General features: G+C 38.2%; 2 protein-coding genes across 3 annotated transcripts in view; both read right to left on the minus strand.

Annotated features, from left to right (window-relative positions):
* LOC129508954 (putative dimethylaniline monooxygenase [N-oxide-forming] 6) overlaps positions 1-10495 on the minus strand; it is a 16089-nt gene extending 5594 nt beyond the window's left edge. For both annotated transcript variants that reach the window (XM_055324269.1, XM_055324268.1), the window contains exons 1-5: positions 10364-10495; positions 5547-5735; positions 4344-4506; positions 2937-3079; positions 1350-1549 (exon numbers count right to left, since the gene is read on the minus strand). In XM_055324269.1, the coding sequence (XP_055180244.1) occupies positions 1350-1549; positions 2937-3079; positions 4344-4506; positions 5547-5735; positions 10364-10495 (827 nt within the window). The remainder of the gene's footprint in view (positions 1-1349; positions 1550-2936; positions 3080-4343; positions 4507-5546; positions 5736-10363) is intronic.
* A 16622-nt stretch (positions 10496-27117) lies between these two features.
* FMO3 (flavin containing dimethylaniline monoxygenase 3) lies at positions 27118-59299 on the minus strand. The gene is made up of 9 exons (XM_055324536.1): positions 59179-59299; positions 57681-57819; positions 48218-48406; positions 44392-44554; positions 44047-44189; positions 37404-37603; positions 33745-34100; positions 31032-31104; positions 27118-30337 (listed from the first exon to the last, which is right to left on the minus strand). The coding sequence occupies exons 2-9, from the start codon at positions 57810-57812 to the stop codon at positions 29995-29997; spliced, it is 1599 nt and encodes a 532-aa protein (XP_055180511.1). The 5' UTR covers positions 57813-57819; positions 59179-59299; the 3' UTR covers positions 27118-29994.
* Between the last annotated feature and the right edge of the window lie 12790 nt (positions 59300-72089).

Below are 72089 nucleotides of genomic sequence, written 5' to 3' on the forward strand. Positions count from 1 at the left end.
CTCTATAGAGAAGTGTATTAACAAATTTTAATTTTCCAGGCTCCATCAGTTTTTTTTTTTTTCTGAGATTTTATTTATTCTTGAGATAGAGAGAGAGAGAGAGGCAGAGACACAGGCAGACAGAGAAGCAGGCTCCATGCATGGAGCCTGACATGGGACTCGATCCCGGGGTCTCCAGGATTACGCCCTGGGCTGAAGGAGGCACCAAACTGCTGAACCACCTGGGCTGCCCCAGGCTACATCAGTTTTGTGAATCTTCATTGTTTTATACATTCCATGTGTCCCCAGACTCTATGATCGAGGAGGTGTGCACTTTCATTTTGAGATTTTCTACTTTCTGAGGCATGTTAATTAATACTATTTTGTTAATTGCTCCTTAGAAGCCTATTAGAGGGACGCCTGGGTGGCTCAGCGTTAAACAACTGCCTTCGGCTCAGGGAGTGACCCTGAAGTCCCAGGTTTGAGTCCCAAATCGGGCTCCCTGCATGGAGCCTACTTCTTCCTCTGCCTATGTCTCTGCCTCTCTCTCTCTTTCTCTGTCTCTGTGTCTCTCATGCATAAATAAATAAAATCTTTAAAAAAAGAAGCCTATTAAAAATTTGAGTAATCTCAAATTTTATATCTTATTAATAATTTAATAATTATCTTAATATAAGAACCAATATTTGTAAAGCTTTATAGTTTACAAAATGCCTCATATATTTTTTATATTACTGGATATCACAGTAGTCTTAAAGAATAGATATTATTATTGCTATCCCCATTCACCCATAGCATGGATGAGATATTCCTCAAAAAGACAATTCATGAATTGGCTCAGCTCTCAAAATTCTATGCTATAGCTTATAGCTACCATAAATGAGTCTTGCATAGCAGGGGGATCTAGCTGCTTGCTTCTTTACCACTTTGTATTTTCTCATACACCTTTGCCCACTAGAGTCATTTCAGTAAGATTTTCACACATACATGATCTCCAGGTATACTGTGTCATTTTTTTAAAAGTAGATTCTGATTCTATACTGTATCATCTATGCAGTCCTCTGTGTATTCTCAATAACCTCAGTTAGTTGACTAAAGTTAGACCTAGGGATCCCTGGGTGGCGCAGCGATTTAGCACCTGCCTTTGGCCCAGGGCGCGATCCTGGAGACCCGGGATCGAATCCCACGTCGGGCTCCTGGTGCATGGAGCCTGCTTCTCCCTCTGCCTATGTCTCTGCCTCTCTCTCTCTCTGTGTGTGACTATCATAAATAAATAAATATTAAAAAAAAAAAAAGTTAGACCTAGAGAGAAAAATTTCAACTTAAACTAGTGCCCCACTTTTCTGGATGATAGGAGTTACTTGTCGTACCCATTTAAAGGCATCAAGCCATAGTTCTCATGCTTAAACCATGCGTTCATCTTCTTGACATATAACCAGTCAGAGACAAATGAAGGAAGGGTATTTTGGAGAAAGGATGCAAAGCGGGTCACATATACCATGTCCCAAGGATAACCATCATTCCAAACCCGGCTCATGACCCAGGAACCACTTCTGCTGCTGATAATGACCTGGTGGGGAAGGCAACATGGATTTCAATATCACTCTGTAAGAAACAAGCAGATATAACAAAAATGGACATTTTCTGTGGACATCTCCATACATTTCCCTCAATATCCAGGAAGAAGCATTTTTAATGAGTTGGGTCAAGATGGAAAGTCCATGATTGGAACTAGGTAGAGGCAGAACTACTCTGTTTCTCTACCCCAGAGGGCTAGTGCATAGCTGTTGAAATAATGAGAACCTGACATCTTGGAACAAGAAGGCTGTGTATTCAATTGTGGTAGGTTCAGTCTTCACAGAGTCATAGACATAGATGGTAGGACTGGTAGGGACCAGCCAGTCCAGAGCCTCAGTGGTGGTGGGTGGTGGTAGTTGCTGGATTAAGTGGGGATATTTAGCTAAATTTCTCCTGGAAATTAGATTGAGGAGATGCCAAAGAGTTAATTCTGTTCTCTGCCTGAAGTTTCCTCTTCCAGTCCTTCTTACACCACCACTCCATGACCTCTGCTAGGCATCCAAACCATGGCAGCTGTCTCAGTCCTGAGAGAAGCCCAGGTACTTATCTATTTTTTATTGCCACTTTTTTGATAACCTAGGGGAGTTTGACTTCAAAAAATTCATTAGGTTTTATTTACATCCATTTAAGAATTTGTTTATTGAGCACATATCTCCTTGGGAGTAAGTTGAGTTTTTCAAGGATTATTGGTCATGGATGATTAAGCTTGGAGTCCTTTGGGCAGTCTTCCTTGACTTTATTCAGGCTAAGTTAGGTTCTTTTTTCATGGTGCTGCCACTGCTACACCTAATGTCATTGAAGTTTTATTACCTCCTTTCATGAAGGTGTGTACCTGTCATCTCACCTCCACCCACTGACTGCTCCTGGAAGTCTAGAAGTAGTCTGAGTTATTTCTGTGTTTATTTTTAGTCTGACATTGTTCTGGCATATAACATGTGCCCAGTGGTTATTGAGCACTGGCTATTGAATAGATAAATGATAGCAAGAACCAAATCTTACATGTCTTCAGACCTTCAGAATGATAAGCACTATACCTTTTACATGGTAGGTGATAAGAAATAGTGTTAAATAAATAAAGGTGGATCCCAACTAACAACAGTTTGTTTAGAGGTGATCAGAAAATAAAATTAAAACAAAAAAGGCACTCATATATACATATATACACATGTACACTTATCTCTGATTCTAGCAGAACATACTTCCTTACTAGCCTGAGCCACATTACCTTCACATGCAGAATGTCTCAAATCCTTCTCGATTCAAAGGGCATATGCAACAGGTGGAACCCTTGTAGTATGACATGGCAGACATGAGCCTCAGTGCCTAAGCTGCTGATTTAATAACACAGCTCTATCCTAGGTTTGTTTCACAAGGTGTACCTGTGTAGCCAGACGACTGAGCTCAACAGCGATGTCAGATCCTGAATTCCCCAGGCCGATCACAAGGACCCTCTTCCCCCTGAAGGCTTCTGGGTCTTTATAGTCCCTGCTATGGAGGTACTGGCCTTGAAACTGTTGTAGGCCTATGGAACATGAGGAGTGGTTTGAGTTGATTTTCAGAAGAAATGATGAAGATTCACTGTTTTCATTTTTTAAAAATTCCTATTATCAGTCTTATTTAAAAAAAAAAGTTTCCTAGTTGAAATGCATTTATCCTTTTAGTGTTTTTTTGACTCTAAACACCCAAATAAGAACTTACAATGCCTTAGGAAATCTATAATATGGGAACTTCTATTTTGATAGTAATAATAGCTAATATTTATTGAGTACTTAATGTGGGCTAGGACCTCTGCTAAAGAATTTACATGTTTGGGATCCCTGGGTGGCGCAGCGGTTTAGTGCCTGCCTTTGGCCCAGGGCGCGATCCTGGAGACTCGGGATCGAATCCCACGTCGGGCTCCCGGTGCATGGAGCCTGCTTCTCCCTCTGCCTATGTCTCTGCCTCTCTCTCTCTCTCTCTCTCTGTGTGACTATCATAAATAAATAAAATTAAAAAAAATAAATTCTTAAAAAAAAAGAATTTACATGTTTAACCATTTAATCTTGGTAACATCTCTGAACAGCAGATACTAGTATCTGTATTTTAAAATACAAGGAAATTGAGACAAAGAAATTAAGTGACTTGTCTAAGGTTACATGATAAGGAACGAGTGGAATAAGAGGTTGAATCCAAGTGTTCTAAGGCTACATTCAGAATAAATATATTGCCTCTTAACCTTTAGGCTTTCAATCATCTATTCTTCCTGAATCTTCTTACTCTTTTAATTATCATGGCCTATGAACAACATGCATGGAGATGAGAACTCTAATATTTTTGCATGGAGATGAGAACTCTAATATTTTACAGTGAACATGTGTTCTGGTTGCAAGGAAAGAAGGAAGGAAGGAAAAAGGAAGGTTGCTTATCTATTGTATTTATTTGATATTTAACGCTTTAGTATAGTAATGGAGTATGCCACTATACACACACAGATACACACACATATACACACAGAGAAATTTCTAAAGTTAATTTGCAGAATGTGGCTATAGATGGCATTTAAAACCCTTCCTCTCTATCCTTTACCTGTCTTCATCTGATCTCTGACTTGCAGGTCTTCCATTGTTTTAGCATAAGGGTTCAGAAGGTCAGTTATTACTATATTTCATATATCAGACTCCAATATTTTGTTTTGAAATCTTTGGAATCTTAAGAATAACTATTATGCACAAACTATGGAAAGACCTAGTTCAACTGTTGATATTTGTGTATAAGGCCCCAGACTATTATATGTTTTCCAAACTTACCAGGAAAGGAATCAGTTGGTAGATTGGGGTATACGTGATGTCCTGAACAAATCATTACAGCATCAAAAATAGCAGATTCCTGTTTCCCATCCTTTTCTGAAACAACTTCCCATTGTCCAGTGACTAAGAAGCTGGGACATTTCTTTATACTAGAAACCAGGGTCTTAAAGAAAACCAGAAAGAAATTCTTTCTATTTACAATTCTATTGGTTTTAATTCTCTCTCAGTGTTTTCATAGAGGAAATAATTGTCATGAGATCACCTGATCATTGAGAAATATATGGGAAGACAGTGATTCTTCAAATCTCCCAAGGAAAATTACTCAGTGGGGCATATTTACTTTTTTGACATCTAGTTAGCATATTTGGGATAAACTGAATATTCTTGTGAAAGATGCCATGTCATTTGCTTATTGCCACCCTCAACTGACATAGCTTCTTTCTGACTTCATTTTCTATCATTTCCATAAATATGAAAATGTCTCAGGGTTCAATCCTTATTTTTCCTTTGTGATGTACAGATACTCTCCCTTGGAAATATTAGCCACTTCCATAGTATGATTATTATGTAAATATATATTAAATTAAATTAAATATAATAAATAAAAAATAAATTAAAATTTATTAAATATAATCACAATTCATAATTTTATTATCTTTATTTATATATATATGCTTTGCATTTAACAGTAATGAATTGAGGTTAGGAATTCTAAACAAATAGAAATTATTGTTATTTACAGAGCCAATGTATCTCTGTTATAACTGCTAAGTCTCCTAATCTAAGGAACTAAGTAGGTGAAAGATGAGAGCAATGACTACTAATCATCCATTTAAATTTTTACTCTCCTCATAATGGCAGAACATCTAAAGAACTTCTTGGCATTGAACCCAAGAAGTCTAAATATGGACTAGAGAATTTAGTATTGTTTTGAAAACATGACAGTATGAGGGTGGAATGTACACTATGATGGTATAGGCGTCTCTTGTATTTTCTATTGTATTCTAAAAGCTCTCAAAAACTAGTGGAGAATATATTTAGGGGAAAAAATAATTCACAAATACTTTATAATTCAAACCAACATTTGATTGGCAAGCTAACCAAACATTTGGCTCTTATTTCTATACCAGAATACTACACTCTTGCCTCCTCCTCAACCGATAAACATACTGATATCAACAGCACCAGTTATAGGGCCTTTACCTCAAACTGTATATATTTTAAAAGATTCTTCTTTTGAGCAAATATTCTTATGTATTCCTGGAGTTTGCTGTGGTGCATATAGTTGGGATAATCATCGGGATAAGGGAAGTCTGGAAAGCACATCATCTCTTTGGAAGAGTTGGTGAATACAGACTGGTAAATGCTGGCTCTGCCTTCTTCTGCACGGTCCTAGAAAGAATAATAAAGCTTAAAGAGGAAGCCACGAATGATGTTCCTTTAAGTGAATATTCAATTTTAGGTTGACTGAAACCTTTTTAATGTATAAAAAAAGTAGATATGAAAACAATTCATAGCTCTCTGTAAGATGTGGGAAAGAAAGTCCTTCGCATAGCACCTGGCACAGAGCTGGGGCCCTATCCGTTAGTTCTCTTACTCGAATTCCCCTTGTGGGTTAGCTCTGTGTTGGTAGTCCATAGAGTTTTCTTTCTTTTTCCAATCACAACAACTGGTCCTGATGTCACGTTCATGTTAAAAAAACACGACTAGATGGTCTAAAGGAGGTGGCAGGTTTTACTCTACTTGGCTATATGGAATTCAGTGAACAGTTCACTAGCAACAGAACCTTCTCTTGAAGTGGCGGGTATATTTATTTGGCATAATCAGACTCAGCTGAGGGCCCTTCTAGATCACAGATTCCTGAGTCCCACAGCCAGAGTTTCTGATTCAGTGTGTCTTGGGTGGGGCCCGAGATCTGCATTTCCCATGGTTCCAGGCAGTGCTGATGCTGCTGGTACAGGAACCAAGCCTTGAGAGCCACTGCTCTATTATAAATGAACTCTGTGCTTGAGGAGTTCTCTATTCACCAAGTAGGGTGCTCACCCCTCACCAGAGACACACGGGAAAGCAGAAACCTCAGAACTTGTATGAAATCTTGTCACTTGATTATGAAGCCACTGTGTCATTGAAAAGTGTCTTCTTTTTGAGAAGTAGTTGAAGGCTAAGTGAAAAACAAACATTTCCTCTCTGCTGTAAGGACAGGATAAAAGTTCACACAATGTGCTGCCTTGAAAATACATTAAAAAAACTGGCAGCCCCTGCTTCCCTCAAACTCAAAGGAACTTCCATAAAATGTGGGAAAGGGATGGAATGACATGTTCCTGCTGGATTCATGGCATCTCTCTCCCTCCAGCCCCATACCAACCTCTGGAAAGGAATGAAAGGCTTGTGTCTGGGGTCAGGGCAGGGGCTGCCTCAGGCCTCAGTGTTTGGCATCAGATTGAAACTAAAAAACTTCCTCTACTCATGGTTGCTGTATTTCTCATAAATAGCCAGGCTCAGAGATTTTTTAACTTTCTTAAGCCTCACTTTGAGATTTCTGCTAAGATCAGAAAAAAAATTTCTGACAGCTCGTGGCTGGCAGATTTTCAGGCTTGAGTCTTTCCCATTCACCCACAGTTGTACCTTTTGTTGCTGGGTGAGAATAAGTGGGGAGGAGGTTTCTCAGTTGTTCACTGAAGGGAGGGAGGGCTGAGATTCAGGCAGGGGACTGGTTAAAAGAATGTAAGATTGCTCTGGGGAACAGAAAGGATAAGACCTTGTATTACTTCCATTATGACTGAATCTCTGCTCTTTCGCCTCTTGACCCCAGCCAATCATAACAGGAGGAGGAAGAGTATGTACCCTACGGCCCCTTGGAATTTTTCCTAAAGGACTGTTCTACAAACAAAGGAAAACAGATGTATTATATAACCACGGACAATTGTTCCCGAGAGCTCATATTTTCAATATCAGCATGTGGTGTGGTTTGAGTGGGAAGGAGGAAGTTAAGCCTCTGGCTGACGGAGCTTGCCCTAGACCCAGAGATCCAAGCAGCCATGGTCACATTATCATGGCCTGTCTTGGGTTATAACCATGTCGATGTCTCATCTTCCCCACTAGAACATAAGCAACCGGAGGGGGAGGTCAGAGGCTAATCCAAGAATGCTGTGCATGCATGCCAGCAGTCTGTCTTGATCTTCTTTCAGATTCTATCTCTGCTTTTCAATCCCATTTCTTCTTGCCCAAATATACCCCCAAGGGCCAGCTCAAAAGTTGCCCTCTATGTCATGCCTTTCCTTGCCTCTTTCTTACCAACCGGAAGTCACCCCTAACTCTACCAAGCTCTGATCATCTCTACTGCCCTAATCTCATATTCATTTATAGTTATTCCAAGACTTGTTTTATCTGATTTTAAAATGCTGGCTGTCTGCCGTACCTCTTGTCTGCAGTTATACCTAACATTGTACCCTATACATAGTGTACTCCGAATGTATTTGTTGAATGAATATATGAATGAGTGAGTGGAACAAAAGTCCAGATAGTTCTGGTTCCATTGTATCCCCTTTTGTATTGCAGCAGCATCAAAGTCTTTTGAGGACATGAGGCCTTAATATTAGAGTATATAAAAGTTAAAACATGCTCACATTCAGCCTGCTGGTGTTTAAACCTCATTTGGTTTCTATTTTGCAGAAAAAGCACACGGTGAAAAGTTCAGAATTATCAGGTTTCTCTCTTTCAGAATACCTTCTGCCTAACAGGACTTGCAAGATAAAAACTTATGTAACGCATTTTTCAAAAATCCATTTCTGAGAAGGGTTTGTATATACCAAGCAACTTTTCCTGGCAAAGAAGAAAGGGGTACAGTGTATGGAGGGGACTGAAATTTAGACTATTTTTATGTGTTTACATACCCATGGGGCCGTGAAGTATATAATTCTGCTTTAACAGTGACCTTACAGGAGTGAGATACCCTGTCTTGTGGATAAACCAGAGTCTGACTTTGCATTTTACTGATCTGTCATCTGTTGCTTCCTTAAATAAAATTTGTGATCTGGCTGCATTGGTTACCTTACAGATCCCTGGATATACTATATTCACTGCGTCCTCTTTGCGTTTCATGCTGGTCACTCTTACCTAGAAACCTCTCCCACCTGGTACTGGCACATTGTTAGTGACTGCCCGTCTATGGGATACCATTCAAGACTACAGTGGGAATGGCATTCTCCGGAATTGTGTCGTGTAATGTCCTATACTTTCCTTGTCTGAGAACATCCTTCAAGTCTCAGCTAAGTGCTCTCCTTGCAGGAAATTTCCCTTGACCTGCTAACATTTCAGTAGCGCCCCACCCCACTCCCGCTCTCCCTCTTAAATCTCAAGACACTTGTTCCTTAAGTTGACAATCACCAAGCGCTATCTCATTGTTGCAGTTTTATAACCTCTTATTTGAAATTCTTAGGGCCAGAGATATTTTGGAATTTGTAGATTTTTGAATATTTCTCCATAACTTCCAGTGAGATCTGGGACAGCACCTTATAATTAAATGCAAGAAAATTTCTGCAGTGAAACACAAAATGGGACAAATAAAGATTATAACTAGCCTAATGTCAAATTCAACTCGTTTCCTGATCATATGACTTCAGGAAAGATTTTGCCATCAAACGAATTTTTGCCTATTTTCCATCAAAAGATCGTGGACCTATGTTATAGTTTACTTCACCAAATGGATTGGAAACTATTTACATGGAGTAATTATGTCACGTGTTTTTCATCTCAGTACCTGGCACAAAAGTCTGCCAAAATAGATGTTTAAGCAGCATTTAATTGTTGCTGATGAGTCATAGAGAGCCAATTCATGATTTAGGCTAAGGTGGCTACATCTCCCTTAAAATTGGAACCTTAAAAAAAAACAACCTCCCCCAAAACTCTTGATTATTTCCTAATGGAAATGATCTTATATCTCATATGATACATTCAGGATTATAGGACCTCTCACTTAAAAAAAAAGTCTTGAGATGAATACAAATATTCCTAAGTTAGCACTGATATATTCTATTAGAGCAATGTGTTGTTGTGTGTTGGGCAAGCACTGAGACCAAGACAGAATTTGGTTACAAGGCAAATGGTGTGGATATAATGTCTTCATGTCAAATATGTATCATCTACATCCAATCACAATGGTTGGGAAAGTCAAGACAGAAAGAATAGAAGTTTCCCCAACCTGGCTTTCTAAATTTAAAAATTGTTTTTATGATGAATATTTCCTAATTATATTATTTATCCAACAATAAGGCTGAATGGCAAAGACAGTCATTTTTTCTCTCTGGTTTTGGAACTTGCAGAGTATTTGATAACCACACACACAACACACATGATCATTATTTATCATAACTTTGCAATGTCTTTGCAATACACATCAGTTAATTATAACATCATATCCCATTACAACTGGAAGGCATATTAGAGGAAACCTAATCTCCAACCTTGACATTTGACAAATGAGTATTCAAGGTCCAGAAGGAAAAAAGTGACTTGCCTAAAATTAATCTTTCCAGAAAACCAAAGGTTGGACTATAACTCACACCTTCTGACCTTGGTCTAATCTCTTTCTTTCTTTCTTTCTTTCTTTCTTTCTTTCTTTCTTTCTTTCTTTCTTTCTTTCTTCTTTTCTTTCTTTTCTTCTTTCTTCCCCCACCCCCCTTCTATGTTCCTAGGTTTTCTGCACAATGGGGAACAGGGATAGAATCTTTTTAGTTACATGGAGGAGGCAGTGGTACGTTTTGTTTTTATTATAAATTACTGACATTGGGATCCTTTACAGCCTCGAGATCTGGGCTCTGTTACACAAGCAACAATGTTTTATGAGCTAGCATGAAATAGTTTTGAGTGAATGGACATTAGCATGATGGGAGAGGTAAAATTTTACTTTCTAGATCTGGAGCTTTTGTGACCTACCTCTGAAGTCTGAATAGAACTGATCAGGTTTGATTTACAGAGGACTCATTTCCCTTCTATTGGTATCCCAGTGATATCCCACTCACCGAGAATTTCCACAGGCCTCCGACATCATTGCTTCTCTCAAAGCAGGTGGGCTCCAGCCCCTCTTCCAGGCAGCACCGGATGGAAGCCAATCCACTGACGCCAGCCCCAACAATGGCCACTCTCTTCCCCATGGTTCCCAGAATGGAGGGTCTGGAGAGAGCTTCTTCAGAAAAAAGTCCCTGAATACTTGGAATTTTTCAGTAGGAAGAACCAGCCAAGGTTTTTGTGTCAGGATCCTTACCTTAACACAAGAAGACATAGATGCACATTAACCAGTTATGCTCATTTTTTTAACCACTTTTGCTATATACTAAGATGCAAAATCTGGTTTCTTCTCCTGATTATTCAAGTGCCCCAAATAGCAGAGTCAGTGAGTGTTGGAGCAGGAAGGACCTTGAAGTTCACCAATCTAATGCTCTCAATCACAAATATAGCAATAGTCATGCCAAGAAGATTAGAAATTACTTCTTTGATATCTCACAGCTAACAAGTAAAGTTGGAACTAGAACTCAAGGCTTCTAAGCAAAATCCACTGTTCCATATCACTCCTACTCACTTTGAATGCTTGGCTCTAAGGGGTCTTAGTCTTAATGAGCTGCCTTCTTTTCCCCACAGAACCCAGCAGTTCTTTAAATGTAGAAGAAGATGGTGTTTAACAATGTCTTTTGATGTAAAAATTGAGGAAGGGGGAGGAGTTATTAGTCTTAAAGTAAAAATTCCTTTTCCCTTGTATTTATCACGATGTAGAGCCGTGGTAAAACCTGGAAGAGAAGGACTGAATGTGGTAGGGATAGCAAAACAGGGGAGGGTATGGGGAAGCAGAGGAAGAAAGGGACAGGGGAAGGGCAAGAATGAGGTCCCTGGTCCCAGTTTCAAAACATAAAAGTAATTGATACTGTTCACCGAAGCTGTAAGGTGAAACTTCTGGAAGATTAAAGGAACAATGGTTCTTTTATTTATTTTTGCTTTGGAAGTATAGAATATATAAACAAAGGCTGTGCACCTGGGCTGTTTGTTAGGCTAATAGTGAAAAAAACCCATCAATTTTCTGGAAATGTAGGAGGGCATGACATCAGGAGCTGAGCTAACACTTGGAGATGTTGAGTTTGTAAAGCTAGTGAACTCAAAGGACAGAATTGTGAAGCCACTGAATCTTGTCTCCAGCTCCCTCCTACTTCTTCCCACCTTTCCTGCTTCCATATATCTCCTTCTCCCCCTTCTTTTCTCATACCCTTCCTTCCATTTCTCTGAGTGCTTACCACATGACATTTGTTATAGTAGTCTCTTAGGAATTCAAGATTAAAAGACCCAGTGCTTTCCATCCAGAAGCAGACAGTCTAATGGAGATAGATGATTGATGTTGCAGTGAAAGTTTGATTCAGTGAGTGCAGCACTCAGGCAGGAACCTGAGTCCACCTAAGAGAAGAATAAGAGAGACTTCAAGAGGAAGTGAGAAGAAAACTGAGTCTTGAAGGAAGAATATATGCCTGCCAAGTAGTCAAGGAGCAAGGAACACATGACAGGCAGAGAGAAAAATATGTGCAAATGCACAGAAAAGTAAGAGAACTTGATAGAGCAAACTACAATTATTTCTATGTTGCTGAGAGATAGGTAGGTAATGGGCATAGCATAAGGTAAATTCAACATGCAAGTCTCAGATTATGAAGGATATTGAAGTGCCACACTCAACAGATTAGATACCATCTTTTAGGTTAACATAATCTGTTCAAGAATTCTGAACAAGGAAGTGACAAGATCAGAAAAGGTCAGATTCATATGGAAGCTAGATAAAATAGATATCTGGCTGGCTGGACAGTTAGATTCACATGGTCAGTGACTAGAATCAGGGGTACCAGGAGGCAATTTTGATAGTCTAGAACAGGTGCCAAATGCCTAAAGTAGAGCAGTGTCAGGGGATGGAGAATAGAGAGACATAAGAGATATTTAGGAGATAGATGTTTGGGAACTTGTTGACTGATTACAGACTAGATGCTTCAAAGAAAGTCTTTTCATCTTTGGATTTTATGTTGTGATTTACATGCATATCACTATTGAGTTAGTGGAGAGAGCAGTAACCATTCTATTTCACAAAGAAAGGGACTTAGTAGAGGAATTAGGTGTGTGCAACAGACAGAAGGACTGGAGAAGCAGAAACCAGGAGTTTGTTGGCCACATAAGGCCAACAGGCCTTGTAAGATTATACTGCTAGAGATACATCCAACGTGCAGGAACTGCTGCTGTCACCACTGACACCTCCAGAGGGTTGGTGGGATGTGGAGTTTGGCTGATGTAAACATACCTGTTGGAACATGTTTACAGATCAACACAGTCACAGAAATTCAGCCTCTGTTTCCCTTTGCCTTCTAAGCCCAGATATGTATCTCACTGGAGAACCTAATTGCATTCAAGCCCTAAGTGCAAAGAAGTCTTAGAAGTTTAGTTTTTAGCCTTCTAGTCCTTATGATGCAGGAGGGAACCCAAGTGGGGTGGGGATGATGTGCTACGTGTCACAAAGCAGTGTCCATCACGGTGGGTTATGTGGTGTTAAACGGAAGCCGTTCTCACATTCTTAGAATACCTAAACCTATTCTATTCTTCTCTAATAGTAATACAGTAAATCCTCAGAGATTTATCCTTTTGGTTGTACATTTTGTGATAATTCTTACTGGACTCCAGATCTCTGTAAAATGAACAAATTGAACTAGATAATTACTAAAGTTCTTTCAATATTCCATGAATCTCTTAACTTAGTAAGCTTCACTAAACTTTTTCAAAAATAGAAAATATAAGCTAAAGATGACACAAATGCATTTAAATTGCTTAAGAGGATCTTTCTTGGTCTATGTATCCAACTGTCAAAAATTTGATTTAATTTGCTGCTCAGAATTGCTTGTTAAATAGGAAGTTTCAGCTAATGGAACTGAGAATATAAGACAGTCAACAACATGAAGCATGAAAGAGAATCTTTGGAACTGGTCTCTTTGGAAAGAGCTGTTGGTGTGCTGCTTGTCATTTTCCCATCAAAGAATTGGAATCAAAAGACCTGCTTCTTGAGACAAACATAAGGCAAGGGGCTTACTTTACTGCGCCTGGAGAGCAGCTTGGGGGCTCTATGGAATTTTTGTCTACCTGATCTTGCCTGGAAAATCTGGAGGATGGGATTCCTGCTGCTAACTGTGACAGGGAATTGCGTTTATGTTGTGTTTGGCCGGCACTCCTAGAGGTTTTTTTTTTTTTTTTTTTTTTTTTGAGACAAACCATGTGTAAGGGTTTCCTGAAGGCCAGATATGAGCCACCAAGACAGAGATAATATGGGGTCATATTAGGTCCTGTGTAATAGGGCTACAGAAGTGTCTGCCAGGATAGGGTCCATTCTTCTGGGTCAAGAGTACTATTAGGGAGAGGTCACCATTGTTTGGAGGCCTCTGAAGTATAAGCCAAGACATCCATACAAGTAAGAACTAGTTTTAAACATCTATCTGCCCAGAGACCTGAAGGCCACAATGTTATAATACCAATGAAACTAGATCTCTACCTCCCCTCCCCCTGCCCCCTGCTTGGCCTATTTTTTTAACCTCTCTTTCCCTTCCTTCCTTCTACTCCTTTCCTGGCCTTTCTGAAAGCTTCAGGAATGTCTCTATTGGCATCATGGGGAAGAAGAGTGGAAGCATAGAGTGGTAAAGAAATGCTTCATGTCCCCTTGAGGTTCCCCTGGCAGCAGGTCCAGGTAAAGGTACTAGAGAAAAGATTAGGACTTTAAATGAAGTCCAAGTTTTTGGTTATTACATAGAGACTGAATCTTCCATTTTCTGAATTAAGAGTGTGGTTGTGACTTAACAAGACTGAGGAAATATCTATTATCCAAAGGTGATCAAGAAAGTCATGAGCTTGTGGATCATTCCCTCTAAGTTCCCACAGATTGACTGGATCTTTAGAGACATAAGTGGGGGTACTCCGGGTACTTAATCAGATAAGTGATAATGTCATCATCAGAGTTACTTGATAGATTAAAGTGGGCGAGACTGAGAAATAAGGGGAGAACATTTTTCAAAGTGCTCTGGAGCTGCCCCTTCAGCTCTGACCCTAGGCATGATGGAGGACCAAGAGGCAGAAATGTATTAAGACCAGGGAGAAGGCATTACCAGGGCTCCTCCACCTCTCCATGAACTGGGAGTCTATCTCCTGATTGGTCCCAGCTCTCCATGTCTTTAAAGTGCTATGCCGTTTTTTTGTAGCTCAAACCACTGAGTCTGGCAGCACCCTGAGGTTCACACTAGATTTCCAAGAACTTGATAAAGATCAGATTGAGATTAAGGAACATTTGTAGAATATTAACAAATATTTAGAGGGTGTTTTCTTTCCATTTCCCCCAACACCCTTGTAAGATAATTATTACCATGATTCTTAATTTACTAATGAAGAGACTGAGCCATTTGACTTAATTAAACCACCAAAACTTTATGACTTTATGGTGTGTTTTTCCCAATATTTTATAAAATGAGTGTAAGGAGAATACTTACTTTAGAAAGCATGGAGAAGATAATATTTCAGAGGATGGTTTGACAAATATTCGTTGAGCACCTACAATGTGCCAGGCACTGTTTGAGGCACTGGGATGAAACAACAACAAAAAGAGGACAGAGTACTGTCTCGTAGAAATACACTGTTCTAGTGCAGACTCCAGGATACTGTATGCAAAATGCTTCACACTGTGCCTGGCACTCAGATAATGACAGGGTGGTATTAGGGTTCACCACTAATAATAACCACTATTGTTTGTCTGGACTGTTTACTCACTGTGTAGCAGGCAGTGACCTAAGGATTTTAGACACATTATTTCATTTATTTTTGTAAAGATCTGGGAAGTAAAATATATTACGTTTTCCGTTTTACAGAGGAAAAGTTGATATTTAGAGAGGTTAAGCTGCATAAGGTCACAAAGCTTACATGTGATGGGGCTGTGACACGTTGCTGGCTTCCCTTGAGGGAAACAGAGGTAGGGGTAAAGGAATGAATGCACGCGGAGTATTTATTAGGTGCCAGGCACTGCAGTAAAACATAAAGATGGGAGTAAGCCACACATATTTCTGCTGCTGATACATTTTTGATTAGACCTGCACAGTAACAGAGGCTTATAAAAGAGTTATTCAAACTTAGAAGGGTGAGCAGTTTACCATGTGGGAAGGGACTGGAGAAAGATTTGCAGTTGCATCAATGTTTGAGTTAGGTGTTGAAGAATGAGGGAAAAAAAAATGTGGTTAGAAAGAGAGTAAAAGCCCTGTCAGCCCTGGGGACCACAGGAACAATGCACACACCTGTGACAGTGCACAGGGACAGTGGCCACGCACCTGGGAGAGTGCACAGGAATGCATGCCTCGGAGGGAGGTATGTCTCCTACCTGAAACTTTCAAAGCCTTTTCTCCAGGTAAGGATGTCTCTTTGCAAAGGATCTGAATAACAGTCACACTAAGCGGTGAATGGCAAAGAAAGGGTTGACATGGCGACTCATGAAAGGGGAGTTTGGCTTTTAAGAGACAACAATATCTTAAACCAAAGGAATATATTTCTAACGGTAGAACTTCCAGCACTTGAGAAAGTTGGGTTTTCATAAGCAAGGTAGCCATGCATTCTTGTTTATTCCACATAATCTTGGAACTGCTGTCCTGGCATCTTTATTAATAGTGCCTTCTCTCACTCTCAAAAGTGGTCTGGTTTCACTGAAAAAAATGATATGGTCACCTTATTATAAGAGATGCTTTTACCCTAGTTCAGATTTCATCCCAGAGGCCCATTGAGCTTCTACAAACACTACTAGCTCTCTTTCTGATGGCTACTTTCTTAGATTAGAGTCCGTTTCCTGAAACTCTCTTACTGTAAATGCAAAATGGTCTTCTGTAAGGCTCAATTTTACTTATTGAGCTGTTCTACTTTATAAGAAGACAAGTCTACCAAGGAGAACCATTTTCCTAAATGATTCAAACAATACTTTTCCTTCATTGTTTCCCCAAGGCTTTGACTCAGAGCAAATGTTTCAAAATGGGCTTGTTTCACAGTGTATTTAGGGTTTGTGTTCATGTTGGTGGTGATAAATACTAAGTAGCTTTTCCCAAAATTCCAGTTTCCACCAGACTTTCCCTTTTCTGAGCTCCTAATCCTTTTCTAGTCAGTTTCACAGCATCCTAAACTATTGTTGTTGTTGTTTTTACTGTAAGAAGTATACTTTTTAAAAAATTGATGCATCATTAAAATATAACATTATATCGGTTTCAGATATATGACATGATTTAATATTTTTATATATTACAAAAAGATCACCACAATAAATCTAGTTAACGTCTGTTACCACACATAGTTACAAATATTTTTTTCTTATAATGAGAACTTTTAAGATTTACTCTCAGCCACTTTCACATATATGATACAGTATTATTAACCAAGGTCACCATGCTGTGTATTACTTTTAGCTTATTTATTTTATGACTGGAAATTTGTACCTTTTGACTCCCTCACCCATTTTCCCTGCTCCTTATCTATCACCTCTGGCAACCACCAATCTGTTCTCTGTGTCTGTGTATATAAATGAGATCATAAGATTGGTCTTTTTCTATATGACTTATTTCACTTAGCATAACGCATTCATGTTTGATCCATGTTGTCACAAATGGCAAAATTTCATTCTTTTTATGTGGCTGAATAATATTCCATCGCATATATACAACATTTTCTTAATTTATTCATTTATCAGTAAGCTTTAGGTTGTTTCCATATCTTGTCTATTGTAAATAATGCTGCAATGAAGACGGAGGTACAAGTATCTTTTCAAATTGCTATTTTTAATTTCCTTGGATAAATACGCAGAACTGCAATTGCTAGATCATATGGTAGATCATATGGTAGTTCTATTTTTAATTTTTTGGGGAATCTCTATGCTGTTTTCCAGAGTGTCCACACCAATTTAAATCCCCACCAACAGTGTCCAGGGGCTCCTTTTTCTCTACATCCTTGCCAATACTTATTATTTGTCTTTTTGATAAACCATTCTGACAGGTATGAGGTAATGACTTACTGTGGTTTTGATTTGTATTTCCTTGATAATTGATGATGTTGAGCATCCTTCCAGTACCTGATGGTCATTTGTATGTTTCCTTTCTAAATTATTCTTTAAACCGTACACTGTTTCTACTATTACGTGGTGAGCTTCTTTACCTCAAACCATGCCTTATTCATTTTTCTATCCCTTTACCTAGGGCACTGCTCAGCACATAGATGTTCAATAAGTATGTTTTTATTAAATGGCTGATTAACTACTCAGAGATTATAGTGTGCTTTGGAAATATATAATTGAATTGAAGGGGCTGGAAGGAATATAAGAGGTTTGTAAAATCTGTCCCTCCCTTTATTTTATTTATTTATTTATTTATTTATTTATTTATTTATTTATTTATTATTTATTTATTTATCCCTCTCTTTAAAGTGACTGTGTTACAAGAAGATGGGACAACAGAAGCTACCTGGTCAGGCTCTTGAATTTTTAAAAATAGACTCTAGTTCCTCATTTTTCAAATTCTGTAAGTAGTTTATAGTTTGGATATGAAACTTAACAGAAGTGGTTTACACAGGGTGCCTGTTATTTGGCGACAGACTAGGAATTTGAAGGAGATGAGAGAATTTACTTTGGACTTTGTGGTAAAGTATGGGGAGTCTGTTATTTGCCAGATAAGTTGATTATTGCAGAATGCGTGAGGATCTGGGGAGATATTCCAGATCATGTTATATATTCTCATTATTGTAATTTGCTAGATTTAACTGTATGCATAGTTTCTTATGATTTCTAGATCCCTGGCTTTCTCCTATCATATCTTTGGCCCTGTTTTTACCACTGAGACACTCCTGCACACCTTTGCACAGCCATGCCTCACTGGTTCTGTCTTATCTGAGGGATAGAAGAAGGGAGACAGGGAAAAAGAGTTAGCCTTCCCTTTCCTGAAGTTTCCTTCAATAACAAGATATGGTGCATCACCGTGCAGTGACCCCTCATGTTTGCTAGGAGGATGCCCTGAGCCAAGGGAGCAAGGCTAAAGGGCCGGAAGAGCAGGATCCCTTTTCCTTTCTACAGTGACTACTTCCTCTTCTTGACACCACCCTGCCCATCCAGTGAACTTAAGCTCAACTTGATTCTTATCATGGAAATCTTTAGCTAATAGCAGTAAGTTTCTATCTCTTTCTCGAGGATCGTTCTTCTAAAGTTGGGACTTCAAATAGTGTCGGGGAAATTTATCTTCCCAATTCACTTGTTATGAATTGCCCCTCATTAGGGTTTGACAATCGCACCCCACTGGCATTCACACTTGCTTTTTACTGTTCTCATAATTTCTCTGCACATACCCTACCTGCTAGGATGTCTAGCATCCGAATGCTTGTCACACACACCACATTCCTTCTTATCTTTCTGATGCTGGGGGTAGGGGCCCTTCCCCTTTCATTTTTTCCATACAAGTCCTATACTTGGGTCAAAAACAAACTTCACTGTCCCCAAGAATGCTTCCTAAAACCAGCACTCTTTGCTGCTGAGCTCCCAGAGATCAAACACCATCCCACACTACTTAACATTGCAGACTTCCAGGGATTGTTTGCTAATTGTCTCATGAGTTACCTCTGTAGAGGGATTTCATATTTTCTATCACATATACTTTTAATTTTACCTTCCTCAATACCTAGTGGAGAGCTGGGTATTCAACAGGAGCTCCATTAGTAAATATGGATTTAACCTGATAACCCTTTCTAAGTGTTTTCTTATTAGTGACACAAAACAGTGATTAATTTTATCTGCCAGGGTACTATCTGTACCGCAGGATTTGGAACAGACTTTATCTCTTTCCACAGGAATGCTTTGGGCCATCATTCTTCCTTTGTTTTGAATATAATATGCTATGTTTATCTTTTCAGGCAAGTCTATGCCAAATAAATATTTCTTTTTGTCTTTAGAATTGGTTGCAAAACAGATTTTCTACATTTGTTGTGTTATTCAAAACTAGTTTCAGGTTTTGGATTCACTTAAACCCATGAGATTTTGACATACATTTCCTTCTGACGTGATTGAGGGAACAATGGGGAAGGCGGTGAGTTAGAAGTTGAGAGTTTTCCTGAGTTTGAGATTACGTCAGTCACTCCACAAAGATGACTTACTGCTTGACGAAGGCATTCCCATATTCAAAAACCCCTGGTTGTCACCCAAGCCTGGTTTCCCCAGACTGCTATTCAATTCAGTTAGATTTATTCACTAACTCGTTTAGTCATTCATCAAAATATATATGCCTACTATGTGCTATGTCCAGTTGTGGGCACTGGGGATTCAATTCAAATAATTTGGACAACAAGCTATTGAGGAGTCAAGGAAATGTGGAGATAAAGAAGGCACTGTTCCAGCATTTGTGGATCGTCTCTCATGGATGAGTTTGTGCAGAGGAGAATGGCAGTGGAGGGGAGAGATTGAGACAAGTACATGCATTACTTTGGCGGGGTTGTTGGGATTGATCACCATCAACGCTGCATATTTTCTGGGTCACTTTGGTCTGAAGCTAGAGGACTGAACCAGGCCACTTGTTTGGCTCTTTATTCTTTATTTCCGTCTTTCTTTTGTTCTTTAAAATAATATTAAATATAATATATAATGATAACTACTGTAAGTATAGCAATGTGAAATAAAATAAAATAAAATATTTTAATTATTATAGTCTTTATTTTTTATTATTATATGATATTAAAAAATTATTTTGTGTATTTGTTTATTGATTGTTTTCCCCCAATAGAATGTAACCTTTTTGAAGGTAGAGACCATTTCTACCTAATTCACTGGTAGATCACCAGGGCCTGGGATAGACTCTATCATGTAATAAACATTTAATAACTGTTGACAAAAAGTATGAATTCTATTTGTTCCTAAGTATTATCATTTTTACTGAAACTTTTGGACTGGAAAACGTAATAATGATTTTGGAGCTGGAAGCATTGGCATTGAAATGTTATTACAGCAGAGTGGCAGTCTGAGAAAGAAGCAGATTATGTTGCCTACAGTATTATCTGTTTATTGTTCTGCAAGAAGACTGATTGAGAAGAGGTCCGGAAAATAACACAAAACACTGGACAGGAGTAATGTTATCTGAGGATGCAAGTGACACAATGACATTTAGATAAGAGTTTGCCATTATTTTGTTGGAGAATTTTCAGGAAGTTATAATTTTCTCATGTAGAAGCTCTGGGTCTTAAATTGATAGTTTAGAGCCTCTCCTTAATTTATATACTTTTGGGAAAGGAAGATTAATAATCGCCAGTAATGCCTTCACACAGAGGCAACTGTTCACCTATACACAGAGAATTTTCAATCTCTTGATTTTGTTGCCAATCTTTGAGCCAATCCTTGAACCAATCCACACCTCCTCCAACCCCTGCTCCTGAGGTGGAAAGTGCACACTGGCCATCTGCAGGGTCTGGGATGAGTCTTGCTTTAATAATACAAGTATCTGATAGAAGCTCTTCACCTGTCCCCTCACCAAGGCTTTTGATAAATCCTACTGCACTGGCCCCTCTAGCATCCACAAGACTGCACAGATTTCCAACTCTCTGAAGCATAATGACCAGGATTATGCCTTTACATAATCCTTGCTGCTCACTGCCTTTACACTGAGGCCACCTGTGCTCACTTGGGCTATTCCCAGCTGATGGCTGAGAGCAGCAGGGACACTAAGCAGGTCTAATGCTTATAGACACAGGACTCCTCTGATGCCCAACTTTGGATCTGTAATTCTTCTAAGGCCTGGCCTTGACAAACCTTTCTTAGATTACTCAGCAGTCTAGGACTCTTCACCCAGCTCTCCTCCCCTCTTTGCTTTGTTCAAACCTACCTCCCTGTCTAACAGCCATTCCTGTCTCCTTGCTCCCTCGCTGTTACCTCTCACAGCTTTCCCCTAATAAAATCCCAGCTCAGTTACTTCTCTTGGCATATCCTTCTTGAAGAACCCTGAACTAACACACCCATTCTCTATGACTGGGCTTTTACCTTCTTTGTCTTTTAAATCAGAACTGAACTTCTGGTTCCTAGGCCACTTGATTGGAACTCTGATATTATCTGGTTCTTATTAATATTCTATTCTCTTCAATTAGATGCTGAATCTTTCCTACATGCCATTTGCTTTTGGGGGTACTCTTATTTAAATGGGTGGGCCATCTAGAATTACAGTGTTCCTCCAGAACTAGCTGCATTTGAATATTGCTACCACCTAGAAACTCACCATCTTGTCATCATTGTTGCAAGACCAAAAAATCAACTTGTCCTCCTCTTGGATATCAACTATGCGTTGATCTAATTGCACACTGGAATTTTTACCACTGGCCATCCTTCTGTGGTGTTAGTCCTGGAGTGAGCAGATTGGTTACATAAGCCTGTGGCTTGCATGATTTGGGGTTTTGTTCCTTTAATACTAGCCCATAGCTGATGTTCCAGCTTCACATGTATCAAGAGTTGGGAGTACCAATAATCTACAAGAGATATTGCAATATACTCACCTTAGGAGAAGTTACATTTTCAGCTGTATTCAGCAATCCTTATTAAGACTGAATTACAAAAAAAAAAAGACTGAATTACAGATCATTTATTGAGATTAATTGAAAACAGAAGAAATATGAATGTAGTGGATATTTGAGTGACACAGAAAATATTCTAAGGAGCACAAAAGCCAAAAGGAAAGCTGGTGACTTCAAAGTGAAGCCTCACTACCAGCATAAATTTTTCTAATGTCAGGGAGTTTCTTGGGCTTTCTACATACCAGACCATACCACATCAATTCTGGACTCAACCAGAATTGAAATTTATAGTTGTCAGACACCCGCCCAGTTATACAACATGAAGGAGGCTATAGATTTCCACATAGGCTATAGTATTACAGCTTAATCCTTTTGGCAATCAGAAATGGGCAATTATCCTGATCAACTTAACATTTCCAACTTAGCAACCTATTTATTTTCAGGGCTTCAACCATACTTAAACTGATAACTGAGTCTGTGAGAAAGAGTTATGAATACAGTAGAAACAAAAGTCTGTAGGAAAAAGTTTGAATGTAGGTACCATCTAAGGATTAGAAAGTGTAGTCAGAATTTCCTGTACTAAATAGTATTATCTTAACCTGAGGAAACTGTTAATGGATAGATGGTTTTCCAGATTATAGGTGCTTCTCTCCTATACTTTGTCATAAGGATTAGCTTGCACTGTGCCACAGAACTGGATGATCTCCAGATACACCACTGTTTCTTTGTATATGTATTTCCTCATCTGTAATATGGGCGGGAGGGCATGTCCTGTCCAGCTTCCATCCTGTTCTTGAAAAAGGGACGGTAAGGTCAACATGAAGGCACTTGGAGAACAGTAAGGTTATCTGCTAGAGATGGTGAGTATAGTGAACAGGGTTACCCATGTACTTCTGAACGTCATGCAGCAAGTTGATTTGCCACATGACTTAGTAACATGGGCTTCTTTTTATTAGTTGGCTTTTAACCCTCAAATAGTTTCAAAATGAGTGATATTGTCAGTTGGAATAACTATAAAAAAGGGTTTTTTTTTTCAAAACTATAACTTCTTATGTCTTTTCAGTATTCCCAATTACTGATATAAATGTGAATGTATCAAAGAGAGTGCAAATTTGACTTTAAATTGTTCTGTCACTTTACATGTTTTAAATATCTTTTTAAGAATAGTAGATTGGATACTAGAAGAAGGTGCTTTTAAAAACACATAAGATTTATTGATTTAATATGAATTATTGACATAATTTGTTGTGATATGTTAATTTTGATACTAATCTCCTTGATAAAAGGAAACCAAAATACTTAAGAGCAATAAAAGTAAATTTATATTGTATTACCCAATGGATGTATCATTTTACATAATGAAATATGTGACAATTTGAGGATAAGTAATGAACAATATTACTTATTTTACTGAATAAAATTACTTTAAAAGGAACATATCGAATAATTTTATTTAAACTAATATGTCTTAAGAATGCATATTAAAGGGGATCCCTGGGTGGCTCAGAGGTTTGGCGCCTGCCTTCAGCCCAGGGCACAATCCTGGAGTCCCGGGACCGGGTCCTGTGTCGGGCTCCCTGCATGGAGCCTGCTTCTCCCTCTGCCTGTGTCTCTGCCTCTCTCTCGCTCTGTGTCTCATGAATAAATAAATAAATAAAATCTTTTTTAAAAAAAGAATGCATATTGGGATCCCTGGGTGGCGCAGCGGTTTGGCGCCTGCCTTTGGCCCAGGGTGCGATTCTGGAGACCCGGGATCGAATCCCATATCGGGCTCCCGGTGCATGGAGTCTGCTTCTCCCTCTGCCTGTGTCTCTGCCTCTCTCTCTTTCTCTCTCTGTGACTATCATAAATAAATAAAAATTAAAAAAAAAAAGAATGCATATTAAATATGTGTAGTCAACATACATGCAAATTTATTGATTACTTTAATAAGTATTCACTAAGTGTCCACTATGTACAAGGCACATTGAAGGCACTGAGGATATAGTGTAGAATAAAACAGGTGTTATTTATGTTTAGATCCTAGTTGCAGGTGAGAAAGGGGATGATAATTATACCAAGCAAAATAAGTCAATCAGAGAAAGATTATTATCATATGATCTCACTAATTGTGAAATTTAAGAAACAAAACAAAGGATCAAGGGAAAGAAAAATAAAACAAAAGGAAGTCAGAGAAGGAGACCATAACAAAACAAACTGAGGGTTTTTAGAGGGGAGGGATTGGGGGGATGGGGTTACTGGGTGATGGGCATTAAGGAGGGCATGTGATGTAATGAACACTGGGTGTTATGTAAGACTGATGAATCACTGACTTCTACCTCTGAAACTAATAATACACTAAATGTTAATTGAATTTAAATTTTAAAAAAGAGAAAAAATAAACAGGTAAAAAAAATGGATAAGATTATTTCAGAAACAAAAGTGCCAAGAAGGACACAAAATAGGATGATTTGAAAGAGGGTTGTTGCTGATGTAAACTGTATGGCCAGGGAAGGCATCTCATTTTGGGTATCGCTCTATGTGAATTAAAACCTGAATATAAGAAAGTGCTAGCTATGTAGACAGAACAAATGCTCTCAATTGGTAATGAATGTAGTGTGAAAGAAGACCAATCTCATGAAAATACAGGAATGGAGGAGAAAGGTATCAAATGGGGTTGAAAGTAGAGTGGGATCTTATAGGTCATGATGGGACTTGCGTTTCATACTAATTGCAATGATTAACCATTGTAAGGGTTGAAGTATGTTGGTGACAAGATCCCATTCGTGTTTGAGAAAGATCACTCCTGCTTGCTGTATAGAGAGTGGAAGGCGCAGGAATGGAAACAGTGGGACAATGTAGGAGACTCTTAGAACCATGGGAGAAAATTAATGGTGCCTGGACCAGGGTAGAGGCTGTGGAGGTCTAGGGAAGCAAAACATTTGCTGATGCTGTGGATAGGCAGGTGGTGAGGTGTCAGGGGCTGAACTGTGTCCTTCCCCAATTTCTTATGTTGAAGTTCTAAGCCCCAGTACCCCAGAATGTGACTGTATTTGTAAATCAGGTCTCTAAAGAGATGATTAAATTAAAGTGAGGTCTTAGGGTGGGCCTAACCCAATAGGACTGGTGTCCTTAAGGGAGAGGGAATTTGAACAGAGGAACACACAGAAGAAGGATTGTGGAAGACATAGGGAGGAAAAACTAATCATCCACAAGCCAAAGAGAAAAGCCTCAGAAGAAAACAACCCTGCTGGCATCTGCATATTGGGCCTGTGGCCTCCAGAATTGTGAGAAAATACATTTCTGTTGTTTAAGTTGCTCACGCTATGGTATTTTGCTATGGCAGCTCTAGCAAACTCATACAGGAGGCAAAGAAAAAAATTAAGTATTATACCTGGGTGTTTGGCTTGAGAAACTGTATTTAGATGTCTCATTACCAGGATGAACAAAATTTCAAAAAATAAAAATAAAAAATAAAAGGGAACTTAGAGTCTCTTATCCATTCCCAGTCCCTTCTGGATACCAATGCAAAGGGCTGGCTTTATGGAGCTAGTATTATTTATCAATGCTGGTAAGTTGGACTTTCTATTATTTTGTATACACAGAAGAAAAACTTTTACAAGATACTTGCTATCAAAAGGGGGCATTGCACTGAATTGTGTTAAGGGCCCCTGACCTCTTACATCTTAAGCAGGGAAGCCACATGGCCCAATATTCCTAGAGGGTCTTGCATTTATACTTTGAGTGTCATCTCCAAAGATAACACATGCAGTCACAGGTTCACAATAATAGAACCAAAATAAGTTATTTATCTTAAAACCTTGAACTTGTAGTTGTATCTTTAGGGTAACTCTAGAGTATTATGAATTCCTATTTTTGTAATAAAACTTATAGTAATTATCTTGTGATACACCCATGTCAAAGGATTATTCTGGGATTAATCAAGCTTTAATATTTTAATTAAACTCTAAAATGATAGGTACTAGCAATTTCTAAAAATCTTAGATAATTGAGAGTACAGAGGCTGGATTTATATGAAAGTGTTGCTGCTTACTGAAAGCAAATTTATATATTTTTCAGTTCTCTGTTACATTCCAGACTGTAACAGCTCGAAGACAAGAACCATTTCTAACTCAGCTTTTTCATCCTAGTGTCTAGCATGGAGGCTTGGCCATAATAGGCTAGCAATTAATGATTGGGGAACTAATCTAAGATGCTGGCAAAGAGACTTTATTAATGAAACAGTGTCAATCTTGTTGCTGCAATTGTTGCTGAGAATAACAGCTAGCAGACTTTTTTTTTTAATAAAGTGTCACATCTGATTAAAGCTATCTCTAGATTATCGCATAATAATGCACAGGCCTGTAGAATCAGATTTTTTGAAGACAAATAAAAGAATAGCTAAAAATAAATAACAACTCTTTATCACTCAAAAAGTGTAAGCCACCTGAAGAGGAGTAAATTTAAATATAAATTTGTTAATGTCTATTCTTACCTCCTAGGTTATAAATTCTGTGAAGACAGGGAAAGTGTTTATCACCTAATACAAGGCCCAGCCCACAAAAAGCTTCATAAATATATGTTGTATGCATGATTTAGGAAAAGCTACTATCATATTTCTTAAAGTACAAAACTTTTTGGTCACCAAGGTTTCTTTCTGGCCTTGGTAGGCAACTATAATAGTAAAATGGTCACTTGGAAGGCAGGGAGAATGCAGTATTCCAGGGGTGTTACTTGAGATATTACAAATATTTTGTTTTTAAGCATTATGGAATAGGCAAAATTAATTGAAAATGAATTACATATTTTAAAAATACTCAAGGAAAAGATCTGGACAAAAGGACTTTATGTTTTTTTATTCAAATAGATGAAAATTAATTTTTATAGACAAAAATACTCAAACATAGTTTTTCAAGACTTCCACTTGGAATAACAATAACCATGTATGAAAGGCCAGTGTTAGATGTTCACCATTTATTTATTTATTTATTTATTTGTTTATTTATTTGTTTATTTTCCCCACAAAGAATGTGTTTATTTTTTTATTATTTTTTTAATAAATTTATTTGTTATTGGTGTTCAATTTACCAACATACAGAATAACACCCAGTGCTCATCCGTCAAGTGCCCCCCTCAGTGCCCGTCACCCATTCACCCCCACCCCCCGCCCTCCTCCCCTTCCACCACCCCCAGTTCGTTTCCCAGAGTTAGGAGTCTTCATGTTCTGTCTCCCTTTCTGATATTTCCCACACATTTCTTCTCCCTTCCCTTATATTCCCTTTCACTATTATTTATATTCCCCAAATGAATTTGGGGAAGATGTTCACCTTTTAATTAATTGTCTTGAGAGCAGATGGTTTTCCACTAAATCTCCTGGCTTTAAGACTTGAAGACAGCAGGACATTCCCAAACTCTTGTCGTACAACTACTCCAGCCCTTTGGTGGCCTCTGTCACCACCGTAGGCTCCAGTGAGTTGGCTTTGCTACCTCACTTCAATCCCTGTCATTTGACTTTAGTAATTCCTCTCTTCTCTAGGGTCTGATTCCTGCCTCCCCCTCCAGCTCCAACCCAGGGCAGATTTGACCATTGTATTAATCATGTCTTTTTATTTTCTATTTTTGATGTTTTGACATCTTGCAGCCTTGCTAGCTGTGGCAGGACTGCCTTTCCCAGGGTCAGCTAATCCATAGAAATAGCAAAAAACTCACCCGGCCCAAGGAGTGTGGCTTTCATAAGCACAGCAACCAGTCTAGAGCTCATGCTCCCTGGCTTTCACACTCCAGGTACCAGACAACTCAGGGCAACCCCTACACCCTGCTGAAATTACTCAAACCAACTAGTCCTAAACCCGCTTATGCTACCTCTCCAGTTACTTCTCACTGAAAAAAACCTGCAAACCACACCAAAAAAACAATAAAGCCTCTTGCCCATGTTTTCCTTTTCTTGGCTTCCTGTCTGACCCTGCTGACACCCTGTCTGGTGTGCTGTGGTGTGGCTTGTGAATAATTAGCAACGTATCTCTTCAGTGGAAATTATCTTCTGATATGTTGGCCTCACTCTACCCAGATAATAATAAAACCTACATTTTAAAGGAGCCACTTATAGCAAAACAGTTTCTTATCACCTTACACTTAACACTTTGTGCATCTGGAACATTTGATTGAATCTAAATAATGCCTGTTTTCAACAAGAATAGCTAATATTTACTGGCTGCATACTAAATGCCAAGTACTCTTCTAAGCCCTGGGGGAATAGTCGCGGACAAAATATTTCTGCTCTCATAGAGCTTATTTCTCGTGAGGGGACAGATCACTCACAAACACATGGCGACTATATTAGATACCATGAGGAAAAACAAAGGACAGGAGGTAGAAAGTGACAAAGGATTGTATTTTTACATAGAATTGACATTTGAGCAGTGATTGGACTGAATGGTGAGGTTGGATATTAAGTAGCACTGAGTTTGGCTGGGTAGTTGCATCTGGGGAAATATGCTCCCTTCTTGAAAGATGCTTAGGGTAGCATCTGGGACTCTATCCCAGAAGATCCAAGAGTCCTTCAAAGTGAATATGTCTACCACTGATCATTCCTGCTGAAGGAGAAGGCAAAAGAAACAACAAAGGGGACAAAGGAATATAAAGAAGTCAGAGAAGGCAAAAGGGAGAAAGCAGTTAGAATAGTAACAAGAAAGAAGAGGAAGATAAAGAGGAAGGAAGGACAAAGGGAGGAACAGAGGAATGAGAAGACTGGTATATATATATCCACACTAGTTTGGCTAAGTATTTGGCGAAGAGCAACTACTTAGCACCAGAAGCTTGAAACATCTAGAAGGCTGAAGTGCCAAAAGCCTGATTCAAGTTCCTGCCTCCCAACTGGGTGCAGTCAGCAACCCTGTGATCATGTGGGTCAGCTTCGGATCTAATCAGCATAGCTGTGGCCACTGCACAAAACAATTTTTATTTGGTTGTGCTATTAATACCTGATTTATGCACTTTTTAAGTCCTGGTAAGAATTTTGTGTCCTTATTGCGAATATAGATATGATGAGATGAAATTGGGAGTGAAAAGATCTTTTGTGCTTCATATGTTCAAATTGTATATCTATGTATAAATATATATTTAATTTTATCAGTAAAACTTGAGAGCAAAAATGAGTGATCAAAAATCATCGCTGTTAATAAAGAAGTAATTAAGACATCAAAAATAGTTAAAATAATTCATGTCTTAAGTATGGAGAAAGATTGACATTAATAGGACATTAAGAGAATGTGTTGGCTACATAAGTTTGAGAAGAATATTATATCCTTTATCAGTCCATTAATGTTACTTCTTGTTAACTTTCATTATACACCAGGTCTCCATACTATACTTTTTTTTTTTTAAGATTTTATTTATTTATTCATGAGAGAGACAGAGAGAGAGAGAGAGAGAGAGAGAGAGAGAGAAAGAGGCAGAGACACAGGCAGAGGGAGAAGCAGGCCCCATGCAGGGAGCCCGATGTGGGGCTTGTTCACCGTCTCCAGGATCACACCCCGGGCTGAAGGCAGGAGCCAAACTGCTGAGCAACCCAGGGATCCCCATCCATGCTATACTTTTTGGCCAGGAATCAGGACATATTGCCTGGAGGATTTGGTATAAAACAAAAATAGAATTAAAAGCCAAATTCTCTACTTGATTCTCCTGCAAATGGTTTTCAGAAGTGGCTGGAGAATATCATAACTACTCTGCTGAGTTTGCTCTTTGTTCAAGTTTGAAGCATGTATTTCAAACTTTGATTAAAGGAGAAAAGGAATCACATCGAAATGTTTCAGGAGGTGCTTGAGGTTAGTGGTGAAAAGCATAGTTCTGATTATGAAATGTTAGTGGAACCTAAAGAAAAGTGATTAATGCTGTCTTTAGGTGGTGATTTGATTCTTAAAGGGGCTTACTTGAAAGCCTGGAAGTAGTACTGTGTTACTGACGAATGCCTGCTGAATAGGAAAGTAGGAGGTGTGAAATTCTTATTTTTTAAATAGGAGAGTTCTATCCTGGGTGTCATCAGTAACTTTCAGAATCCTGTGAGGAATGATAATTAGATCAATGCGAGGAAAACAGCAATGAACAGAACAGGAAGAACAAAGAGCTTGACCAAATGGCAAAGCATGCAAGGTTTCTGAGGGTTCCCAACAGCTCTTGTCTTCATGGGTTTCAGGGTCCGGTCCCACTGGGTCAGGATGGCATTTCTGGCTCCTGGCCACTTCCCTGGGCCCACTAGCCTAAATTGGTATGGGCTGCAAGGGCCAAAGAAAACCTCCACAGCCAATTTGGGATCTGTGAGGAACAACCACGGGATATTGGGCTTTGCCCCAATGAAGGAGGCAAGTTCATCCATATAACTAATATAATCCGTCTGTACTGTCTCGCTGGTGCCAAACCTAGAGGTGGGAGAAGAAACATCATTGTGAATACCAAAGCTCTGTGTACATGTCCTATAGGAACAAAAACAGGGAAAATGCTTTACAGCTTTTTATCAGAGGGAATCAACATCAATCCCTTGTGCTTGGAAAGGGGACTTCACTTACTCGTTCTGCACTTTGTTAGCTTGTGCACTGATCTCATCTGGACATTCCCCAATACTGCACAGCAGCTGAGAAAAGTATTTCTATCCCCATTCACAAGTGGAAATTGTCTCTTACTCATGAAGTTCATTCATGGCCACTAAGCTAATTAGTGACAGAGGTAGGACTTGAGCTCTGTTTTCCTGACTATTCTCATTTGCTAAATCATATTTATTAGAGCCATCAGTTTGGAGGCATCCTCTGTATCTTAGAGGATTTATGGTTTGGAAAATAGAAATCCACATTCATGCACTCTCAAACTCCTCTGATTTTCAATCCTTTCTGAGTCTTCTTTCTGTGATATATTGCAGGAGCCCTGGAGGACTGAGTACTGTGTCAGGTGCAAAGTAAATCCTCCATAAATACTTTTTGAATAGATGAATTTAGCTCATAGCTGTCACCCTAATGACCTCACTCTGAACCATTTAAGACTAAAATAGTTCCAAGTATTCACAGATTCTGAGTTTTCTATGGAACCCTAGGTTCTCTTTACAAAGGTGTTCGTTCTTACCATTTGAGCTTGCCCTCCCTTTTTTTATCAATATCATTCATCATCACTGTTACAGAAGGCAAAGTGCAAGTTCCTAAAAAAAAAAGGCCGGGGTGGGGAAGACATGATAATAGTTAAATAAGTCTGGCAAAAGGTCAGGTTGCAATTTTTCCATCTTATTCATGAGTTATGTATCACATTAGTATTTCCATTTTTGGGGGGTCATTGTCTAGCAAAGCAAAATTTTGTTTGAAAGATTTTATTCATTTCTTCACGAAAGAGATACAGAGAGGCAGAGACATAGGTAGAAGGAGAAGAAGGCTCCCTGTGAGGAGCCTGATGTGGGACTCAATCCCACAACCCCAGGATCACAAATGGAGCCAAAGGCAGACAGACACTCAACCACTGAGCCACCCAGCTGCCCACAAAGTAAAATCTTCAGCAGATCAACAGGTGGTCATTTTGAGACAAACATACAAGTAATTTCTAGTCTTCTCAGAATTGAGATGTGACCATTAAAAACCAGGAACCAAATGGCTTTTTATCTTTGTATCTTTGCTCTTAAACCAGTTAACAGATATTTAAAATCAGTTTTAAGGATTATATTCTAGTCTCCCAGCTGTATTTTTAAGAATGTTATCTTATAGTTTATAACCAGAGGTATAGTGGCAACTTCTTTGTAGATTTAAGGGAAAAAACTTCATAGGAAATTATCTTGCTTTGTCAGAAAAGGGAGTTCCTGACACATAAGATATAGAATGTAGTCAAGCCCCAAGCTTATTCTGAAGAGCTAACACTTCCTGGATGAGACTGAGGATATGGACTGTGCACAAATCACTGAGGACATGGGGAAACCCAAGAGACCAGATCCAAGTTGGGACTGCTCCAGGATTTCAGGCTCATTCTGGAATAGGTTTACAGACTTCTCTGAAACCCATACCCAAACATGATTTCGTGCCCAGAGATACTTGAAATTTAGAGTGGTTTCTTTGGCAATTTTGGGATCACATTGAATAAGACTAGAACACCCAGATCTGATTACTCAAGGCATACAATGATTGCTTAACTCTCTGTTCCTGCAATCCTTAAAGGCAGGGTCACTTGAACAGCCTTTGTAGGCATGGCCTTGTTCCAAACCTTGGAACCTGTTCTGTCCCTGGGCAGAAGGAGAGATCAAGAAGGAAGAGGTTATGCTCAAAGCCCACCAACTACCACCATTGGGTTGCCTGTAACTGGCCTTTCTGTCCTGGTATTGGGGTTCCCCCAAATTGGATTATTTGCCTTATCACCCATTTCCCCTAAGGCTGAGTCTTTGACTCATATATCAGTGCTCTATTGATTGGGTCTCTACATTGTCTCCTTTCTTCAGAGCCCAGGTTACAACTTACCCTAAAGGAGTAAGTGTCCTACCCTTTAATGACAGTCTCCCTGGGCCTAAGCTTACTTCTTCCTGAGTGGAATTTTATGCCACCCCCTTCCTGGCTGTTGCCCTACTGGTGCAACATTTACTCTGTAACACATTCTTGCCTTGGAGGAAAGAGTAAAGGAAATTTAAAGGGATCCATTGATATACACAACTGTAAGGATGTTCATGATAGCCTGGTAATGAAAAATGTCTCAGTATACATAGTGGCAGGTTCTGACCTCCTACAGAAAAAGGACATTTAAATCCCAGCAAGTCAGGTAGGACGAGAAGCCTTATATATGGCTTCAGAGGAAGTAGGCCTGCTAAGATCCCTTTTCCAGAAGTTTTATACCTCTCGGACCAAACTTTGCACATTGAACTTTAACACCTTTTTGTTCTATAACCATGGACTTTTAGTCTTATGATCTGAATCTTTATACAACTGCATTCAAACCTTAATGTGAATCTGATCCTCGTACCTTCTGCTGGAGGAGGCTGCTTGCTTTCCTTGCCTGATCCCAGTCAAGTTTATTGTTGCAGTTATTATTTTTTAATACAGGAACTTGTCTACCTTAGAGACTGATCATCTATTGCACTATACTTTCTGCTTTTTTTTTTTGACTTTTTAAAAGATTTTACTTATTTATTCATAACAGACACACAGAGAGAGAGAGAGAGACAGAGACACAGGCAGAGGGAGAAGCAGACTCCATGCAGGGAGCCCGACTTGGGACTCCCTCCCAGGTGTCCAGGATCACACCCTGGGCTGAAGGCGTTGCTGAACCACTGGGCCACCGGGGCTGCCCATACTTTCTGCTTCTAATGCTCCACTGTTCATTCTTATTTGACATATGGCAGGGAAAAAGGGCAGAAATGACACTGACTTTCCAGAAATCATGATTTTTTTCTATGACTGTGAATATTTGAAGTTGGCTGGGTGCTGGCTTGAAAACATGTTCTCTTATTAACCTTTGAAGCAATGTCATTCTATTTAACTATATATGTAATTATATAACATAGTTTTATAAAATTATCATGCATTTAAGACCATCAGCTCTAGTGTTCTTAGGTTTAATAAAAGTCAATAGCTCTAAGGAATTATAAATCACAAAATACTCTTTGAATAATATTCTGTACTATTGCATATGATAATCCTATGTGATGTTTTTAATTGCTTATAAAAGTACCAAAAATACAGAATTATAGATTCAAAACTGGGTAGGACCTAGGATTTCCTCCCTGTTATTAGGATTCTTGGTTTTACAAAGACTCAAAGGCATTCTCATTGGCATCCATCTTCCCCATCAATTATCTTCTTTGTTTACTTACCTTTTATTACTTGTACTGCCCAGCGGGCTTGCAGATCAGTTGTGGGAATGGTAGCCCCAAGGGACTGGACAAAACCAATCACTGCCATGGTCGGTTTTTCCAATTTAGGAGGGAAAATACCTTTAAACAAGGTGATCTCATTGTTTTTGCTCTTAATGATGGACTCATCAAGGAAGGGGTAGGCATAACTATAGCCTGTTGCAAAAATGACACAATCGATGGCCTCAAACACTGTCCCATCCTCAAAAATGGCTGAAGTCTCAGTGAATGCTTTCACATTAGGCTTAATGGACACCGTGCCACACAGAATGCAAGCCGGGAGCTCGTCATTAAACACAGGTTCTTTTCTCAGGGTTCTGTAAGGAAAATAGAGAATGGTAATATTACCTTTTTGGTTTTTTGGTCCGTAATAACTAATAATCAATTAATAAGGGAGGAGAAAGCTACCAAAGCTTTTTTTCTTATTCCATGGAGTGTCTCCAGTATGGTTGAAGAACAAAACTGAAGTAAGGCAGTATTGTGAAGTAAGATGAGTTGCCTTTTGCCAACCATTTCTCTATTTCTTGTGATCTTTCTCTTCTCTCCCACAGAGCTCCATATCCCAGAGTCAGCACCCAAGACATTAAAGTTATATCAGGAAAGATCCTAAATCAGAGTACCTGGGTATTTGGATTTTTTTCTTCAGTTCTTATTAACTGTGAACCTTGATCAAATTAAAGTTTCTCAATTTCTCTTGCCTCATCTTTCTCCCTCAGATTGACAATAACTGTTATGTCCACTTCTGGTCATTGGGAGACCAAAATAATACAAAGATCTTGGGTGAGCTCTTGGATAGAGGGTGAAGTGTGAGGCCCCTGTAAACAAAGGCACAAGTCAGGTGAGGGAGGGAGTGCCAGAGATTTATATAGGCCAGAAGAAGGAGGGGGCCAGTTTGAATCTTTGGTCAGTGAAAATCTGGAAAGGAGAGCTTTGGATGATTTTTTGTTCAGCACTTATCTCTAGTGAGTACAGACAAATATGAACTTTGGGGTGAATGTGAATAACACTGCAGAAAAAAAGCTTTGCTCCTAGATTACTATGGCAACCAAGAGAGAAAGCCACAGGGAGAGTCCACCTCAGAGGAAACTGGGCCAGACAATGAGATGGGCTGCAATCCTGGTTGGAAAAAGGCTGGATTCAACTGTGAGAATTACCTGTTGCCATCAGACTTTTGGCCCCACTGTCACCTTGAAACTGCTCTTGTCAAGGCCACCAGGATCCTCAAACTGCCAGATCCAATGATTCACCGTCACTTCTCTTTGTATTCAACTGACCAGCAGTGTTTGACATGGTTGATGGCTCCTCCTTCTTGAAACACTATTTTATTTTGCTTCCAGGTTATCACTTCTCTCTCTATTCCTTTCCTACCCACCTACTATTCATTCTCAGTGTGTCCTGCTAAATTCTCCTCCTCTCCTGACCTTTGAACAAGGACATGCCCCAGACTCAGCACTCAGACCTTTTGTATTCTTCATCTACATTCACTATTCAAGGGATGTCATCTGGTTTCTTTTCTTAAAGTCCTGCCTATATTCTGGTGAATACACATTTTTAACCTAGGGTTTCAATCTGTCTTCTGTCTTGTGTGTCCCTAGGTTTCTCAGCATTCTTCTATTATGATGACTAGTTGGCATTCTAACTTTGATATATTTAAAACTAAAGTTCCCTCCTCCTGTGGTCTTCCACATCCCAGTAACTGTCAAGTCCATCTTTGCATCCTTGCTCAGATCAGAAGTCTGGAGGACGCTGATTCCTTTCTTATTCTCACATCTGTTATCCAATCTAACAAACTTCTATTTGTGTTTACCTTCAAAATATATCCCAAATCTGGGTATATATTTTATCACTTCTGAGCATTTGCTGCTAATAATCCTAGTCCAAGCCACCAACCTCTGTCACCTGGGTTTTTGACAATAGCCTTTTACCTATTCTTTTCACTTTCTTCCTTAACCTACCCCTATACACTGAATGATGACCACAGCTCCAGAGTGATTTCTTCAGATTAACTTAGGTCTTGTCCCTGGCTTGCTCAGATGCCCATTACATTCAAAGTAGAAACAAGAGTCCTTACAATGGCTTACAAGGCCTAACCCCATCTGGCCATTTTGATATCTTTTTATTTCATCTCCTGCTTCTCTCCCTGACCTCTTTTCCCCAGGGAGGGAAGGCCACTGAACATGCTAATCTTGGCCCTGAAGAGGCAATGTCCTAACTGTTTCCTCTGGGTTACTTTCCCCTGGACATTCTCCTGGCTTATTTCCTTAGCTCCTTCAGGAATTTACTTAAAAGTCTCCTCTTCAATGAGGCCTCCTCTGGGGATGCTAGCAGCACTCCTCATTACCTCTGCCTGCTTTGTTCTTTTCTCCCTAGTACATATCAACATATGATCTTCTGCTATTTGTCTCCTGTCTATCTCCCACTACTAGAAGTAAACTTAGAAAAAGAGGGATTTTGTGTGTTTTGTTCACAACTATAGTCATAGGGCTTAATATAGGACCTGACACATAATAAATGCTAAATAAATATTAGTTGAATAAGTCAACTTGGATATAAACAGTTTATAATTTGGATTTTTCACCCCTTGTCAAAGTAATTTCTTATGTGTCTGAAGGATATGTCTCAGGGGATTTTATAGAAAAGAATGAGGAGGAGGCTGAAGATGTAGGCATTAAGGACTCCCTTAAGAGTGGGTGATAAGAGTGTAGAACAGGGACAGTCCTGCTTTTCTTAATTGAACTTTGTCATGAAGTGAGAAGCAGTAGAGCAAGGTGGCTAAGAGTGAGCGGCTCTGGAGTCACCAGATCTGGGCTTATTTTGAAAATTGCTTTTACCTTCTAACTATGGGACTTTGGTAAAATTATTCACCACATTGAACCTCAGTTTTCTCATCTTTAAAATGGGGATTATATACCCACCATTTGCTTCAACGTGGATGGAACTGGAGGGTATTATGCTGAGTGAAGTAAGTCAATCGGAGGACAAACAGTGTATGTTCTCATTCATTTGGGGGATATGAATAATAGTGAAAGGGAATATAAGGGAAGGGAGAAGAAATGTGTGGGAAATATCAGAAAGGGAGACAACATAAAGACTCCTAACTCTGGGAAATGAACTAGGGGTGGTGGAAGGGGAGGAGGGCGGGGGGTGGGGAGTGAATGGGTGACGGGCACTGAAGGAGACACTTGACGGGGTGAGCACTGGGTGTTATTCTGTATGTTGGTAAATCGAACACCAATAAAAATTAATTTATTAAAAAAATAAATAAAATAAAATGGGGATTATAATAGAAACTCTTCATAGTCATTGTGAGGATAAAATGAGATAATGCATGTCAGAGCCTTGCTAAGTCACACTAAATGCTTAAAACATGTTAACTATTATTATCTTTGCTCTAGGGCCTAATTATGATGTATTATATAACTTTCCAGCTGTACAAATCTGGTAAGGATGATTGTGAAACAGGAAATCACTCTTAATTTTTGCAGTTCTTCATCCTCTGAAATGTGAGACATGATTATTTCACTAATATTATTTTGATTGGTTTGGGAGTTACAACACATTGTGAGTTGTTAACACTGAAATAAAAGTTAGTGTGAACATCATATTTAACTCTGTATTACCCATTTAAAGGCATCAAGCCATAGTTCTCATGCTTGAATCTTGCATTCATTTGCTTCATGTACCACCAGTCAGAGATGATTGTTGGCAAGCTGTTCTTGAGGAAGGTTTCAAATCGAGTGATGAACATCATGTCCCATGGATAACCATCATCCCAGACCCGGCTCATCACCCAGGAGCCACTTCTGGAACTGATGATGACCTTAAAAAAAAACAGTAATTTAACCGTTAAAGTAGTGACCATTTGTGGTGCGTACGGTGGTTTGTCCCTCAGATCTGACTTTTGGAATGGAATTATTACACCAGCTCCTGGGAGTGTTGCCCGAAGGCATCCCTCAGCTGTTAGCCCTCTTTGAGAGTTGCTTCATTGAAAAGGGAGCATCTTACCCAAAGTCTTATTGTTTTTCTGGATTCCCTCCCTTCAGTGACTGTTTGATGTGGGAATATAAAGGTCCTATGTATCACCCCAACTTGGAACAATTCAGAAGGACAATTCAGAAGGATAGCTTCAATGTAGGGTAGAGGGTAACTTTCTTCCCTTGCCTCAAAGGTATTCATACAGAGAGCAGTCCCAAATAAACTTCCTGCACTCCAGTCTACATCTTAGGACCAATGATCCTGTTATCTTCTCTGTTGGAGGTGACTGATAACTGAATTCTCATCACATTTCCTTTAGTGCTTATCTGATGACCTTTGTTTACAATCAGGCAATTATGACCCAAAGTAGGCATTTTGACTTAAAATGCCTTTTCCCATCCTGAAAGAAGGCAAGAACTTCAGCATCAGAAAATCATAAGCTCAAATCCTGGCTCTGTTACTTACTAATTATGTATTTTGGGGAAAATTCCTTTAACTTCTCTAAAATATTCAGTTCTCTTATTTGTAAAATGGAGATAATAAGTACTGGCCACATCAAATCTGTGTGAGATGTAATGCAGTGTGCTAACCATGCAGTATGACCACCATTGCCTGACACGGAGAATGTGTTCCTTTCCTCCCCTTCTATCATGATAATCCCTAACAGTGGAGGTATTTAGGCATTTTTTAAAAAGAATTTTTATATATAAAGCCATTTCCAAGGTTTTTTTTTTTTTTTTTTTTTTTTTTTTTTTTTTAGGGAAGCCAAGCAAAGGAGAGACTAGAGGATCAACTTGTTGAGAGCCTCTGAAATTGATTTTCTTTTCCCTAATTTATCATATATACAACTAATGGATGAATCTCTTAAAACTATGGTTTCATCATATTTTTCCTTAGCTCAAGAAGCTGAAATGATTTACCATTATTTATAAAGAAATTAGAATACTTTATCCTGTCATTCAGTGCCTTAAAGGATATGATGCAACTTGACTCCATTCTTCCTCTCTCAATTCCTTTTTTATTTTTATTTTTAATTAATTAATTATTTAAAATATTTTATTTATTTATTCATCTCTCTCTCTCTCTCTCTCTCTCACACACACACACACACACACACACAGGCAGAGACATAGGCAGAGGGAGAAACAGGCTCCCTGTAGGGAGCCCAATGCAGGACTCAATCCCAGGACCCCAGGATCACGACCTGAATCAAAGGCAGATACTCAACCACTGAGCCACCCAGATGACCCTCCTCTCACAATTCCTATAGCTACTCTGCTCCTTGGAATCATATTTGGTGTTTAGTCTTCTACACACTTCATTAATTTCCTCTATGACTTTTAAGAAGACAATTGACATTTCTAGTCCTCAGTTATCCTTTCTGTAAAATGGACAAAATAAAACCTGGTCTACTTTCTTGCCACAATCAAAGGAGCACATTTATATGCAGGCACTGCAGTACCATAATGCATTATACAAACTGTTATTCTTGTTATATACCTCCATTCCAGCAAGATGAACCACAATAGTGAAATATGCTGTTCTCTTGTCTCCATACCTTTGCTTATGCCATTCTCCCTTCCAAGAATACCCTTTGTCACCTCTTCAACCATATAATTTATAAATATCCTTCAAGGAATGGTCTGGTCTACTCCCATTGTGAGGCCTGCAGTTCCATAATCAGAGCATTTAGTTCTTGAATGACCTATGTATCCTTTGTTCCAGTGGCAGCTTTTGTATTGTTATTAGACTTTCTACTTAACTTTTGAAATTACATTTATTTATATCAGATCATATAATATGTTATTTTCCCAAGTAGATTTTAAATTCCTTGAGGAGAGGTGCCATGTAGTTGACTTCTTTGTGTCTCTATGCTGTCTAGTATAGTGCTTTGAACAGGTAAACAAGAATATTTCTTTTTTTTTTTTTTTTTTTTTTTTTTTTTTTTTATAAATTAATTTTTATTGGTGTTCAATTTACCAACATACAGAATAACACCCAGTGCTCATCCCGTCAAGTGTACCCCTCAGTGCCCGTCACCCATTCACCCCCACCCCCCCCCTCCTCCCCCTCCACCACCCCTAGTTCATTTCCCAGAGTTAGAAGTCTTTATGTTCTGTCTCCCTTTCTGATATTTCTCACACATTTCTTCTCCCTTCCCTTATATTCCCTTTCGCTATTATTCATATTCCCCAAATGAATGAGAACATACACTGTTTGTCCTTCTCCGGTTACTGTGGCCAAGTTCAAAAAGGGTGTTGCCTGAGTTCTTCTCTGGGATTTTGATGGAATCTTGTCTCACATTTAGATCTTTCATCTATTTTGAGTTTATCTTTGTGTATGGTGCAAAAGAGTGGTCCAGTTTCATTCTTCTGCATGTGGATGTCCAATTTTCCCAGCACCATTTATTGAAGAGACTGTCTTTCTTCTAGTGGATCGTCTTTCCTCCTTTATCGTATATTAGTTGAGCATAAAGTTCAGGGTCCACTTCTGGGTTCTCTGTTCTGTTCCATTGATCTATGTGTCTGTTTTTGTGCCAGTACCACACTGTCTTGATGAACACAGCTTTGTAGTACAACCTGAAATCTGGCATTGTGATGCCCCCAGATATGGTTTTCTTTTTTTAAAATTCCCCTGGCTGTTTGGGGTCTTTTCTGATTCCACACAAATCTTAAAATAATTTGTTCTAAGTCTCTGAAGAAAGTCCATGGTATTTTGATAGGGATTGCATTATACGTGTAAATTGCCCTGGGTAACATTGACATTTTCACAATATTAATTCTGCCAATCCATGAGCATGGAATATTTTTCCATCTCTTTGTGTCTTCCTCAATTTCTTTCAGAAGTGTTCTGTAGTTTTTAGGGTATATTTTGAGAACCATTTGAATGGTAAATGGTTCTCCAACCTTTTATTTTCAGGTTGTAGGTGTCCTTCTGTCTAAAATGAGTCTCTTGTAGACAGCAAATAGATGGGTCCTGTTTTTTTATCCAGTCTGAAACTCTGCGCCTTTTGATGGGGTCATTAAGCCCATTCACATTCAGAGTTACTTGAACTTCTTCTTAAAGGGGAGTTTTAAGAGTCCCCTTAAAATTTCTTGCAGAGCTGGTTTGGAGGTCACATATTCTTTCAGTTCCTGCCTGTCTTGGAAGCTCTTTATCTCTCCTTCCATTTTGAATGAGAGCCTTGCTGGATAAAGTATTCTTGGTTGCATGTTCTTCTCATTTAGGACCCTGAATATATCCTGCCAGCCCTTTCTGGCCTGCCACGTCTCTGTGGAGAGGTCTGCTGTTACCCTAATATTCCTCCCCATGAAAGTCAGGGACTTCTTGTCTCTTGCTGCTTTAAGGATCTTCTCTTTATCTTTGGAATTTGCAAGCTTCACTATTAGATGTCGAGGTGTTGAACGGTTTTTATTGATTTTAGGGGGGGATCTCTCTATTTCCTGGAACTGAATGCCTGTTTCCCTTCCCAGATTGGGAAAGTTTTCAGCTAGGATTTGTTCAAATACATATTCTGGCCCTCTGTCCCTTTCGGCGCCCTCGGGAACCCCAATTAAACGTAGGTTTTTCTTCCTTAGAGTGTCATTTATTTGCCTTAATCTGTCTTCATGGTTCTTTAATTGTTTATCTCTTTTTTCCTCAGTTTCCCTCTTTGCCATTAACTTGTCTTCTATGTCACTCACTCGTTCTTCCACCTCGTTAACCCTCGTCGTTAGGACTTCTAGTTTGGATTGCATCTCATTCAATTGATTTTTAATTTCTGCCTGATTGGATCTAAATTCTGCAGTCATGAAGTCTCGTGAGGCCTTAATGCTTTTTTCTAGAGCCACCAGTAGCTGTATAATGGTGCTTCTGAATTGGCTTTCTGACATTGAAGTGTAATCCAGATTTTGTAACTCTGTGGGAGAGAGGGCTGTTTCTGATTCTTTCTTTTGAAGTGAGGTTTTCCTTCTAGTCATTTTGCTCAGTGCAGAGTGGCCAGAAACAAGTTGTATTGGAACACGGGGGAGTATCACTGGTCCGTCCAGCTGGTCTTCTGGGGGAGGGGCCTGCTGTGCTGATTTTCAGGTGTTAGCACTTGGGGGAGCTGCTCTGCCCCTGCCTGCTGCCGGGCTCTGCGGGGGTTGTTTACCCCGTGAGGTCTCAGGAGGAACAGTTGCAGTTGCTATGGCAACTCTGGAAGCCTGGATTCAGCCTCCGCAGGAACTACGGGGCTCGGGGCTCTCGGCTCTCCGTCCGCAGGGCCTGGAGGCTCCGGGGCGGGGCCGCTGATCTGCTCAGCTCGGGGCAGGAGCGTCCTCGCTGTCCTGGGCCCTCCCGGCCTCTGCCTGTCCCGGGGGAGGCGGGATCCTGGGCTGTGTCCCGGCGCCCTGTGCTCCGGGGCCTGCGCTGTGGGATTCGCGCTCCCGCCCCGCAGCTCCCTCCCTGGAGCCGCTCCCGAGCCCCTCCGAGCTGCTCCGGTCGGTCCCCGCCGCAGCCCTTAGGGAGCTCGGAGCACTCTCCCGGGGCGCAGGTGTCTGTTAGTGTCCCCGGGAGCCCGAGGGCATCCCCGCCCTCCTGGGTCCTGCTCCAACTCCCTGCGAGCCCCTTTCCGCCCGCCCGGGAAGGTTGGTGCAGCTCCTGCTCCTCCGGGACGGGGCTCTCCTGTCCTGGGGACACTCGCCCCGGCCTCAGCCCGGCTCCTCGCGGGGCCCCTCCCCCTCGGAGGCCTTTTGTTTCTTTATTTCTTTTTCCCCGTCTTCCTACCTTGATAGAAGCGCGAACTTTTCTCACTGTAGCGTTCCAGCTGGTCTCTCTTTACATCTCAGGCCGAATTCGTAAATTTTCAGGATGGTTTGAAGGTTATCTAGGTAATTTGGTGGGGACAGGTGATTTGGGGACCCTGCTCTTCCGCCATCTTGCCCCTCCCCTCAAGAATATTTCTTTATACTACTTGTCCTGTCATGATCTCCTTGCTTCACTGATTGTAATACCATCATTTAAAATGGACCTATGTTGGGGATGTCCAGTGTGACATCAGTAGGCATAGCCTCTAGAGATAAGATTCCTGTCTGTGGGCTTCTAGGCAGTCAGTCCCTAAACAATCTCCCAAAGCTATTAGGTGATGTTTGTTCAAACTCCTTCCCATCCCTTTATGGGCCCTGTTTCACATCTTCTCCATATCCTCTCCAGTTTCTCCTCATACCATTTTTTTCCAGGCCCAATGAGTTGCAGCAAAGGGGTATTTTTACAGTTTTCTGAGACTCTAAGCTTCTTCTTGCTTCAAAACCTTCTTCCTGGAGTCCTCTTCGGACCTGAACCCCTTTCTCAATTTTTAGTTCTCAGCTTAAATGTCATCAGCTGGAAAGGGCTTTCCCACTTCCTTGTCTGAAGCAGGTCACCCTTATTATCCACTCTGACAGCATGCCTTTTCTTTTTTTACTAGCACTTTTCACAATTTTCATATTATTTGTTAACTTATTTAATACCCATTTGCTACACCAGACTCTGAGTTCAGGGCGGGTATCATGTGTGCTTTGTTCTCCACTTTCTCTCCAGCACCCAAGCCAGTGCTTGGCAACATAATAGCTAGTCAACAAAGAACTATGGGATGACCATCTTCATGTATGAATGAATATAGAACTCTATGTTGCTGAAATAATGTTTAAATCCTTTAACTCCTTACCAAGCTCAAAAAGTAGGTTCTATTTTTATCTGTTTTATTTATCTTTTTGAGAAAACTGACACTCAGAGGGGTTGAAGGACTTAATTCAAGAGCGTCAGAGTCATAACCTTAAACCTAAATCTGCACTAGTTTTGGAGGGATTGATCAGACACATTAGACACTGAATGTCCTGAAGAAGATTGTTGAATGGCATCACTCCTTGCTGATATCCTGCCTTTGTCATAGCAAACTATTCAAAACCTCACTTGTTGGGGCACCTGGGTGGCTCAGTCAGGTTGGACTCTTGATTTCAGCTCAAGTCATGATCTCAGGGTCATGGGATCCAGCCCCACATGGGGCTCCCGCTCAGCAGGGAGTCTGCTTGAGATTCTTTCCCTCTCCCTCTGCTTCTCCCCCCACTTGCACATATACATTCTCTCTCAAATAAATAAATAAATAATAAATAAATAAATAAATCTAAAAAACCCCTAACTTTAGGTTATGGAAGGAAGTTGAGATATATGAAACACTACTTAGTCTTCCTATTAAGAACCCTGCGCATCATTCCCCTTCCCTTGTTTCTTATCACACCTTTTAAATGATTGTTTCTTTAAAGATAGTTTCTGAGTGCCTGAGAAGTGTACCTGTTCAGCTGTGTGGCTGAGTTCCGTAGCAATATCACAGCCTGAATTCCCCAGGCCTATCACCAGAACTCGCTTCCCCTTGAATATTCCTGGTTCCTTATATTCCCGGCTGTGGAAACATTTGCCTTTAAAAAGTTTTAGTCCTGAGTGAAAAGTAGGAAACATATGAGTCATTTGGTTTCCATTTAAAAAACTACTATATAAGACTTGTGGGTGGACGCAGTCACAATAACATGGAACTTTAACAGTCTACATCTATTACATACAATAGAAACATATATATGACATTATCAAGATATTAATTGATGCCACATGTGTAGATGGTAGCCTAAATTTCAGCCTTACCTGGAAAGGACTCTTCTGGTAGATTGGGGTACACATGGTGTCCAGAACAAATCAGTACAGCATCAAAGATAGCTGATTCTCTTTTACCATCCCTTTCAGTGGTAATATCCCATTGGCCAGAGACTGAGAAATCAGGACGTTTATTTACACTGCAAACAAGTGTCTAAAAGAAATACAGAAAGACTTTTCTATGCTACAGGTACATTTGGCACCAACTTGATCAAATTGTATGGAAAAAATCCTTAACAGTGGCTTAAGAAAAATATCCATTATTAAGATACATATTATGAATTCAAAATTCAAAAAATCAAAACATTAAATGGTAAATGTATATATTTTATGATTTTATTTTATTTTTTATTTTATTTTTTTAATTTTTATTTATTTATGATAGTCACAGAGAGAGAGAGAGAGAGGCAGAGACACAGGCAGAGGGAGAAGCAGGCTCCATGCACCGGGAGCCCGACGTGGGATTCGATCCCGGGTCTCCAGGATCGCGCCCTGGGCCAAAGGCAGGCGCCAAACCGCTGCGCCACCCAGGGATCCCCATATTTTATGATTTTATTTGATTATTTAAAGAGAGAGAGAGAGAGCAAAGAGAGAGAGACAATGAGCACAAGCAGGGGGTAAGGGGGGGAAGCAGACTCCCTGCTGAGCAGGGAGCTGGACGTGGTGATAACCTGAGCTCAAGGAAGACACTTAACTGACTGAACCACCCAGGTGTCCACATAAAATATATATATTTTTTTCCCTATATGCTTCTTGTGCATAACCAATGTGTTCTGTGCTGAGTGACTCCCCTCTTGGAGCTATGACAGTGAATTCAATCATAGCTTAGAAGTGGCATGTACCACATGTACTAAGTAATCTGGTGGCAATGGCAAATCATTTTTATAGTAACAACTACTTCCTAACATATCTCTTTAGCCATTTTGTTTTTAATATTATTGTTGCCTTAAAGTGAAAGATATTGTCTATATTCAGAGAATGAGTTCTCAAATTTTAGTGTGCATAAAGACTACCTGGGAAGCTTGTTAAAGTACAGATTCCCAGGCCACAGTCTTAAATGTTCTGAGTCACTAGGTCTGGCATAGGGCATGAAAATTTGATTTCTAATGAGCTCCCAGGAAATGTTGATGCTATTTGGCCTATATACTGAGTAGCACTGGATTAGATTATCAATAAATATTTATTCACAGCTGATCAGCTGTCTGTTGGTTGGTGTGCTCCCTCATCAAAATTATTTTTTTCAATTCTTCTGATTATATTGGATAAAGAATCTCTATTTGGTACAAATTGTTTTTATAAACTTTATTATGTATAGTATTTCATAAATATTATACAATAAATGTATACATATCCATATAATGCATATTATTTATGAACTATAATAAAACAGACACTTTTGAATCCATAAAATCTTGCATGTCACTTATTTAGAATAACTCTGGGATTATTCATTTATTTATGCTATGGTAAGTGGTTCTTTTTTGGATTATAGTTTCTGGTTTTTGCTGCTGGTTTACAGAACTGCAATTGATTTGTATATCTTGATCTAATATACTACCATCTTGCCTAAAATTTTTATATTAATCATTATTAAACCTAGTAATTTGTCTGTAGAATCTTTTGGGTTTTCCACGCAGAAAGTCATATCATCTGTGATGAATGTTACTTTTTTATCTAGTTGTCATTCCTTTTATTTTCTTTACTTATTGTACTGTCCCTTAAATTTTTTAAGACTATTGAAAAGAAGCTGTAATTATAGGTATCCTTGTCTTTTTCTGGATTTTAAAGGAAATTATTCTAACTCTACTCTTTAGCACAGCACTGTCCAGTAGCAATATAATATGAGCAATGTATGTAATTTAAAATGTTCTAGTAATAACATTAAAAAAGAAGAAAATGTATAATTTAATTCTGATATATTACTGTTTTAACAAGTAACCAAAATAAACATCATTAATAGGTATATTATATTCTCTTTCATAATTAGACTTTGAGATCAATTGTGTACTTTATGCTTATGGCACATCTCATTTTTTGGCTAGTGGCTACCAGATTTTAAGATAATATTTGTATGTTTCTATGGATCAAGAAAATTCCTTTGTAATCTTATACTGGTGAGAGTTTATTTTCTTTGCTTTTCTTTTATTGTTCTTTTAGGTAGAAATGAATGTTAAGTTTTGTTTAATGCTTTTTCAGAATTTGGTAAATGTATTGTTTTCTTCTTGTGACTGACAGAGTTTTGTACTGAATTACATCTTTATATTTGATGATATTAAAATATTCTGTATCCTTAGCCCAAAAGCAACTCAATGAAGACACCTAATTTTTTTTTTTTTTTAAAGATCAGATAGATTTTTTTTTTAATTTATTTATTTATGATAGTCACAGAGAGAGACAGAGAGAGAGAGGCAGAGACATAGGCAGAGGGAGAAGCAGGCTCCATGCACCGGGAGCCCGACGTGGGATTCGATCCTGGGTCTCCAGGATCGCGCCCTGAGCCAAAGGCAGGCGCCAAACCGCTGCGCCACCCAGGGATCCCAAGACACCTAATTTTTAAAAAATATTTTGTTATATTCATTTTTGAAGTGTTTTCCACCAATTTTCTTTTTTCCTTTCTTTTTTTAAAAAGATTTTATTTATTTATTCATGAGAGACATGGAGAGTGAGGTAGAGACATAGGCAGAGGAAGAAGCAGGCTTCCTGTGGGGAGCCCAGTGTGGGACTTGATCTCAGGACCCCTGGATCACGACCTGAGCGAAAGGTAGATGCTCTACCACTGAGCTACCCAGGTGCTCCTCCACTAATTTTCTTGAGGGAAATATGCCTGTAATTTTCCTCTTATTTTTGTTTGCTTTTGATGTCAAGGTTATAATATCATAGAATAAGTTTAGAAGTTATAATTTAATTTTTAGTCTCTGGAAGAGTTTATAAAATATTGAAATAATTTGCTGAAAATTTGGAATTACCTCTGGAGTTTTTTTAGTGGGAAAAATTTTAGTTTGTTTCTGAGTCAAAAGAATTTTAAGTTATCAAAGGACTATTCAGACTTTCTACTTCTTTTTGTGTGAGTTTTGGCAACTTAAAAAAAAACAACTTTAAATTTAACCAATTTAAAAACATTATTTGGAAAACACTTTTATAGTATTCTTACTACATATTTTATTTCATTTATATCAGTTTTATCCATTTTTTCATTTCTAATATAATTTGTGTCTTTGTTCTTTTTTCCTCAAATTATCAGCTATTTGTCTATTTTTTTGGCTTCTCAAAGGATGAACTTTCTATCTTCTTAATATGGTTTTTCAATTTTAGTAATTTCTCTTTACTATCTTGTTCATTCTATGTTCTTTTGAGTTTATTATACATTTCTTTTCCTAATTTCTTCATCTTATTAGTTTTTAAGCCTTTATTATTTTCTAACATAAGCATGAAATTTTCATGAAAGTTTTGGTCTTTATTCATCTCACAAGATTGATGTGTATAATTTATCATTCAGATCTAAATATCAAAATTTCCAATGCAATTTCTTCTTTGAGCCATAAATTTTTTAGAAAAAAAGTTTTGAAATTATAAATCCATGGCTATTTTACATTTATTTTTTTATTGATTTCTAAGTTAATGGCATTTTGCTCTAATAACTGTATGTGGTATTTTGTAAATTTCCAATGTATTTTCTAAATCTAGGGTCAGAGAGGCCACACTGTTAAAAATATTGACAAACAAGGAAGAAATGCTGAAAGGAACAAACATGAATCTGCTAATAAATATAGAATTCCTCACAATTATGCCTTTAACTAATCTTTTGATAGCATCTTACCTTAAATTGTATGTATTTCAGGAGGTTCTTTTCTTTGGAAAATACAGTGATGTATTCCTGGAGCTTGCTATTATGCATAAAGTTGGGGAAGTCATCAGGATATGGGAAGTCTGGGAAACACATCATCTCTTTGGAAGAGTTGGTAAAGACAGACTGGTAAATGCTAGCTCTGCCTTCCTCTGCATGCTCCTGTAAATGTATAGTTTCAAACAGGAGAGAGTCTGTAAATGGGTAAAGTTACCATGGTCAGTGATGGTTCCAAATAATTATCACTCACTTTTACCCACAAGTAAATCCAGTAAGATGAGGAATAAATTAATTTTACTTAAACCATTTGATGCTAATCAAAGGATCTTAGAATATGGGAGCATATATCTTTCTTAACATCTTTTTTAAGGGAAACAAATTTTGAATTTCATTATGTCTTTTTAGGAATGTATAACTAGAATTGAAGAAAGAAAATTCAAATATTTGTTATGATATGGATTAACTTTGAGGACATTTTGCTAAGTGAAATGAGCCAGTCACAAAAGAATAAATACTGTATGATTCCACTTATGTGAGATACCCAGAGTTATCAAATTCATAGAGAAATAAAGGAGGGTGGTTGCCTAGAGCTGGAAAAAGGAGGAATAGGGAGGTATTATTTAATTGATATAGAGTTTTAGTTTGGGAAGAGTAAAAATGTTCTGAATGTGGATGGTGGGTGGTATGATTATACAACAATGTGCATAAACTTAATGCCACGGAACTGTACACCTTAAAATGGTTAAATGGTAAATATTTATTGTAGTATATTCACCACAATAAAAAAAATCTCCTTTAACATATCATGAAGTAGTTCTGGTTAATTAGATAATAATATTTTCTTATGTACCTAGGGCAGACAGAATTTAGGTTATATTTATAATAGTGTTTTTCAAATGATTTTGACCATAACCAATAGTTAGTAATGTATTTTATATTGCAACACAATGCACACACACACCCCAAAAGTTTTATGAATAAATCATATCTAATTACTTGAGTTACATTCTGATATTTTCTGTCCATTCCATTCAAAAATGCAGATTGATTCATTAATTTATTTCATAGCAAACTAAAGAGTCATCAATTCTAGTTTGAAAAACAGTGGTTTAAAGGAACTGGAAAGGTGAAGTTTAGAAAATTGGGTAGGAGAAAGGAGAATAGAAGCAGGAAAGAGGATGATGGTAAATCATTGAGTTCTTCAAGTTTATTCTTTGGGCTGAAATCTCAAGATTAACATAGCTCATATAAAATTGAGGGGAATGTACTGTAAGTCCTAGCCTCAGCAATCAGACAACAAAAAGACATTAAAGGCATTCAAATTGGCAAAGAAGAAGTCAAACTCTCCCTCTTCGCCGTTGACATGATACTCTACATAGAAAACCCAAAAGCCTCCACCCCAAGATTGCTAGAACTCATACAGCAATTTGGTAGCATGGCAGGATACAAAATCAATGCCCAGAAGTCAGTGGCATTTCTATACACTAACAATGAGACTGAAGAAAGAGAAATTAAGGAGTCAATCCCATTTACAATTGCACCCAAAAGCATAAGATACCTAGGAATAAACCTAACCAAAGAGGTAAAGGATCTATACCCTAAAAACTATAGAACACTTCTGAAAGAAATTGAGGAAGACACAAAGAGATGGAAAAATATTCCATGCTCATGGATTGGCAGAATTAATATTGTGAAAATGTCAATGTTACCCAGGGCAATTTACACATTCAATGCAATCCCTATCAAAATACCATGGACTTTCTTCAGAGAGTTAGAACAAATTATTTTAAGATTTGTGTGGAATCAGAAAAGACCCCGAATAGCCAGGGGAATTTTAAAAAAGAAAACCATATCTGGGGGCATCACAATGCCAGATTTCAGGTTGTACTACAAAGCTGTGGTCATCAAGACAGTGTGGTACTGGCACAAAAACAGACACATAGATCAATGGAACAGAATAGAGAACCCAGAAGTGGCCCCTGAACTTTATGGTCAACTAATATTCGATAAAGGAGGAAAGACGATCCATTGGAAGAAAGGCAGTCTCTTCAATAAATGGTGATGGGAAAACTGGACATCCACATGCAGAAGAATGAAACTAGACCACTCTCTTGCACCATACACAAAGATAAACTCAAAATGGATGAAAGATCTAAATGTGAGACAAGATTCCATCAAAATCCTAGAGAAGAACACAGGAAACACCCTTTCTGAACTTGGCCACAGTAACTTCTTGCAAGATACATCCACGAAGGCAAAAGAAACAAAAGCAAAAATGAACTATTGGGACTTCATCAAGATAAGAAGCTTTTGCACAGCAAAGGATACAGTCAACAAAACTAAAAGACAACCTACAGAATGGGAGAAGATATTTGCAAATGACGTATCAGATAAAGGGCTAGTTTCCAAAATCTATAAAGAACTTATTAAACTCAACACCAAAGAAACAACATCCAATCATGAAATGGGCAAAAGACATGAAGAGAAATCTCACAGAGGAAGACATAGACATGGCCAACATGCACATGAGAAAATGCTCTGCATCACTTGCCATCAGGGAAATACAAACCAAAACCACAATGAGATACCACCTCACACCATTGAGAATGGGGAAAATTAACAAGGCAGGAAACCACAAATGTTGGAGAGGATGAGGAGAAAAGGGAACCCTCTTACACTGTTGGTGGGAATGTGAACTGGTGCAGCCACTCTGGAAAACTGTGTGGAGGTTCCTCAAAGAGTTAAAAATAGACCTGCCCTACGACCCAGCAATTGCACTGTTAGGGATTTACCCCAAAGATACAGATGCAATGAAACGCCGGGACACCTGCACCCCGATGTTTCTAGCAGCCATGTCCACAATAGCCAAACTGTGGAAGGAGCCTCGGTGTCCATCGAAAGATGAATGGATAAAGAAGATGTGGTTTATGTATACAATGGAATATCTCAGCCATTAGAAACGACAAATACCCACCATTTGCTTCAACGTGGTTGGAACTGGAGGGTATTATGCTGAGTGAAGTAAGTCAATCGGAGAAGGACAAACAGTGTATGTTCTCATTCATTTGGGGAATATAAATAATAGTGAAGGGGAATATAAGGGAAGGGAGAAGAAATGTGTGGGAAATATCAGAAAGGGAGACAGAACATAAAGACTCCTAACTCTGGGAAATGAACTAGGGGTGGTGGAAGGGGAGGAGGACGGGGGGTGGGGGTGAATGGGTGATGGGCACTGAGGGGGACACTTGACGGGATGAGCACTGGGTGTTATTCTGTATGTTGGTAAATTGGACACCAATAAAAAATAAATTTATTAAAAAATAAAATTGAGGGGAACACTGAAGGCAGAGAGGCTTTTGTTTTCACATTCGAAATTTTGGTAAGATATTACTTATCTTAAGGTTCCACTTCCACCAACCCAGGTAGAGGGTTGTTGACACAGGATGATCAAGTAGCAGTGATTAGGAAAATGTAGGTCTTAGTTTAGCTCTCTTGAATCCATTCAGTTTGAATAGGACATGAAAGTTTCCACTTGCTCCCAATAGGTATGCAGAAATTATCTGAGAATTCTCTTAGCAGGCAGTCTACAGGAGAGTTGCCATGGCAGGGGCTAAGTGGCATTTTAGGAGAGAGATTTAGAGTAGGCTACTTGGTTCAGGAACTCAATGGGAAAACTGGATCTCTGGGAAGGTCATCTGATGTGCTCATAGAAAGCAAGTGGAATCTAAACAGCAAGAAGAGAAGACAGTCTGTAAATTCATCAACTGCTGTCTTCAATTTAAGATTCCTAGGGATCCCTGGGTGGCTCAGTGGTTTAGTGCCTGTCTTCAGCCCAGGGCGTGATCCTGGAGTCCTGGGATTGAATCCCACATTGGGCTCCCTGCATGGAGCCTGCTTCTCCCTCTGCCTGTGTCTCTGCCTCTCCCCCTCCTCTCTCTCTCTCTCTCTCTGTCTCATGAATAAATAAATAAATAAAATCTTAAAAAAGATTCCTAAAGGATGAGCATGAACAATAACCAAACAAAAGAGAAACACCAAGAGACTCGCAGGGCCAGAGAACAGCCCCAGGATCTGTGTTTGAATTCAAGAAATTTTGGCTTTCTTCCATCCCAAGATCATATAAGTCCTTTTTTCCCATAAGTCCAGATACAGTGGTGGAAAATTCAAAGGTTGGGGGGTTCTGAAAGACTGAGCATTAATCCAAAAGAGATTTGGAGATTAAGTTGTGCTGAACTGGAGGTATTTCTCTTGTCTTGAAATGCTTTTATGTTTCTCCTTACATAATTTTGGATATTTGTCTGTTGTCCTATTTATGTTAGACATAAAAGAGTGACCTAAGCATTAGTAGTCTAGTATGTACTTATGGATAAAATATTATAAAATATCAAGAACTCACAGGGAGAAGATGAGAGAAGATGAGAGGAATCCCCAGTTTGTAGCCAGCAAAGAAACAAAGATATTAGCCTAACATGAGCAAGAAACTTAATTCAGCCATCAAGCTGTATGAACTTGGAAGCAGATTCTTCTCCAGTACTTCTAGATAAGAGCCCAGCCCAGTGAACACCTTAGTTTTGGCCTTGTGAGACCTTAAGCAAAGAACCCAGCTGAACTATGCTCTGCTTCTGACCTACATAACTGAGAGTAATAGATGGGTGTTGTTTTGAGTTGGTAAGTTTGTAGCAATTTGTTATGCAGCAATAGAAAACTAATACAAGGACAAAGGCGAGGTACTGAAGCAAGCCAAGGTTGAAGAAAATTATGTAATATTACACCAAGGAAGGAGTTTCATAAAATAAAAATGAAGCAAAACTTTGAGACAGGTTTGAGGTACTTTTGCAACTTTGGCTGCTCTGAGATTAATCAACATGCCTAGAAATGCTGACATGATTGGTCTTTAGTTTTTCTTAGACTCCCAAAAGTTCCTGATTACTAGGAAAGGAGTTGTGGTATCAGGCAAATACATTATTTGTGACTTGTTCCTTTTTTTTTTTTTAACTTAATCATGGACATTTAACTGTTCCTACTCAGGATTATATAGCACATCTCAGATCCCATGCTTACAGACTGATTCTTCTAAGTTGACCAGGTAGAAAGTTCATAAGAGAATGGCTATATAGTTAATAATTACATTTTTAAAAGTAATTTTTTTGGAGGGAGTGGTCAACAAAGAGCCAAACCCTTCTTATTTATGGAAGTAGATTTGTTCTTTTCTGATTACAAAAGTTATCCAAGTTTCTGATTAAACACTACAGATTATGCAGATGCATTTGACACTTCTTTCACCCAAAATTTACTAAAATGACTGTAAAAGTATTGGAGGTATGAACTTGCAAGGGAAAAAAAAAAGGGAAAAGTAAGAACAAGGAAAAACAAACAAGAACATCTTGGAAGATAAAGCATACATAGATCAGTGACAACTGGTGTAACAGATCTCAGAGAGTCGAAAGCTAAGTCTAGGTCTAACCAAATGGAAATCCAGATCCAATAATGATATCATAAGACATTCAAGGTCTACAGTTTTTTACTTTACATGTATAACTTCTCAGAGGACTTCTGGAGGATGTACTCTGATGTACTCTACGAAAGGCGAGAATAAACTAAATAGTAGGACAATAAGGGCTTCAGTGTTACAGCTTTGATGAGAGAAGGAAGGCAAGCATTAAGAACTATCTTTAAGAGACAGTTAAAAGAAGAATTAAGTTGATGGGCCAGTTGATGTGTTTAAACATATTGAGCGGAGAATCATAATTCTGTGAGAGAATTTGGGGGATTAATTAGAGTTAGTACCTGTAAAATTAAACAGAGGATACAGGGCAATTATAAACTCCAGTGAAAACAAAAGGAAGAAAATGTAATCAAAATCAACTAAGTGGTTCAGTAATGAACAGTATTTACACAGTTATAATGATATAAACGTGAAGGTTTCATTCAAACAAAAAAAGATCATAATACTATATGAAGAAGGAGATGAAAAATCTTGTAAATAGGTGTGACCTTTGTTCCATATAATTTAAGGGGTTGTTGTTTGTACATAGCATCAGTTAAAAAAAATTCTATAGTGCAGAGGGAGTTACAAGAAATGAGTGTAATGGGCCAAAAATAAATATGGTGAAACAGAGAATTTAAATTTAATTTAAAAGAGGACCATTATTAGTGTGAGTAAGGGGAGATCCAGTGTTGCCTCATTTTCTGATTTTTCAAGAGAAGATTTTTTTTTTGATCTCTAGATTTTTATGTAAACTATCATGATTTTAAAATATTACATTAAAATCTTAAAACGGTATAGATAAAATAGATCAGTTGCAGTATAAGAAGAGCCAGTTTGGTAACTTTAAAATACATAAAAAGGATTGATTTTTGTCTAGTAATTTTGTGATTTGTAGCTTTTGGTGAGATTAGAAAGCTTGGTAGAGATGTAATCAACACAGGAGAGACTAAACATTAGAAAACAATTGATCCAGAGAGCAGAATACAATCAGGGGAAGTGAACAAAGGATTGTGAACCCAGAAAAAAGAGCTTTTACTCATGAAACTTCAGGCCAAAATCCAGGCAATTTACTGATGTATTGTTTGGAGATCTCCTGTGAAAGACATTTCCCTTAGACCTGTGGCCTAGTCTGAAAATACTTTATTTTCTCAGTGATCAAAACAGGTGAGGGAAATATGTCACTCTGGCTTTAGATCAGCAACACAAATGAGAACTAGAAGGGCACAGGGAGGTGCTCCAAGAAACAGCCACAAAAAGTTTGAATGATCTGCACCTTTGTTTTTTCACATTTAACAAATGTTTGGATACTTCTCAAAGGGAAAAAAAGTGCTGAGAGAATGTAACATGCTGATTTTAGAAACCAAGGGTAATGAAAATACAGAATTAACAGGCTTTTATAACATAATCCCATAATATGAATTCTAGTTATACAGCTCTAGACTCTTAGTGGTATCTGAGAAACATAGCAAAGTGATGCTGTCACCTGCAGTGTGGGCCCTCTCAAAAGGTATAGTAATTAGGAAACTGAATAACCAGTGTATTTGTTTCCTGTGTACTGTAAGTTACCACAGACTTGATGGCTTAAAACAGCATGACTCTATTCTCTCACAATTCCAGAGGCCAGTAGTCAGAAGTCATTATCCCTGGCTAAAATGAAGGTGTTTGTAGGGCTATGTTCATTCCAGAAGCTCTAGTGGAGAATTCATTCCTTGTCCCTTCCAGCTTCTGGAATGCCAGCATTCCTGGGCCTTTTCAGTGCCTAGAGGCACATCTTGAAGATGGAAGTCAGAGCACAATACCTTCAAATCTCTCTTTCTGGTGAGGTGATCACATTTTTCCCCCCTTCTATCTCCAAATCTCCCTCTGCTTCTCTTATAAGCATATATGCTATGGCATTTTTAGCACACCCAGATAATCCAGAATAATTTCACCATCTCAAGATTCTAACTTAATCATACCCCAGTTTTCCTAATTAGGAACATTTGCGAGTTCCAGGAATTAGGACCTGGCATCTTTGGGGAGACCATTGTTCAATTGTCCAGCCTACCACCATCCACTGGCCCATAAATATTCACATCTATCTTACATGCAAAATACATTTATCTTGTCTCATCACCCTAAAGTTTCAATCCATTGCAGCATCAGATCAAGTCCTGAGTCTCATCTATACCTCATCAGCTCAAAAGTCCCAAATGGCATAATCTAAATTATCTAAATCATATATAAATGAGACTCTGGGTATGATCTACCTGGGCCAAAATGTCTCTCCATATGTGGACCTGTGAACTAGGAAACAGATTCTCTTCTACTAAAGTACAGCAATGAGATAGGCTTTGGGTACCAGTTACAGATGTTCTCATTCCAAAAGAGAGAGAATGGAAGGAAGAAAGGAGTTACCAGTCCCAATTTTGAAATCCAGTGGGTAAATGTTATTGGTCTCAAGGCCTAGAAATAACCTTTTGTGTCTCAAGGCTCCAGCTTCTGGGCCCGCAGTTCCACCCTCTGGAGTATTTCATCTTTTTCTTGAAGAGAAGCATATGTTTGCAGCTGATTATCTTATCAATCTATGATGACAGATTCAAACGTTAGTCTTCCTTGAGCAGCAAGAGATGTAGCTACTCTCAAAAGCTGTATCAGCAGTGCCTATCTTCAGCAGTGCTTTGCAAAGTAGTTTGAATATGAGGATTGGATAAGATTCCTATAGAAATCCTGCCAGCTCAAAAGGCCACTTATTGCAGTGGCACCCAGCAGTTTACCAAGGGGTTAAAAAGGCTAGAGAGACAGGCCAGCTTGAATCATGATCTTGTCTTTTCCATTTACTGATCATTTACCATTTTTTTTTTCTTTTTAAGCTTCAGATTCATTTGTAAAAGGGAAAAACTGATACCTACCTTATGGGATTATTGTGAAGATTTAATTAATGGGTAACAGTGTTAGGCATATAGAAAGTGCTCACTATAATAGCCCTAAGAGTCAATAGCGTGCTAATCTGAAACTCTGTCAGCACATTTCAGCAACATATTCTAGGCTCTACAATGTTGTACAAGATGTTGAACAGTTTCAACAATTCTTTACAGTCCAGAAAATAGCTATATTAATAAGAATAATTTTCATATCTTTATAACATTTAGAGTTGTCACAGACATTGTCTCCTTAAATGTAACCTTTTTATTGAGATATGAAACATAATATTAATTTTGTACTTGAGGAGGAAATAGTAGCTTGAAAAGTTATTGCTCTTCCTAAATTTGCATATATAAATGGTTTATCAGAAGAAGAAGACAGACGAGGTAGGCTTAGCCAGGCAGCGTTCCTAAGGTTGGAGGCAATATGGGAGCTGGAGCATAGGCAAGCCCTTGCACCTGCTGATGTGGTTGTTAGGCAACACAGGAAGTGACTTAATGGTTGCCTAGAAGCATGACTGCTGACAGAGTCCTTATTGCACAGAGACAAAAGGGCATTGAAGAACTTCAAATAAGTGTGTCCTGTTCTTGGTTCATCCTGTAGCAGTCTTATTAATTATATGGTTTTTGAAGGCCAAAGAGCACCTGAAACTTAAAATCTGGTCTGAATCATTCAGTGGACCTTTGGTAACCTCAGTGGAAGAATGGGGACAGCCCTGTTTTTTAAATGAGTAACTCATGTAATTACATAAACCTAACCAATATTTGCCTTCGGATTTTACTCCCAAGTGGCTCAATTATTAATGGTTTATCAAGGGTGAATTCTGTAAACAGAGACCTTTAAAGCTATCTCACTATCTCATTTACTTCTGAAGTGAGCAAGGAATTTACTTTCCAACCTGCTCCTGATTCTGTATTTTGTAGATTCAAACCTAAGAGGGATTCTAATTGCATGGAAGCTGGTTTGGCAGCCTGTGCTCCAGCAATGATTTCTCACACACTTCCCACCTCACTTCCTGGTCTGCTGCAGTGATGTCCCACTCACCGAGAATTTCCACAGGCCCCCGATGTCTTCACTCCTCTCAAAGCAGGTGGGCTCTAGCCCCTCTTCCAGGCAGCTTCTGATGGAGGCCAAGCCACTGACTCCAGCTCCGATGATGGCCACTCTTTTCCCCATAGTTAACCTGCATAAAGGCCCAGAGAACATTTCTAGCAACAGTATTACTGAAAACTTTTTTTGTATCACTCTTTGGTTTAATTAGAATTTAGGGGAGCCTAAGTGGCTCAATTGGTTGTGTCCAACTTGTGATTTTGGTTTAGGTCATGATCTCATGGGTTGTGGGATAGAGCCACAAGTTAGGGTCTGTGCTCAGCAGGCAATCTGCTTGAGATTCTCTCCATCTGCCACTTCTCCCCACTCAAGCTCTCATTCTCTCTTTTTTTTCTAAAATAAATAAATAAATCCTTAAAAGAAAAAAAAAACACCTTTATTTTTGCACCAAGAAAGCAATGTTGAAAAAATGGATCAGAACTCTTTACTAACCTAACTGCATTTTGCATTTCTCCCTGATTTCTAAGAAGAATAGTTTGTTCCAAAAAAAGAAGCACTTTGTTTTTACTCAACTTCCCAAAGTTAAGAGACTTATGATCTAGCATATGTATTTGTCATTTTTGCTTTTGGCCTTTTGTCATTGATTTCCTATCTAAAAGTGAACATGAGAAAGAAAAGGGGATTCACAACTAAAATACATATGCAAGGACACCTGGGTGGCTCAGTGGTTGAGCATCTGCCTTTGGCTCAGGGCATGATTCTGGGGTCCTGGGATGGAGCCCTGCATCGGGATTTCTGCAGGGCACTTGCTTCTCCCTTTGCCTATGTCTCTGTCTCTCTATCTCTGTGTCTTTCATGAATAAATAAAATCTTAAATAAAAAATAAAATAAAATGAAATAAAACATACATGCAAACACCAATACCTACAAACATGTATGTATATATGAATGAAGAAACAAATATGCATGTGTATGTGCACACACATGCATATTTATTTCTTCTTTCTATTTTGGCATAAGACTCAATGCTGAACAAGGTCAGGTTCTGTCTACATTTCAGTATGCCAGGCAGTCACTCCATTCCTCCCTTACAATGTTCTTCGCTTTCTTAATTAAAAAAACCCAAACAAACAACAACTCAGGTGTCTTGTCTAAAAACAACTTCTTTCTACTAGCTGCCACCCCCACCTCCATTCTCTTTTTTAAAAATTAAATTTCCTAATCTTTTCCTGTTTCTGACAATATCTTTAGGCCTTACTATTACTTCTATTTTTTTTTCTGTTTAGACAAAATCACATAGATATGCAGTGAAATAGACTTGAATGACAAGAATCATGACCCTTACTTCTCAGAATAAAAAGATTTACCTGAATTATATGTCATTCTCATTCTGGCCACATTTGGTATGAACTATAGATTCCCTTCTCCATTTACCTATCCCTCCCTCCTCCCTCTCAACCCATTATAATATCATTATTTTCCCCTTTTCTACCTTTTTTCTTTATCTTCCCTTCTGTATGTTTAAGTCCTGTCCAAGTTGTTTGGGCAGTTTGGAAGAAAAATGTTTTCCATAAACCACCACTGCATGGAAACTATTGGAAAATGGGAGGAACTGCTTTTACTTATTTATTTATATATATATTTTTTAATTTGGGAGGAGGAACTGCTTTTAAAGGGGAACACATTTCCCGGTCCTCTCACAAGTGAGCCTGAACCACGAATTCTCCAGATAGGCTGGGCTCTGCCCAGTTTCTGACCACTTGGGTGCTTGCTTTCTCTTTAGGCAAGATAAACTTAACCCACTGTTTATACTTCTGAATGCTCTGCCTGTGAGCCAGGCAGTTTTTCCCAGATGACTCCAGTTTTCTACTCTATTCTATTGTGTGTTATTTCTAAGTTTACCTTATTTTATTCAGTTCTGATTTTTTAGAGAGGATATCTCATAGAAGCCGCCTTAATACTGTAGAAGACTGGCTGCTTAAATGAGACATCCCAGCAGTTAAAATGAGTTTCCTATGTTCCTTCCTCCTGTTCTCTCTTTTGACCTTTGTGGTCAAAGGCCTGGATTTTGCAAATTTGTATTTCTTTGATTGTAGGGACAGTGTGCCATCACAGAAAAGATAAAATTTAATAAGTTGATTCATTAGTACCAGGTAAAATTATGTTGATGATAAGACTAAATAAGCTACATCTAACTCCCACTCATGAAATACAATGAAATTTCTAAAAATCATTTTCTGATCAAGCATATTCTTATATCACTTAAAATTATGACACTTCAATTATTTTACTTAGTTTATTCCTCAATTTAGCAGATGATATTTAGCAGAAGCTGGCATATATTTAATTTGAGGAACTGCCTTTTTAAAATGTCTTTTGAAGATGGTAGTAGTCATCTGTAAAGTAAATGTGGTTATGTGAATAGTCAGAAAGACTTCAGATCTTCATTTTGTCACTTACAGCTATTTGGCCTTGAGTAAGTCATATAATCTCTCCAATTCTTGGTTCCTTCATTAATGAAATAGGGATACTACACTATTACCATTTGTCTTGTTCAGTTGTTGCAAGGATTATAGGATATTTATATGTATATATATATTTATATTTATACATATATACATGCATGGCTTGTAGGTAGCAATTAAACCATAAATTTGGGGTGTAGGTAAGATTTTTTTTAATTTTTAAATTTTATTTTTTATTTTTTATTTATTTTTATTTTTTATTTTTTAAAGACTTTTTTTTTAATTTTTATTTATTTATGATAGTCACAGAGAGAGAGAGGGGCAGAGACACAGGCAGAGGGAGAAGCGGGCTCCATGCACCGGGAGCCCAACGTGGGATTCGATCCCAGGTCTCCAGGATCGCGCCCTGGGCCAAAGGCAGGCGCCAAACCACTGCGCCACCCAGAGATCCCTATTTTTATTTTTTAAAAAATATTTTATTTATTCATGAGAGACAGAGAAAGAGAGAGAGAGAGAGAGAGAGAGGCAGAGACACAGGCAGAAGGAGAAGTAGGCTCCATGCAGGGAGCCTGATGTGGGACTCTATCTCAGGACTCCAGGATTATGCCCTGAGCTGAAGGCAGACACCCAACAGCTGAGCCACCCAGGTGTCCCTGATTTTTTTTTTTTTAATCACAGGATTCACTAAATTTTCTAGGGCTGCAATCAGACCAATAATTTTTATCTTCTCTCATTTTTCATAGAGCTCTTTTTAGTTTTTAAAGAGCTACACAAACTACAGTGCAAAGAAGATTGGATCTCTTTCTTAGGAACATTCCTGTAGCCTTGTTCATCTAAGGAGGGGCAGGACACACCTGATTCCACCTTGTCCTCTGATCTTGTTTTCTCTCTCCAGCATGTGAAAAAGGCTACTCTTCCCCTCTCTGCCCTTTGCAGGAGTATATTCTGTTTGTGGCAGACACATTTACTGATCCTGGTCTATCTCCTGGGCATCTCAGCCTAGCTTTTGCTTGCTGTAGCCTTCTACAAAGCCCTCTCATCTTCAGAAACTCAACTGTCCAGGCTTGGTTGGGGTAGTAGCCACTCCCTGCTTCATTGCCTCTTTTCCAAACCTCTCATGCAGTTTCCTTTCTGTTCTCTGGATGGAGGGCCAGTTAGAACACTTGGAAGGGCAATTTAGCTCAGAGAGTATGGCACTCCTTGGAGGCATAACAGGTATGTTCCAAGCTTACTCATAATTCCTGGCCATATTCCCAATGCACTATCTTTGACTGCTGTTCTAGACTCTGCAGCTTCAGGTTTCTAGGTAGCAGTTTGAATGCAAGCGCTTCAGGGAAGAGGGCTGACACCTAAGACTACTTGAAGGAAGGTTTGAGTTAAGCACCGATACTGTACCAGCTCATTCTCTTTTCTCTGTTCCTTGACTTTGTTCAGTCCCCGTAACTGCATAGAAGAGGTACCTATACAAGCTTATAAAGAGATCATCACTTTGTATGTGCCTCCTTTCCTCCTTTTTTTTTTTTTTTTTTTTTTTAATTTTTTTTTTTATTTATTTATGATAGTCACAGAGAGAGAGAGGCAGAGACACAGGCAGAGGGAGAAGCAGGCTCCATGCACCGGGAGCCCGACGTGGGATTCGATCCCGGGTCTCCAGGATCGCGCCCTGGGCCAAAGGCAGGCGCCAAACCGCTGCGCCACCCAGGGATCCCTCCTTTCCTCCTTAAGCCTAGAGTTGGAGTTAACATTTTCTGCAAAGGTCCAGATAGCAATGTTTCAGCTTTGTGGACCATACTGTCTCTGTTGCAACTGCTCCTGTAGCTGAAAACAGCCATAGACAATATGTAAGTTCATGGGTGAGGATGTGTTTTAATGAAACTTGAAATTTAAATTTCATATAATTTTCACATGTTATGACATATTAATATTCTTTTGCTTTTTTCCCAAACTGAAACTATAAAAGCCATTCTTGGCTTGCAAGTCATACAAAAACAAACAGGACCAGATTTGGCCACAGGCTAACCCCTGCCTTGGAGAAATTACATTACCCTAGTGAACCATTATTCAGAATATTGCAGGTCTTCTGTGAGGTGGTCTAAGTAAAAAAGCTTCAAAGTATGAGCACAGAGCTCTATTTTAAAGGAATTTTCTCGGGAAGAGAATTTCCAGATAAACATGCCGCTTGCAAATTCAATTTGCCCATCCTGATGGATCCCCCCTCTAGTGAGTGTTCACCACACTCCTGTTTACCTCAGAACTGAGGAGAGCCAGAATTAACTAAACTTCAGTTAGTGGAGGCCTGGCTGAGAACTGTACGCATTCTCTAAGACTGTCATTAAGTTATCAGTTCCATGTACTTACTCATGCACTCACTTACAGAGATCATAAGCCCCAAAGAGGTGCAATAATGATAAAGAATGATGTAAAATGAAAGCTTAAAAGTCTAACAGAATAAGGACAAATCCAACTCAAACGAGTCCTTAACAAGTCCCTCCATTACGTAAATTTCCTTCAAGATAGTTTGATACCAGAAAACTGAATTAGGGGTGCCTGGGTGTCTTGGTCTGTTAAGCATCTGCCTTTGGCTCAGGTCATGATCTTGGGGTCCTGAGATGGACCTCTGTGTCAGGCTTCCCACTCAGCAGGGAATCTGCTTCTCTTTCTCCCTCTGCCCCTACCCTGCTCGTGCTCTCTCTCAAATAAATAAATAAAATCTTTAAAAAGAACATGTGTGAATTAATAGCAGAGCAAAGAAAACTTTAGGTTACTAGATATGTTTAGATCTAAGTCAGAGTGTTGAAGAATAAATGTAGACATATTTTTTTCTTAAATAGATAAATGCCTGACACTTTATCTACACAGGAAAGCACATCTCACAGATGGTAAGTTATCTGAATCACCCTGAGGAGGAAACCAAGGTGACATATGCCTAGCACCTGTCCTAAGTGGGTTTGCAGTCACAAGGGGTCAGAACTAAGGAAGAGTACCCTACCTGATGTGTCAAGAGGTGAAGAAAATCAAGTCAAACTCTTTAAAAATCATCGGAGATTAATACAACAAAACCAGTATTAGCCACCAATCCAGAAGGTGGGGGGGGGGTCCCAATGGCAGAAAAATCAAAGATTTGGAGATAAATATAAATGAAACAGAACAGAAAGGGCTAGAGAGTAAATGGAGAAGTTGTTGGAACTACTGACTAAAATGTCTACATATGTTTTTATTGGTTCATTTGTGTGTGGTACTTGAGTTCACTGTCCTGGTTAAAATATACCAGATGTAATACGAGTGTCGCAAGTATAGTTGACCTTTGAATGATGTAGGGGTCAGAGGTGCTGACCCCTTGTGCAGTTGAAAATCTGTGAGTAACTTTGTCTCCCCAATATGACTCATATTACTTCTATATATCCAGAAATCTTTTTACCTGAGTAACATACAACAATATGTGAAATTATTTCAAACCCATAAATAAGAATATATTCTTCTGTGTGGATGAAGAATCAGAATAGATATTGATATAAAATTGGGAGACCTCCTCCTTCAGGATCAAAGGAAGTGGTACTTATGATCTGTATAGTATAGTAATACTAGCTGCTAAGTACTGGGAATGTAATATTACATCTATAATTAGAACAATCAAACAAATAGTGTTGGTGGTTTTATATTGATAATTGTAATAATAAAATCGATTGTATCTAAAATCAATAAGACACCTGCTAAATGTAGTGAAAAGGTAGTCAAATATACAGAAGCTCTTGTGTGGGCTAACACAGGGCAGATATACTGTTAATTCTGTTCCAGCACCTCTTCAATTATTGATGAGGCAAATAGACATAAGAATGATGGTGGAGGCAGTAAAATTTATATTGTTTATTTGAAGAAATGCTCTAGTGGCTATGGTTATTCATAGTACTATTCAACTGCCTAAGCCCTCAATTATAATAGATATTACTATATGAAAGATTATTATGAACAGTAACAATTATGTTATAAATTTTATCATTTCTTAGTAAAGCTCTGGGTTGACCTAATTCAGCACAAATAAGAAGACTTAGGGAGGTTCCTACAATTCCAGTTCAAGCACCAAACTGTAAACATGTGCCAATATCTTTATGATTTGTTAATAGTAAGTGGTTTATGAATATAGGTAAAATGGCTGAGTAAGCATTAGACTAAGTCTAAAGTCTAAAGACAGGTTGAGTCCTGTTTTTACCAAGCCCTGTGGTGAATAACAGATTGAATTGCAAATTCCAAAAAGGAGCTTCCCCTAAATGCTGGAAAAGATCAAAGCCAGTTGACTGGAATATTTAGTGAGGATTTAGCTTAATTCAAGTGTTTGTTTGATTTATGCTCACTTGATGCAAGATAACCTGCAATCTATATTTCAGGGACAAAGATAATACATGCAGAGAGCTTTAAAGGTGTTTAGTTCACATAAACCTAAATTCCTAGTCCAGCACTGATAATATTGGTGTTAGGGGAAGGACCAATGTCAATACAAAAATGAATGGACGTAAAAAAATTACTTGGCTTATATTTGCAAATTGTCATTTTATTTCTGTTACTTGTTGATAGAAATGATAGTGATACCGAATAGCTTAATTGTATGTAGAACTATAGATTAAGTAGGCCTAGAATAGCTTTTAATGTTTGTATAATAATGCTTCTAGTTTTGGAAAATTATTCATTTGGGTGAAAAAAAACACCTTGTGAGTGGTGAGAGGCTTCCTAGGGATCATATAATTAGAAAAATCATAGTAGTAATTAAGGGTATTCTATTTCATGTGTATGGAAGTTTTGTGGTGGATGACTGTAAATAAATAATGCAAATGTAGTAAATTAGTAAATGTTAATATAATGTAAATGAATAGATTTAGAGCTATGATGCTTTGTTCATAAGTCATGATAGAGCTAGTCAAGCTAAATGGCCAATTGATGAATAGGCTAAAATTTTTATAGTTGTGTTTGGTTAAGGCTTCCTCTTTATCCTAACTATAACTGATACTATAGCAATTATTAATATATTTAGGTTAATTGATTGTGAAGCTTGATATAAAACTCATGGTGAGATTTGATATAAAACTGATAGGTAAGTTTTTTATCATGTCAATAAAACTAAATCTGATCATTAATGGAATACCTTGTGTAACTTCTGGTACTCAAAGATAAAATGGGGAAAATTCAAGTTTTATAATAAAGGCTACTGTAATAATACAAGGGTGCTGTTAGATTAAAAATTTTAGTAATTGTTCATTGGCCAGAATATATTAGTTTAATAATGATAGCTATTATGAGAAGTACAGATGTGGTGGCTTGTGTTAGGAAATATTTAATGGATACCTCTATGGGTTGTGAATTACAATTTTTAATTAGATTGGGATATTGTTTATTATATTTGTCTTGAAACCAGTTCAGATTATTAGTGTGAGCTTAACATAATGATTATGGCACTTGTGATAATAATAAGTGACATAATAATAAAGATGAGAGGATTTATTAGTATGGGAAGAATATAAACCATCTTGGGGGTATTGGCCCAATAGTTTATTTAGCTTACCATACATAGGACATGGTGTAGTATGGTAACATGGAGATTTTTGAATTTTTAGGATTAGGTTTAATCCCTATAATTCTAGAAATAAGAGGGCTTAAGCCTCTGTTATTTATTCTATCAAAGTAATTCTTTTATTAGACATATTTGTAATGCTTGTGGCAGGATATTTGCTTTAATAATGGGATTTGATATATATCATATGCATAATGTTAGTGTTAGTGATAAGAAATTTTTTCATAAGAGGTGTAAATTGGTCATATGAGCATTGTGGTTATGCTTGGATTCATAAAAAGAAAACAGAAGAAGGGTTTTTGATAATGCAGTTAATTGCATACATTTCTGGTATGTAAGGATTGTGAAATTCTAGGAAAACAATTGTTAAAGTATTTATTATGATAGTGTTGGCATGTTTCTGCCAGAAAAAGAGAGCAAATGGGCCTGCTGCATATTTGGCACTAAAATCAGAGACAAATTCTGATTCTCCCTCTGTTAAGTCAAAAGAGGCTCAGATGGTTTCTGCTGGGATTGAAATGAATCCTATTATGGCTAGTGGTCATGATGAAAAAGTTAATCATAAATACTCTTGAGTAATAATTAGGGTTGAAGTAAATGGTTCATTTACTAGTAGTGCTGATAATAGAATAATTGCTAGTGTTACTTCATATGAAATTGTGCTAAAGCTTAGCATACCCCAATTAAGGCATATTTTGAATCTGAAGGTCATCCTGATCAGAGAATAGAACAAACAGCTAAACTTACTACAGTTAATATGACTAATACACCTAGATTTATGTTGATTAGTGGGTATAGTATGGGCAGTGAAATACATATTGTTAACATTAGTGTAAAGGCTATGGAATGATATAGATATTAATGATAATGATTGTGAAGATTCTTTGATAAAGAATTTGAAGGCATTGGTGATGGTTAAAGTAGATGATGAGGGCCAATAATGTTTGGTCCTTTATGAAATTCTATATAACCTAATACTTTCATTTAAATAATATAAGAAGTGCTACAGCAAGTAAAATAAAAATAATTAACAGAAGATTAATTATGAATATACCATTAAGAAGAGGATTTGAACAGTTAGTTATAAAGGGTCAAGTTTTATGCAGTTATCAGACTTCCTCATTAACAAGCCCTGGTCTTGGTTTGGGCTGACAGAAATTAATTACATTAAGATTATATAATGTATCAGATCGAAGGAAATTTTCTCAAGTTGGTCTTATTTCTCTTGTCTTTTCCTATGGGGAAAAAATATTAAATAGAAATTGACCTGGATCACTCTAGTCAACTCAGTTGATGTAAAACTTTAATAACTGAACAGAAGCACTATTATTATGTTTGCTGAATTCCTCTTATTTTAAAAAATCTTTTTTTGAGTTGCATGCTTGTGTTGGATTAACAATTGATTTAATAAATAATTTTTAGGTTAAATTTATTTAATTGCTATCTATCAGTGGTTATTTAATCTGATAGAAGCTTGTAACAAAATAATTCTTTTTACTAATATTAACAGTATTTCTTTTGTTAATTAATTATTCCAATCTTGTATTAGGAGTCAATTTTTGTTATTAGAATTAAAATAAAATTGTTGAGCTTGAGTATTGCTTAGCTGATGGCTGCTTTTAAGTCAAATGTGGATTTATAAATATTTACCTGCTAAGGAAGTTTATTTCCAATGTCTAAGGAGCTGTACCTTTTTAGATTAAACTTTACTTTCATGTAGGACTTATTACCTTTTTAGTTAACTTTAAAGTTGAACTGAAAGTCTCTCCTAGAGAACCAGCTACCCCCCAGGTTACCAGGCTTTTCACTTGTATTTATAGACCTTCTCACTATTTCGCTAAATAGATAGATTTGTTCCTTAAAGTCTCTGAAAGTAGCTCATCTGGATTTGGAATATTTGGCTTAAGTTCTCTTTGTGAAATTGTTCTAGTTAATTCATTATGCAAAATGTAAAAGGGTGAACTTTACTTTCTATTACTTTAAATACTTCATTCTTTTACAGTATTTTCTCCATAGCACCCAGTAAGATTTCTATCCCCTATATTTGTCTTTGTAAATAAATACCTTATTTCATTTAAATATAATTGTTAGGTTTATAGTAAAGTTTTGCTTCACTTTAGTTCAAAGTGGTCATTTTAGGGGCACCTGGGTGGCTCAGTAGTTTGGACATCTGACTCTTGGTTTCAGTTTAGGTCATGGTTTCAGAGTCATAGCTGGAGTCCCACCTTGGGGTCCACACTTGAGTGGAGTCTGCTTGAGATTCTCCCTCCCCCCCCCTTGCATGCTCTCTCAAATAAATAAATAAAATCTTTAAAAAAGAAGTGATCAGGGATGACTGGGTGGCTCAGCGGTTGAGCGCAGGGCGTGATCCTGGAGTCCCAGGATCAAGTCCCACATCAGGCTCCCTGCATGGAGACTGCTTCTCCCTCTGTCTATGTCTCTGCTTCTCTCTGTGTGTGTCTCATGAATGAATAAATAAAATCTTAAAAAAAAAATGAAAAAGAAGTGGTCATTTTAAGATGAAATTTCCAGAGAGTAAATAAGGTGCTTTATTTACACCTTGGTTTGTCCAAGCACGCTTGTCTCCTCTCACATGTTAGATAATTATAAATGGTCATAAATATAAAATTAGTATGTGAGGAGAGTGACAGATGATGTGTGTGTGCTTCATGGCCTAATTCAATGAAGCTCTGTTCTTAAATTATTACTAAATTCCTCCTTAGTCTTCAGCTTCATAAAAGCTTTTGCATGATATTTAATGTTCTCAAAGTAGAATAAGTGGTCCATTTCTTTCTACCTCATAAGCTATACATTTATCTAATATGTTTATGCTAATATTTATACCTACTATAATTCTCTTTTAGGGTTTGCTGAAGATGGTGGTAGATAGTATGGATTAGCAAGAGGTGCTGAGTCTTATCTGGATTTATCAGTCATAGAACAGGATGCCAAGTCCTTTGAGTTTTAAGCTATTGCTAGTAGTAATCTGGTGAGTAATTTGTTATACTAATTATTTGGGTGTAGGGTTGAGCATAGTGGAGTATCTAATCTAAGTTTGGATCTTAGCTATTGTATAACCAGAAATATTAAAGTCACTGTAGTAGGTTGTTTTGGTTTTAATTGCAGTTTCTTATAGTTAATTAAAATTTATTATTGAATTATCTTAAACATGCTTTACACCAAAATTTTATTAATTTGTGTTAACTGTATGACTATGGTGGTTGGTACAAAATTTATCAACTCATAGTAAGTTAATATAACTTCATCAAACTTTTGTTTAGAATGATTTTTATCACTATCTCTCATGGGGGTATGGTTGAGCAAGGCATAATAAACTACTTATTAATGAGCTTGAGGCCTGCTCCTTTTATGGTTACTGATCTAGAAGACATTCTCACTGGGATGCGTATAATTGCATGTATAATTTGATACAAAATAAATAAAAAATAAGACCAAGCCTATGAGTTTATGGAATTTTATAAACTCATATAGGCATTTTCAGTACCTTGCTTTAATTGTTAAACTACATTATCTAAATAAGATCTAGAGAAATACCTTTTCATAAAAATCTCAAAATATTAGGTGCTATGTCAGTCTTGAAAGACAAAATTGAACTTAATAGAGAATAAAAAATTTCTATCCCATTAGGCCTCATATTTGGATAAAATTTAGTGTTTTTAAATTTTGGTAATTAAGAGTTGGGCTAGAGTGTGTTTTAGTTGAAACTATGATTGGAGAAAATATATAAATTATTGGAATAATTATGATTATTTGGGCCTTCTATGTTACAGAGTCTTATTTTGGGGGTTTGGCAAGATAAACTTATTTTCTATACAGCTAACAGTCTATGGGGGGGTGAGGAGGTTTGCTAAGCTAATTTTGTTTGATGATAATATGTGTACAAATTTATAATTAAGTTTTTATATGTCCTATGAGCACTGACCAATTAACAATTTATGGTTATGATTTTGGTAAATAATATTCAGTTTAAACTCAGCTACCCAGCATCCCCCCATAAATTAAAAAATACCAAACATCTGGCACCACAGTTATGTGTGAGCATGAGCTGATTAGTCATTAGTCCATTTAGATGTCTTATGTAAAAGAATAGATGGACAATTTTAGGTGAGATGGTCCTGAAGTAAGAATCAGATGCCAGATATAGTTTCCCATTAAAAAGCCCCACATATTATGGGGCTGGAGAGGAAAGAAGTTTATAACCTGAGTAGGTTGCTAGTTTCTTGAAGCATGGTGATTAAGGAAAGATAATGGCTATGATAAACACAGTGACAAAGATTAATTTGAGTAAATGTGCTATGGATGATCAATAATATGATGTCCTATGTGATATTAATGGTGATATGTGGTATATACTATTCATGTGGTTTGGGGTTTATGGATGATACACCATCATATGTATTATATAAAAAGAATAATTAATGTGCATGCTTATTATGTGAATGGGGCAAATAATTTAATGTACAATTATAAATAGTATTATGTATAATTAAACATCTGTATACTAATAAAATAGTATGTGTAGATCACACAATGCAGATGTACATAATGGGTTAATTTTTAATTTTTTTCTCCATATCAACGTATCATCTGACAATAATGATTTTTATTTACATATAACAATACAAGGAATAGTTTAGGTAGAATTTCAGCTCTGGGTGCTGATGGTGAAGCTGAGGGTCTTTCCTTGATAGTACGAGGGAGAAGTTTGTATCCATTTCTGGTTTGGAAGACCAGAGTAATAAATATATTACAAGAGCTCATAATTTGAGAAGATTGCATTCAGTTAAGCTTGTAAGTGGTATAATCACCAGGATAACAAGAAAATGTAGATAGATACTAGTTGGCCGAATTAGAAAGGGGAGCTCAACTACTTGACCTCCAATTCATGTTAGTCTTTAAAGGTCTGCTCCACATAGATCAATGGAACAGAATAGAGAATCCAGAAGTGGACCCTGAACTTTATGATCAACTAATATTCGACAAAGCAGGAAAGACTATCCACTGGAAAAAGGACAGTCTCTTCAATAAATGGTGCTAGGAAAATTGGACATCCTCATGCAGAAGAATGAAACTAGACCATTCTCTTACACCATACACAAAGATAAACTCAAAATGGATGAAAGATCTAAATGTGAGACAAGATTCTCATCAAAATCCTAGAGGAGAACACAGGCAACACCCTTTTTGAACTTGGCCACAGCAACTTCTTGCAAGATACATCCACGAAGGCAAAAGAAACAAAAGCAAAAATGAATTATTGGGACTTCATCAAGATAAAAAGCTTCTGCACAGCAAAATTAACAGTCAACAAAACTCAAAGACAACCTACAGAATGGGAGAAGATATTTGTAAATGACATATCAGATAAAGGGCTAGTATCCAAGATCTATAAAGAACTTATTAAACTCAACAGCAAAGAAACAAACAATCCAATCCTGAAATGGGCAAAAGATATGAGCAGAAATTTCAGAGAGGAAGACATAGACATGGCCAATAAACACATGAGAAAATGCTCTGCATCACTGGCCGTCAGGGAAATACAAATCAAAACCTCAATGAGATACCACCTCATACCAGTGAGAATGTCGAAAATTAACAAGACAGGAAACAACAAATGTTGGAGAGGATGGGGAGGAAAGGGAACCCTCCTGCACTGTTGGTGGGAATGTGAACTGGTGCAGCCACTCTGGAAAACTGTGTGGAGGTTCCTCAAAGAGTTAAAAATAGATCTGCCCTATGACTCAGCAATTGCACTGCTGGGGATTTACCCCAAAGATACAGATGCAGTGAAACACTGGGACACCTGCACCCCGATGTTTATAGCAGCAATGTCCACAATAGCCAAACTGTGGAAGGAGCCTCGGTGTCCATCAAAAGATGAATAGATAAAGAAGCTGTGGTTTATGTATACAATGGAATATTACTCAGCCATTAGAAACGACAAATACCCACCATTTGCTTTGACGTGGAGGGTATTATGCTGAATGAAATAAGTCAATTGGAAAAGGACAAAAATTATATGGTCTCATTCATTTGGGGAATATAAAAATTAGTGAAAGGGAATAAAGGGAAAGGAGAGAAAATGAGTGAAAATATCAGTGAGTGTGACAAAACATGAGAGACACCTAACTCTGGGAAATGAACAAGGGGTACTGGAAGGGGAGGTGGGTGGGGGGTTGGGGTGACTGGGTGATGGGCACTGAGGGGGGCACTTGGTGGGATGAGCACTGGGTGTTATGCTAAATGTTGGCAAATTGAACTCCAATAAAAAAATTTAATAAAAAAAGGTCTGCTACTAGAATCCAGAATAAGCTTTGGCTTAGAGATTGTAATATTATGCTTTGTAGTTTTGATGTA

Source organism: Nyctereutes procyonoides, unplaced genomic scaffold (assembly GCF_905146905.1).
Source record: "Nyctereutes procyonoides isolate TBG_1078 unplaced genomic scaffold, NYPRO_anot_genome, whole genome shotgun sequence".
NCBI lineage: Eukaryota > Metazoa > Chordata > Mammalia > Carnivora > Canidae > Nyctereutes > Nyctereutes procyonoides.

Bases quoted from the DNA above. Each gene is read 5' to 3' on its own strand.
- FMO3 (XM_055324536.1), bottom strand. From the start codon at position 57,812: ATGGGGAAAAGAGTGGCCATCATCGGAGCTGGAGTCAGTGGCTTGGCC. The intron at 34,101-37,403 runs GTAATACAGAGT...TTTTCCTTACAG, and splicing joins GGCTTGATGCCTTTAAATGG to AACCCTGAGAAAAGAACCTG. The intron at 31,105-33,744 runs GTAAGTAAACAA...TTTTTTTTTTAG, and splicing joins GGCAGTACAAGTAATAAAAG to GAACTTGCACTTTGCCTTCT.